This window comes from Peromyscus californicus, unplaced genomic scaffold (genome assembly GCF_007827085.1).
Source record: "Peromyscus californicus insignis strain IS unplaced genomic scaffold, ASM782708v3 Scaffold_3__1_contigs__length_106647218, whole genome shotgun sequence".
NCBI lineage: Eukaryota > Metazoa > Chordata > Mammalia > Rodentia > Cricetidae > Peromyscus > Peromyscus californicus.
The window spans coordinates 64,654,254-64,726,342 of record NW_026294551.1 but is presented as its reverse complement, the minus strand read 5'-3'; the positions used below and the strand labels follow the sequence as shown (position 1 = coordinate 64,726,342).

General features: G+C 41.4%; 5 protein-coding genes across 5 annotated transcripts; 1 reads left to right on the top strand and 4 right to left on the bottom strand.

The window, feature by feature from the left end:
- Positions 1 to 1,511: 1,511 nt before the first annotated feature.
- On the bottom strand, positions 1,512 to 2,465 carry LOC128121548 (olfactory receptor 2T27-like). The gene has a single exon (XM_052756315.1). The coding sequence runs from the start codon at positions 2,463 to 2,465 to the stop codon at positions 1,512 to 1,514; it is 954 nt and encodes a 317-aa protein (XP_052612275.1).
- Positions 2,466 to 25,045: 22,580 nt separating this feature from the next.
- LOC128121493 (olfactory receptor 2T29-like) lies at positions 25,046 to 26,008 on the bottom strand. Its single transcript, XM_052756218.1, has one exon. It carries the CDS (start codon positions 26,006 to 26,008, stop codon positions 25,046 to 25,048), a length of 963 nt encoding a protein of 320 aa, XP_052612178.1.
- Positions 26,009 to 28,447: 2,439 nt separating this feature from the next.
- Positions 28,448 to 30,183, top strand: LOC128121492 (alpha-enolase). The gene has a single exon (XM_052756217.1). It carries the CDS (start codon positions 28,555 to 28,557, stop codon positions 29,857 to 29,859), a length of 1,305 nt encoding a protein of 434 aa, XP_052612177.1. The 5' UTR covers positions 28,448 to 28,554; the 3' UTR covers positions 29,860 to 30,183.
- A 12,462-nt stretch (positions 30,184 to 42,645) lies between these two features.
- Positions 42,646 to 43,602, bottom strand: LOC128122339 (olfactory receptor 2T29-like). Its single transcript, XM_052757822.1, has one exon. The coding sequence runs from the start codon at positions 43,600 to 43,602 to the stop codon at positions 42,646 to 42,648; it is 957 nt and encodes a 318-aa protein (XP_052613782.1).
- A 19,402-nt stretch (positions 43,603 to 63,004) lies between these two features.
- On the bottom strand, positions 63,005 to 63,961 carry LOC128122445 (olfactory receptor 2T4-like). The gene has a single exon (XM_052758027.1). It carries the CDS (start codon positions 63,959 to 63,961, stop codon positions 63,005 to 63,007), a length of 957 nt encoding a protein of 318 aa, XP_052613987.1.
- Positions 63,962 to 72,089: the final 8,128 nt, after the last annotated feature.

The following is a 72,089-nucleotide window of genomic DNA, read 5'->3' as shown; positions in this document are numbered from 1 at the left end:
GAGTATATTCTTAAGTATTTGAACCACCAAAGGCATTGGTGATAGCTCTTACACACGTCGTTGCTGGAATCATTGCACAAAGCACATTTACCTCAACACTACATTTTACATGTTAAATACATGCAAATATCTTTTCCAGGAAAAAATAGCTGGTAGAGCTGGGAAAAATTTTGAGAAGAACTTAAAGGTATCAAGGATTAATTTATCTGAGGAAATGGAAAATATATAGAAAACAGAGAATTTCGTCAAAGTGTGGTTCTATGAAAGAAAATCATGTGTTTTCACAGTCTATAGTATCTGAAATGATGAGTTATTTACCTGCTTTTAAAGGTCCTTATAAATCCTACAATCAAGTGTGGAGATGAGAAGTTACTCTGATGTTTGGTAAGACTTGGCTGTAAAACAGCGTGAGTACCTGGGCTTCTAAAGTGAAAATTTCCTAATTCATAGTTTTAACTTCATAACTTTAAAGTCGTTTATCTCAAAAGCATTGAAATTAAAATCCCCACACCGTAAATTCCGTGTCGTCACATGATCATTCTCCAGAAGGTGAAGGCTTGTCAACACGTAATTTTGTGACAACCTCAACCACGGCACCCGTCCAGGAACAGTCTACGGGAAAAGGAAGAGTGAGAGGATGCTTAAGGAGGGTCACTGATCACATCTAACTTTTGCTATAATTTTTCAAGCCCAACAAATTGTTACAATTTCCCAAATTTATTTTCTCTATTTTTGTATTTGTGGTTATATGTCGTCTGCCTTTTATTTTGCCACATTTATTTTTAAGAGTGTGTGATTGTGCATTGACAGTAAGGAAGGTGGAGGCCTGTAATGCTCAGCCTCTGTTCCATAATATGAGACTTTATTATTGCTTGTTTCACTTAAAGACAACATGATTTTTTGAACATTCCATCATCTACCTTCTTCAGAAAGCACGCTGAATATCATCCGTAATTGGAAATGAGCTCACTCATTATTTTGATATCTATATATACATATATATATAAATATATAAATAGAACTATCCTAATAACTCATGAAAAGGGTTAAAACGTAGGAAGAAAAGATGGTTCACACCTGTTCCTGCTAAATGTAATCAATAATGCATTCAGTTAGAACAAAGAAGAATTTAACTGCACAAATCATCTCAAGGGATTAAGTGAGAGTTAAAAAATGAAAAGGAAACATCGACAGGAAGATATTTAAATTAGCAATGTCAATCAAAATGGGAATGCTAGAATAACAAATAGGTTCTTGACTTGTAACTCAACAAATTAAGAAACGCTTTATCATTGCACAGATGTTATTGTCAAAATCCATGTAATTTTACAAATAAGTAATACTTATTAAGGTTTTACTCAACTGAAGTCACCACTATGGAACTAAGAACAACAACATTCCAATAAATTCCAATTTCTATGAGTCTTATACGTTCCTTTTGCACAACATTCTATTTCCAATTGAGATGTAAGTTGACTTAAATTTACTTTTAAGATGAAGGATAGGACATTTCACCAGAGGGACCTGGCATTGTCATGGTTACAGAATCTGCTGGTGCACTTCTGTAGGGCTCCTACCACTTCTTTGTTTCTCAGGCTGTAGATAAGAGGATTGAGCATGGGGGTCACTATGGTGCCCAGCACAGCTCCTACCTGGTCTTGGTCAGGTGTGTGGGAAGAAGTGGGCGTCATGTAGATGAAGATGGCCTGACCAAAATAGAGACTCACGACAGTCAGGTGGGAGGAGCAGGTGGCCAGGGCTTTATTCTTCCCCTTGGGAGAGTTCATCCTGAGGACAGTGAGGAATATGAGGGTATAGGAGGTCAGGATCAGAGTGAATGGGGCCAGGAGAAATATAATGGTTGACACAAACTTCACCATCTCGTAGACTGATGTGTCCACACAAGACATTCTCAGAATGGCAGGCATCTCACAGAAGTAATGATTGATCTTCCTGGAGCCGCAGATAGGAAAATTCATGGGGTAGATAGTATGAACAAGGGCTGCGGCAACTGCTCCGATCCAGGTGGAGGCGGCCATCTTCAGACAGACCTTGGGGCTCATGAGAATGGTGTATCGCAGAGGGTTACAGACAGCCACATAGCGGTCATAGGCCATTAGTGTCAATAAGATGCACTCAGCAAGACCAAGGGTGAGGAAGGAAAACATCTGAGTGGCACAGGCAAAGAAGGAGATGTTCTGCCTTCCGGTGAAGTAGTTGGTAGCTGCCTTGGGCACTGTGCTAGAGATGTAAGCCAGATCAATGAGAGACAGCTGACTGAGCAAGAAGTACATGGGGGTGTGAAGGCGGGGGTCCAGCCAGATGAGGAATATCAGGATGGAATTCCCAGCAGAGGCCAGGGTGTAGATGAAGAGGATGAGGAAGATGAGGAGGTTCGGGTACCTGCAGTTGGGGAAGAGCCCCAGCAGGATGAAATCAGCTGTAGTTTTATTCTTCGGGTCCATATTTTCATTCAGAATTTTCTTTTATCAACTGAAAATCTACAGTGGTAAAATAAAAAGTATCACAGAGAAAGCACTTGGCTGAAATAATTTTAGTCTCTTGGTCAATGCCTCAGCTCTACCACCTGGGGCTGGGACTCTGAAAGGGAGAGTTCCTCAGGAGAGGTGTTGGGGTGAGGCAGAGGAATAGGGAACGGGGAAGGAGATGGGCATCAGTAGCGATAATGGAAAATCCCAACTTTCAGGTCACTACGGCCAGTTAAAAATAAACCACTAACAGAACAGCCTGCCACTATCGGAGAGGTTCAAGATGTGTTAACGGCAGGCAGCTGTTAGCTGACCCAAAGCTAAACGTCAGGCAATAGATACAGTCAGCTATTTCCTACCCCAAACCTACATCTTGAGTTTCAGGCCACACACAGCAGCCTTTTATCGACTACACAGTTAAAAACAGTAATAGAATGTGGCTCAGTACTTCTTCTGTGTTTGGTCTGAGCAGTGGGAACATGCCACTCAAATGATGACCGTTACCCTGTGCAGATCAGTTCTCAGGTCCAATTCAATGAAAGCGCTAGCCACCCCCACAACACAAGGACACCAGCTCTTTATTCCTTTCCTGCATGTCCCTTTCAGGGTGTGCTGTCCTTTCGCTGTCCTCTGCTCAGACGCTTGCTTCACTTCCCTTCTGCTTCCGGTCTTGGCTTTGTCTGAGGCTGTATCTCTAAGAAACCACTCCAGTGACCAAGATATTTCTCCTTTTGTCTAGGAACAGAGACATATTAAAATTTAACCCCATTGAAGTATTTTACCTAGGCCTAAGCAAGATCATAGCCTACAGTTATTCTGACTAAAACAAATTAATAATTAGTCTCCTTGATGATAACCTCTAACACAATTATCCCTTCCTCCCATCTTTTATGGTTGATGATGATGATGATGATGATGATGATGATGATTATTATTGATTTTTTTGGGACAGGGTTTCTCTGTGTAGCCCTGACTGTCCCTCTTTGACGTTTTATATGAATAGCAGTCTCTTGGAATTCTTGAGTCTTACACATTTCTTTCTCTTTAAAATTATTTTATGTATATGGGTGTTTTGCCTGAATGCTAGTCTGTTGCAGTACCAAGAAGGCCAGAAGAGGGCGTCAGATCCCCTGGCACTGGAGCTACAGATGGTTGTGAGCTGCCATGTGAATGGCCAGGCCTCTGTAAGAGCAGCCAGTGTTCTAAACGGCTGAGCTATCTCTCCAGTCCCCAGGTTCTTTTCTTGAGTGTTCTTTCCCACCGGCCTTCACTCCGGAGCATCTCTTGAGTGAGCTTCCCTGGAAACCCTTTGGCAGCTGTACTCAGGAAATTCTAGACGTCTGTCCGAATAGATTAGCTGTTTGTCCTGTTTTACTTACTAGGATCCATAAATTGAAAATGATTCATTTCTACATTAGCAACCTAAGAGGCAGTGGTTATAGCACTTTGTACATTTTCCTAATGTTGTTCATCATCTATAGATGTCACAAAAAATTCTTAAAATAGATTACGGGTCTGGGATAAACTCATTTAAATTATTCGTAAGGTCAGATATTTGTAGGAGCGCGGCATTGTGAGCACATGTGACACTTGCTTTCCTCCCCAAATTCCCATCTACACAACAAATATCTCAGATTCTGTCCCCCACCAAGCTGATTTCCCATGTCTGTCATGAACATGCTCGGCCCGTGCAACAAACACAATAAGGTTGGCTTCCATTATCAATAATACGTTTTATTTCTTCTCATCCAACCTTTGGTTGTGATGCCTTCTTTCATCTGAAAATAAAAGAAAAATAGCACAGTATGTCTTAGTGGACCTGTAAGGCTGCTTTAACTTTAAAAAGAAAGTATAATAAACCAGTAACTGTTGATGGAAGTGTTATATACTTACCTCAGCACACCAAAATGGTAATTCGGTAAGGAACTGCGTCATTAGAGAAGGGGCTGTGGCTAAATGATGCACAGAGAACATATTAACAAAACCATCACTCAAGTTCTCCCATCAGCACCCATGGTTTAGTCTTCCAGAGGTTAACACTGATGACCTTGGTTCCCCTAGAAATTAAGGAGAAGGAAGTGTGAGCCCTGGATCCTTCTGGGGTAAAAGACCACAGCCTTCTGCTTCTTTCTTGAAAGTCACATTTCTTGTCAACCACACAACATATTCAGCTTTCACTGTAGCATGAGTTCTGTCTGAGCGACTGGTAATCAAAGAAACCCTGCACTGTGCTTTTGTGAAAATGACAAAAGGCAGTAAGTGTGTGGATGGACTGCACTTTAAAAAATCTCTTCCTACTCCTCACACTGCCCGTAAACTCTGCTTTTAGAATATCCAAGTGCTGTCAGGGAATTAGGGAACACTGGGCACCCACCTGGATTTCCAGGCTCTGTGTCTTGGAACATGATATTGGACAGGGACACATGGGCAGTAGTAGCAAAGGAGACATTTAGTTTGTTTAGAAACAGTATACTAAGGGAAGAAGTGAGCCAGAGTGGGGGTAAGGTTGGAAGCATGTGCCCTGATAGGAGGGGTGCATCTTTTTCTGCTGCGGACCACAGGAAAATAGTTTAAGAACTCAACTGGTTATGGCAAAGCCACTACCTGAAGTGATCAAGGAATTCCTTCAGAGGAAGCCAAATTCCAAGGAGCTTTTTGGTGTTATTTGGCTTGCTATATATCAGCTGTCTTCTGTTATGAAAATCATGTGTGCCTTCATAGTTTTCCCAGTTGATTTTTTCCTAAGAAGTGCTAACAGTGTGGACTGATCACTCTCTGGACATATACATTCAAGTTATTTGGAGAACAGCCTCAGGAAGGGCTTCCTTCCCCCCAGTCTATCTGTTTCTCCCCTTTCAGCACTGGAATCAGATCTCTCCCTTAGCCACTTTCAAGGACTAACAGAAATAACAGCCCAGACCACCACATGCTAGTCTCCTGATTTAAGGTAAATTCCACAAGGAGACACCGCCTAGGTCAGGTGGACCTTACACAATTTAGCTTGGACCCTCTTTTCTTACAGCCTTACTAACTTTATAGACCCCTAACTTCTTACCTAACCACTTCTCGGAATGTAGACTGAACACATATACCCCCTTTTTCATATACTAACCGGCCATTAGCACTCAGTTGACCTCCTCTTTTACCACTGCCATTTTGGATTGTAAAAGAAAGCTTGGTGGTCACTGCCTGAGGAAAATTCTTACCTGCCTTTATGACCCCCTAGAATTCAAGCCTGGTGATCTTGCTTGACCAGGGAATTACTATTGCTTGGGTTTATAACTGGACTCCTGAGAGACTTGGGGAGAACTTGGAGATGGATAATGGAGAGGGATAAGGAGGATTTTGACCAGAGAGAACATGTGGACGAGATGGAAGATGAGGAAGAGTCAGATGGGGAAGTACTAGCTGGGTAAGAACGAGATGAAAAGGACCTAGATGAGGCAGAATTAAGACGAGAGAATTAAGATAGAACTTAGAGGGAGCAGTAGATAAAGATAGAGAGAAATCAGGCAAGAAAGGAGGTAGGCACGAGAACAGAACTGAAGCTTTGTAAATAGGATGTTATCCCAGAGGAATTAAAGCAAGAGGACTATAGAGCTCGGTGTGCTGAGATTCTATTTCCTGAAAATAGTCCCCGCCGTTTGTAGTTCTCTCTCCTGAGCCCCTGGGAAGTATTAATATTAAGGCTGGTCCCTTAAATATTATACAAGATTTCTCTCTGTAAATTACTTTTACATGCTGTCTTGCAGCCCTGTGCACTTCACTCTGCACCCCACTCATCTGCCTCACAAGGGGAAGAGCAGTATCCAAGCAGTGCTTCTCCCAGCCCAAAGTGCAACAATCCCCAAAAGTGGACCACTAGAGGGCGACGTTGTCTTCCCCCATTGACAATAGTCACAGTCAACTGTAACAACAGCAATGAATACTTACAGGCTGGCAGGGTGCGGGCTATTCCACTAACTTTCTCCCAGCCTTTGTAAAATCTGGAGTCACTGAGCAAAGCAGGGAGGCAGCACTACCATTCGTTAGCTATTTGCTGATGTCACAGGAAGACCCAAGATCCTCCTCACTGGGTCAGGACAGGCTTTGACCTCTATAGTCAATCACTCATTCATCTATAGCATAGGTGCCTTACTTTTATTTTTTACTTCCTACCTCTTCCACTTGTTGAGGAAGTGCATTTCATATAACCCCGACTTCAAGGTAAAGGACATCCTGTCTTTTCTCAGATCCAAATGTAACCTGTTCTTCCTTTGCAAAGTTTCTGCCCTGGATCTCTGGTTCAAGCACAAGTCACCACCTAGAGTGAACTTCCTTCATGGAGAGCGAAAGCTTTGTCAGTAGTTAGTGTTCTCCCTCCTAGACTTTACCCTCCTGTTTTGTGCTGCAGAGTGAGCCTCAGGTACCCTGTATCACTCTTCTTGCTGTTCCCCCAACACTTTGCATTCAGTCAATCAGTTCTTGTCTTGAGAAGTCTGACCTCTGAACTTGTAGCCCATGAAAACAGACTCACAAGTTTCTGATCTACACCAGGCTCAGGTCTGAGAGCAGTGTGGTGGCTCAGTGCTGTTTTCTGGCCAGATCACGAGCTGCCAACGCTCCTGTGTGCCAGGGAACTGGGGAACCCTTCAGGGAGTCTTGTGGGAGTCTGTCCCCAGACTTCAATTAATCATAGACATAGAAGCCTCTGATGAAACCCTCACTGTCCAGTATTCTGTGCTGTTTGGTAAAATAAAGTTGCATTTCACTGTCTCGGTGGAGATAAGAAGGAAGCAGAGTGGGAGGGGTGGCAGAAAGAGACTATGAACAGTTAAAGATCCTTCAGAGTCTCCTGTGGCAGTGAACCTGTCTGACTGAGGATGAACTGGGCTCCTGAAAGGACTGAGGAGATATAATAAAGTTGTAAAAAGGGAAAAGAACCTAAAACATAGTCCTGATAGTCTGAGATTTTCCCAGGGTGGTTTGAACTCGGAAGGAAAAAATGAATATCTGCTTTTTGACCATTCCATCTGAGCTGCAATGCTTACATCTGCCCGAGGACCTGCTTCACTCTCTTAGTGCCTCCACCCTACCCACAACCCTCCTCTTCATGGTGTTCCACCCCCAACTTGGGCAGATACTCCCATCTTGACCAGAGGCCACACCAGCCAGAAGACCAGAGAGGAAACAGAAACTAAGAAACAAAACATCCATCCAATGAAGACAAACTCAGAAATCAGCACCTAGATGGATAATCACCCCAATCCCAGATGCCTAGACACCAGTGTAAGAACACAATCAACAACAGCCAAGGCAATATGTCACCACCAGAGCCCAACTATCCTGCTACAGCAAGCCCTGAATATTCCGACACAGATGAAGCATAAGAAAAAGAATTTAAAAACAACTTTATAAAGATGATAGAGATCCTTATAGAGGAAGTGAATAAATCCCTTAAAGAAATCAAGAAGTCAAAACAAAAAAAATTGGAGGAAAAAAAATGAAAGAAAGCCAAGAAAGTCAAGGGAAAAACAAACAAACAGTTGAAGGAAATGAATAAAACTGTTCAAGATATGAAAATGGAAACACAATAAAGAAAACACAAATGAAGGGAATTCTGGAAATGAAGAATCTAGGTAAGAGAATAGGAACTACAGATGCAAGCATTACCAACAGAATACAATAGATGGCAGAGAAAATCTCGGGCATTGAAGATACAATAGAAGACATAGATACATCGGTCAAAGAAAATGTTAAAACATCTAAATTCCTGATATAATCTTGAATATTATTATGGTCTAGCCTTAATAACCTTCTTCCCAGGGGCCCAGCAGAGAAGCTACAAATGGCGCGAATTATTTTCAGGAAAAAGAATCTATGTACATCGAGCTCTTTTGTCCATCTATTTTATTCCTCTATGATAAAATTCTATCTACACAGTTTCAATTCTGTTCTCATGCCTAGCTCCTTTCTTGCCTGATTTCTCTCTACATTTATCTGCTGTCCCCTCTAAGTTCTATCTTAATTCTCTCCTTAGTTCTACCCCATCTTGGTCTTTCTCATCTCATTCTTTCCCATCTGGCTCTTCCTCATCTTCCATCTCATTCTTCTAGTTCTCCGTCTAGTTCTCCAGTCAAAATTCTCTGCAGTCAAAATCCTCTCTAAGTCTCTGAGGTTTACAGTTATATACCCATGCAATAGCAGTGCTCTAGCTAAAGCAAGGTCACCAAGCCTGAATTCTTACAGGGTCAAAAAGGCAGATAAGAGTTTTCCTCAGGCTTTCTTTTGCAACCCAAAAGGGAAGTGGTAAAGGGGGAGGTCAACAAGAGCTAAAATATATCAGAAAAAGGGAATTTATGTGCTCAAACTACATTCCTTGAGGTGGGTTAGGTAAATGTTAGGAGTCTATAATGTTAGTATAAATACCACGAAGGCTGTATAAGAAAGGAGGGTCTGAGCTTAATTTACCTTAATTCAGGAGATGGTTTGGCCTTGGATGCTTGATGGGTATTTCAGATAAAATGCACTGTTAGGAGTTCTTGGAAGCATACATAGCGTACAAGGAAATCATTGCAAGAATTGGCTAATATATATATACAAAAGCTAAATTATCACCAAGACTTCTTAAGCCATGGCTTGACCTTTGGAAAAGTCCTTGATCTTTCCAAGTAGTAGCTTTTGTGATAGTAGCTGAATTCCATTACATTTTCCTGTGTTATGACTTCGTCACAGGTCCCCCAACAAGATCACCAAGGAGCCAACTTCTGATGCAATGACAAAAGGTTTCTTTATTCAAGCCCGAGCAAGGACCTTGTCTGACACTCAGTTACTGTGAGTGAAGGAGGAAGTTCTGAGCACTTATTACAAGGGGTTTATATAGGAAAAAGTTTACAAACATGACAATTAGGGTGTTTGGCCATCCCATCACCAGAGTAGGTCAGTTCGGGCTGTATCTTGACCATCGCCAGCAGTCTGTTGTGGGGGTATCTTTGTGGATTTCTGTGGACCTCTCTAGCACTTTGCTTCTTCCTATTCTCATGTGGTCTTCATTTTCCATGGTCTCCTATTCCTTGTTCTCCATCCAGGCAGTGGGACCGGGTCCTGTGCTCATTGCATGAGTTGGCTGTTTGAAACCTGGGGCCTGTGCAGGATCGCTTGGCTCGGCCTGGGAGGAGAGGACTGAACCTACCTGAACTGAGTCTACCAGGTTGATCTCAGTCCGTGGGGGAGGCTTTGCCCTGGAGGAGGTGGGAATGGGGAGTGGGCTGGGGGGAAGGTGAGGGAGGCAGGAGGGGGGAGAACAAGGGAATCCGTGGCTGATATGTAGAACTGAATTGTATTGCAAAATAAAAATAAAAATAAAAATAAAAGTTTACAAACAGTGGGTTACATATCTTAGTGTCCTAGGATTAGATGAAGGAGCCAGAGGTGAGGTAGTTCTTTGAAGTTATTGGCTGAACTATAAGCATGAAATTACTAATGACTGACAGGATGTTTGCAGAAAGCCCCAGGATGCTGACAGGATGCAGAGCATCTATAGAGACATAAACTTTTTACTCATTATATCCTGTTTTTCTGGGTCCAGGATATACATTTAGATTTATTGTTCCAGCCTTATTTCCACAAGTTCAGTCTCTGGTCAGCTCTGAGTTCAGTCATCAGTCAACTGATACCTCGAGATGGGGGCCAATGCTCAAGGAGGCTACTGATTTTTCCCCCTTCATTCCCTCCTCTCCTAGTGACTTGAGGACACGAAATCATGGGTTGTCAATGCCTGATTTGGTAGACTGAGTGCCTATCCCAAGCCAGATGACCCTCTTCTATATCTTGGTTGAGGATCTCATATTGAGTTTGAGTCCTTTGCACAATTAATTGAATGGTCCCCAATCTCTCTCTGATGAATTGCATTAGCTTGTTTAAGAGATGTAATGCCCAAGTCTCAAGACCCCCTGAACAAGACCACTACAGAGCCGATATCCGATGCAAGCACAAAGGGGTTTATTAATAGCAAAGCAAGCCTGGGCCTGGTCTGTGCCCAACACTCTGACTAGCAGGTAGATGAGGACAACCCTGAGCTCTTAGAGCGAGGGGTTTTTAAAGGGAAAAACCATAAGCTGGGAAGCACAAGCTTTGGCGTTACAAGGTTAGGTTACTGGTTGGGGTCCAGGGGAATTTTCATCAACAACAAATATGGAAGGATGTTTAGAATTCTCAGACATTATCCAAGGACATTTGAGTCCAACAAATGCTGTTTATCATAACTACTTCTTGGCCACAGCCTTCCCACCCTGGTGGGGTCCTAGCTGGTTGTTTACATTTCTCTAAGAGCTATTTTGAAGGCTATTCTAAGTTTTACTGAAACTTATTTCAGCTTGTATCCTAGTGCCATTAGAAATGAAGTTTTTCTTTAAAATGAAGTTTGTCTTACTCTCTCAGAGGCAGGACCCAAAGGTTAATATGAGGACTAGTAGCAGTAGGGGTCCCAAGAGGGTGGACATTAGAGTTGTCAGCCAGGGAGAACTATTATACCAAGATTCCCGGATCATATGGAGTCTATCACCTGAAGGCCTCCTGCAGACATTCTAAAAATGCTGCTGGACTCTCCTCAACTCCCTGTCTTATGCCATATACCTTACTCATATTGGTAGGCCACCTAGCTGCTGCCTTCAGACCTGCCAACAGAGTCTGGCAATAGATCTTGAGCCTCTCCTTACCTTCTGCAGTGTTATGATCCCAATTGGGCCACATAGTTGGGAAGCCCATGTCTATTATGGCAGGATCAACTGTTGACTCTCCATTAGGTCCCGGTCACCAACTTGTGGGCCTCTAGGATAATCCTGCCCTTCTCTTTGGTGGTAAAGAGCACCTGTAATGATTGCTGACAATCATCCCACATGGGCATATGGGTGAACAAGATAGTTTTGAGTAAGTTAGTGAGATCACGAGGATTCTCAGAGAAAGGGGAGCTCAGTGAACGCCAGTTTATAGGTCACTGGTAGTGAATGACCAGTAGTGAAACTGCTGGCCTCCATTCTCACCTGGTGGCCCCGCTGGTCTCAGGGGTAGGACCACAGGACCCTGGAGTCGGGGTGTGCCTTTCCTTTGGCTCCATGTGGCTCAAGCCGGACCCACCTCTCCAACCCTGGGTGGGATAAATTCTCTAGCACTCTCCCCTCTGGTATTCTCCCCTCTCTACCTCATTGGGCCTGGTGGTAGGGGTGCTGTGAGCACTGGGCCCCATGGTGGGAGTACCACAGGCTTTGATGCTGGGTCTGGAGTGGCAGGGGCCACTGGCATGATGGGTGTTGCCAGCTGCAACACTGGGCCTGGAGTAGCAGGGGCCACAGGCACAGCAGGGGCTGCTGGTGCAGTGGGTGCTACCAGCTATGATGCTGGGCCTGGAGCAGTGGGTGCTGCTGGCATGGCAGGGGCCTCCAGCTGTGGTGCTGGGCCTGGAGCAGTGGGTGCTGCTGGCATGGCAGGGGCCTCCAGCTGCGATGCTGGGCCTGGAGCAGTTGGAGTGGGCATGTCTTCCTTTGGGGTGGTGCCCTGTAAAATTGGGAAAAATGTGGGTCCCACTTCTTTTCTGCTACCAGCACCTTTACCTGTTGCAGCAAGAAAGGTTTGACCCAGGAGGGAGGATTTTTCAGTTAGCTCCCTCCAGGTAACTATGTATAGTATCTGGTCAGGGTAGCCATTCCATGGTCGAAAAACAATCTCCTCTACTGCGTTGATGAGTAGGGCATTGAAAGTACCCTTTGGAGGCCATCCCACATTATATGATGGCCATTCTGAATTACAGAAAATGTTAAATTTGCCCTTACACATCTTTTTTTTTTTTTTTTTGATTTTTTGAGACAGGGTTTCTCTGCATAGCTTTGTGCCTTTTCTGATCTTTCTCTGTAGACCAGGCTGGCCTTGAACTCACAAAGATATGCCTGCCTCTGCCTTCCAAGTGCTGGGATTAAAGGCATATGCCAACACTACCCAGCACCCTTATGAATCTGAACATTATTCTTTTGAGCGATGCCTGTCACATCGCTCCAGTGCACCAAACATAAACCTAGAGGGGAGGAAGATGTCTGTCCCATGTTAGAGGTTAGTGTCAAGTCAATTGTCAGCATCACACACAGAGACAGGACAGTTAGGACAATAACAAGTGCCCAGCAGGATGAACAGACTCTCTTACACAGTTTTAATGTGTCGAAGTCTTGCCTCTGCCTCTGACCTGGGTCCAGAGAATTTAAGACTCCAAAAACCATAAAGACTGGATGTCCTCTGCCCTCCAAAATGGATTCAGAATCTCTATTAGTGGGGTCTGGAACGTCTTCCAGACCCCTGCAATTTGAGCCCCCCAGTGCATCCACTTAGGCTCCACCAATTGTCTCCAAAAAGAATCTTTGGAGGATTCCACATCTCTGACTTACAAAAACTGAGGTTAGCAGGGAAGACAGGCAACATAACAGGAAACAGATAAAAACTCACTGATTGGTCCAAAACCTTTGGAGTCAGGGTCCAGGGGTAGTGGGGGGATCCCGGATGAGCCCCCAAATGTTATGCCATGTCGTGAGTCCCCCAACAAGACCACCAAGGAGCCAACTTCTGATGCAAAGACAAAACGTTTCTTTATTCAAGCCTGAGCAAGGACCTCATCTGATACTCAGTTACAACAATGAAGGAGGAAGTCCTGAGCACTTATTACAAGGGGTTTATATAGAAAAAAGTTTACAAGCAGTGGGTTGCATATCTTAGTGTCCTAGGATTGGATGAGGGAGCTAGGGGTGAGATAATTCTTTGAAGTTATTGGCTGAGCTTTAAGCATGAAATTACTAATCGTTGACAGGATATTTGCAGAAAGTCCCAGGATGCTGACAAAATGCAGGGCATCTATAGAGACATAAATTTTTTACTACCTATATTCTGTTTTTCTGGGTCCAGGATATATATTTAGATTTATTGTTCTAGCCTTATTTCCACATGAGTTCAGTCACTGGTCAACAGATACCTTGAGATGGGGGATGATGCTCAAGGAGACTACTGATTTTTTTCCCCTTCAGCAGTAATACAAAACACCCAGGAAATCTGGGACACTATGAACTGACTAAACCTAGGAATAATAGGAATAAAAGAAAGAGAAGAGTCCTAGCTTAATGACCCAGAAAATATTTTTAATAAAATCATAGAAGAAAAATTTCCTAACTTAAAGGAGGAGAGTCCTATAATGATACAAGAAGCTTACAGAACACCTAATAGATTGAATCAGAAAAGAAAATCCCCTTGCCACATAATAATCAAAACAAAGAAAGAAGCTCCCAGGAGAAAATACAACGTAACATAAAGGCAGACCTCTTAGAATTACACCTGACTTCTCAATACAGAGTCTAAAAGCCAGAAAGGCCTGAAAATATGTCACACAGAAAACCTTATCTAAACTAACTAAAAGATGGAGAGAGAATAGCCAACTCAACAAAATCATAAATGAAAAGGGGGACCAAATAACAGACACTGAGGAAATCCAAAGAATCATTATGTCATACTTTAAAAATCTGTACTCCACAAAATTGGAAAATATAATAAATGGATTTTTTTCAGTAGATACCACTTAACAAAATTAAATCAAGATCAGATAAACAATATAAATACACCTATAAACCTTAAGGAAACAGAAGCAGTCATTAAAAGTCCCCCACCCACCCCCCCCAAAAGCACAGAGACAGGTAGTTTTAGTATAGAATTCTATCAAACTTTCAAAGAAGAGGCTAACACCAATACTCCTCAAGTTATTCTACAAAATGGAAATAAAAAGACATTGCTAAATTCATTTTATGAGGCCACAATCACCCTGATACCCAAAACACACAAAGATTCAACAAAGAAAGAGAATTACAGAACAATTTCCCTTGAAATTGAAATTTCATGAACATGCATGAAAAAATACTCAATAAAATATCCAAAAATAGAATCAAAGAACACATCAAAAAGATTATCTACCATGACCAAGTAGGCTTCATCTCGGAGATGCAAAGATGATTCAACATATGAAAATCAATCAATGTAATTTGCCATTTAAACAAACTGAAGGGGAAAAACACACACAATCATCTCATTAGATGCAGAAAAGGCCTTTGGCAAAATCTAACACCCCTTCTTGATAAAAATCTTGGAGAGAATAGGGATGCAAGAGATATTTCTCAACATACTAAAGGCAATTTACAGCAAGTCCATAGCCAACATAAAATTAAATGGAGAGAAACTGAAACATTTTCACTAAAATCAGGAACAAAACAAGGCTATCCACTCTCTCCATATCTATTCAATATAGTACTTGAAATTTTAGCTAGAGCAATAATATAACTAAAGGAGATCAAGGGAATACAAATTGGAAAGGAAGAAGTCAAAGTATCACTATTTGTAAATGATATGATAGTATACATAAGTGACCCCAAAAACTCTATCAAAGAACTCCTACATTTGATAAACACCTTCAGCAAAGTGGCTGGATACAAAATTACCTCAAAAGTATCAGTACCTCCTACATACAAAAAACAAACAGGCTGAGAAAGAAATCAGGGAAATAACACCCTTCACAATAGTCACAAATAATATAAAATATCTTGGGGTAACTCTAACTAAGCAAGTGAAAGACTTATATGAGAAAAACTTCAAGCCTTTGAAGAAAGAAATTGAAGAAGACACCAGAAGATGGAAAGATCTTCAATGCTCATGGACCAGTAGGATCAACATAGTAAAAATGGCCATCTTACCAAAAGCAATCTACAGATTCAACTCAATCCCCATGAAAACCCCAACATAATTCTTTACAGACCTTGAAAGAATAATACTCAACTTTATATTGAAAAACAAAAAACCCGGGATAGCTAAAACAACCCTGAACAATAAAAGAACTTCTGGAGGCATCACTAGCCCCAATTTCAAGCTGTACTATGGAGCTATAGTAATAAAAAAACACATGGTATTGGCATAAAACCAGACATGTTGACAAATGGATTGGAATCAAAGACTCAAATATAAATCCACATACCTATGGATCCTGATTTTTGATAAAAAAATAAAAAAGACAAAAAGACACAATAGAAAAAAGAAAGCATCTTCAACAAATGGTGCTGGTCCAACTGGATGTTGACATGTAGAAGAATCAAATAGATCCACACCTATCACCCGGCACAAAACTCAAGTCCAAGAGAATCAAGGACCTCAACACAAAACCAGATACACTGAAGCTGATAGCAGAGAAAGTGGGGGACAGCTTTGAACATACAGGAGACAACTTGCTGAACAGAGCACCAGTTGTGCAGGCACTATGATCAACAATTACTAAATGGGACCTCATGAAACAGAAAAGCTTCTGTAAGGCAAAGGACAGCATCAATAGGACAAGAGGGCAGCCTACAGAATGGGAAAAGATTTTCACCAACTCTATGTCCAATAGAGGACTAGTAACCAAAATATATAAATAACTCAAGAAACTAGACACCAACAAATCAAATAATTCAATTAAAAATGGAACACAGATCTAAACAAAGAATTATCAACAGAGGAATCTCAAATGAGTGAGAAACAAATGTTCAATATCCTTATCCATCAGGGAAATACAAATCAAAATGACTTTGAGATTCCATCTCACACCTGTTAGACTGGCTAAGATCAATAACACACATGACAACTCATGTTGGAGTGAGGAGAACACTTGGGAGTACAAACTTGGACAGCCACTATGTAAATCAATATGACAATTCCTCAGAAAATTCAGATTCAATCTACCTCAAGACCCGGATGTACCACTCTTGGGCATATATCCAAAGGATGCTCCATCCTACCACAAAGACACTTGCTCAACTATGTTCATAGAAGCTGATGGGAGTGGATGCAAAGACCCCACAGCCAAACAACAGACAGAGAGAGCCCAAATTAGAGATCTAAGTTAGGTCCCTCCACTTGGAGCTAGGGGACCCTGCAGAAGAGGGAGTGGAAGAATTGTAGGGAGACAGAGGTGTTGAGGACACCACAGATTATGGCCCGCAGAATCAACTAAGCAGGCCTCATTGCGGCTCATAGAAACCAATAGGCAATAGGGAGCCTGCATGGGCCCTCTGCATGTATATTACGGTTGCTAGCTTCCTGTTTTTGTGAGACTCCTAATAGTGTGAGTGGGGGATGTCTCTGACTTTTTTGCATGCTCTTAGGACACTTTTCCTCTTGGGGTGTTTTGTCTAGCCCTGATGTGAGGGTTTGTACCTAGTCTTATTGTAACTTGTTATGCCATGTTTGATTGATATCCCTGGGAGGCATGTTATTTTCTGAAGGGAAACCAGAGGAGGAGTGGATCTGAGGGAGAAGGGAGGTGGGGAAAGAGACTGGAAGGAGTGGAGGGAGAGGAAACTGTGGTTGTGATGTATTATATGAGAAAAGAATAAAAAGTAAGAATGGAATATGAGCCGGGCGGTGGTGGCGCACGCCTTTAATCCCAGCACTCGGGAGGCAGAGCCAGGCGGATCTTTGTGAGTTCGAGGCCAGCCTGGGCTACCAAGTGAGTTCCAGGAAAAGGCGCAAAGCTACACAGAGAAACCCTGTCTCGAAAAACCAAAAAACAACAAACAAACAAACAAACAAACAAAAAAAGAATGGAATATGAATGATAAAATGAATAATCCAACAATAAAAGATAATATTCAAGGAGGGAAAAATCTTTTATAATTTATTGCTTTTTATGTTATCTAGTTTTATTTATACTTAGTTTATTTATATTTAGTTTCTGTAGTGATCAATCTTCTCTCCTCTTGTTTTGCTTTCAATCTCCTTAGAAGAGCTCAGTAACATGAGAAAGTAGCCAGGGAAATTGAGATTTTGAACACAAAAACAAAAACAAAAACCCACTAATAGAATATTCAAACTGAAAAAAAAAAAACACATATAAACAACAAAAAAAAAAAACCCCAAACCGCCGGGCGGTGGTGGCACACGCCTTTAATCCCAGCACTCGGGAGGCAGAGCCAGGCAGATCTCTGTGAGTTCGAGGCCAGCCTGGGCTACCAAGTGAGTTCCAGGAGAGGCGCAAAGCTACACAGAGAAACCCTGTCTCGAAAAACCAAAAAAAAAAAAAAAAAAAAAAAAAAAAAAAAAAAAAAAAAAAACCCCAAACCTCTGTTAACAAAATAGTGGAAATCATCAATAATCAACTAGACCAAGCAGAAGAAAGACTATCAGGGATGGAGGACAAGGTTGAAGAAATACTCCAAGAACACAGGACTCAAATAATTATTTCCCTGTTCCAATGCCATTCCTCACAGAAATAGATCAAAACAAAACAAAACCACAAAAATTAACAGTGAAGCACAAAGGAGCCCAGATAGCCACAGAGACCTGAGCAAAAGGACAAAGCTAAAGATGTCAACATTCCTGACTTCAGATTAAGAACCACAAAACAAGAGCACCATGGTGTGGGCACAAAAACAGACACACAGGTTGGCATGGAATAGGAGACTCAAATATAAACCCACACAGTCATGGCCACCTGATTTATGAAAGCCACAAAAACACACCATGGAGAAAAGACGACCTTATCCATGGCTGGTGCTGAGAACCCTGCAGAGCCTCATGCAGAGGCAGGAGATTGGACCCCATCTCTTGCTCTACACAAAAATCCACTTCTAATGGCTCGAAAGTCTGCTGAGAACTGAGGCTCTGAAACAATTAGAGGAGGACGTAGAGAAGACACACTAAGCATAGGCACAGGCCAGGACCTGTAACTAGGATTCCAGGTGGCCAGGAAATGGTGCCCACAGCCATCAGGTGAGATCCTGAGAGATTGTAGGAGGTTCTTCATGGCAAAGGAAACAGTGGACTGAAGAGAATTCGGGAAGTCTTTGGTAGGTGTTCATCAACCCGAAGATCAATGTGTTGACCACACCAAGAGTTAAACAAGCTAAATTGGAAATCAAACAACCCAATTAATAAACATCTTAAATAAATGGACACAGAGTTCTCAAAAGATAAATTCAAAGGGCCAATAAACATGAAAAAATATTCAACCTCACTAACTATCAGATAAACGCAAATGAATGCAACAGTGAGATTCCATTGAGGTGATTCATCAGAGAAGACTGCTAGGACATGGGTTTAAGCCAATAGACAGTCTTTATTACACACACACACACACACACACACACACACACAGAGGAATACAACTAAAACTTGATCCACCAGATGACCAGCTATGCCATTTCTCACTATTACCTGAAGGACTCCTAGTCATAGAGTGGTGTGCACATTAATGCCTATTGTAGGGCTGTTCACAAAGACTATGTAGTTATGAGGCCAACCTAGGTACCCAACAGAGAGATGAGTAAAGAAAATGTGGTGGGTACACGATGGGATTTTTATTTCAGCCATAATAAGAACAAAGTTGTGTTACTTGCAGAACAAATGACTCAGCTGGAGATAACCATATTAAGTGGATTAAGCCAGTCTCAGAAACACAAATATCACATGTTTTTAGTCATTTGTGGTTCCTGAATTGTATGCAGACACATCAATCATGTGTGTACAGATGACACATGGGTAGACGTGAAACGGTCCGGGGGACAGAGGGGACTAACAGGAGGGGAGTGGTGTGGTCGGCAGACAGTATACACTTGTACGAGCATGGTTAATTTAAAAAGAAAGAAAATTGCTCAAATTTAATATTTCTTTTGCAATGGATTGTTTTTTTTTCTTTTTCTTTTTAATTGAACCTCTCTGTGTAGCCCTGGAAGTCCCTATGTAGCCCAGGCTGGCCTTAACCTCACAGGTTCACTTGCCTCACTCCTGAGTGCTGGGATTAAAGACAGGCACCACCACACCTGGACTTTCAAATACAATATTCCAATCATCAATGCTAATGTTTTTGTGTAATTTCATATAACTGAGAGAATAACTCAAAAATACCCTTGCCATAACATCAGAGGATGCTGCACCCCTGTCTGTTTAGTTAGCATTCCTACGGTTTCAGGTATGTCTTTGAGGCTTTTGATCCTTGTGTAATAATTTTCCTTTTTAGGTTCTTTTCTGTGTATTCACATTGTTTTTGCTTCTTGCATTTATTCATAAACTACTTCACATGTACACATAAACTCTTAGCTGTTACATGTATGGAAATATATATTTTTCATGATTTTTATTTGCCATTTTATTTATTTATTTATTTTCAATTCTTTTCCTAAAGAGTTTTTGTAATTTTATAATTTAATTTAATTTTACATATCAGCCACGGATTCCCTTGTTCTCCCCCCTCCTGCACCTTCCACCCCGCCTTCCCTCCAGCCCACCCCACATTCCCATCTCCTCCAGGGCAAAGACTTCCCTTGGGATTGAGTTCAACCTGGTAGATTCAGTCCAGGCAGGTCCAGTCCCCTCCTCCCAGGCTGAGCCAAGTGTCCCTGTATAAGCCCCAGGTTCCAAACAGCCAGTTCATGTACTGAGAATAGGTCCCGCTCCCACTGCCTGGATGCCTCCCAAACATATTAAGCTAATCAAATCTTTGTGGATTTCTGTGGACCTCTCTAATACTTTGCTTCTTCCTATTCTCATGTGGTCTTCATTTATCATGGTCTCTTATTCCTTATTCTCCCTCTCTGTTCTTGATCCAGCTGGGATCTCCTGCTCCCCTAAGCTCTCTTTCCCTCGACCCTTGCCCTTCATTACCCCACCCTCTTGAAACTAAGAAGCTTTTGTAGAGCAAAGGATATGGTCAACAAGGCAAAGCGACAGCCTACAGAATGGGAAAAGGTCTTCACCAACTCCACATCTGACAGAGGACTGACATCCAGAATATATAAAGAACTCAAGAAATTAGACATCAAAATGCCCAACAGTCCAATTAAGAAATGGGCTATTGAACTAAACAGAGAATTCTCAACAGAGGAAGCTCAAATGGCTGAAAGACATTTAAGGAATTGCTCAACATCCCTAATCATCAGGGAAATGCAAATCAAAACAACTCTGAAATAACACCTTACACCTGTCAGAATGGCTAAGATCAAAAACACTGAAGACAGCTTATGCTGGAGAGGATGTGGAGCTAGGGGAACTCTCCTCCACTGCTGGTGGGAATGCAAACTTGTACAACCACTTTGGAAATCAATATGGCCCTTTCTTAGAAAATTGGGAATCCATCTCCCCCAAGACCCAGCTATACCACTCTTGGGCATATACCCAAGGAATGCTCAATCATACCACAAGGGTACTTGCTCAGCTATGTTCATAGCAGCATTGTTTGTAATAGCCAAAAACCTGGAAACAACCTAGATTCCCTTCAACTGAAGAATGGATAAATAAAATGTGGTACATATACACAATGGAATACTACTCAGCAGAGAAAAAACAATGACATCATGAGATTTGCAGGCAAATGGATGGATCTAGAAAAAAACCATCCTGAGTGAGGTAACCCAGACTTAGAAAGACAAACATGGTATGTACTCACTCATAGGAGGATACTAGATGTAAAACAAAGATGACTAGACTGCTACTCACAACTCCAGGGAGGCTACCTGGAAAACAGGACCCCAAGAAAGACATAGGGATCGCCCAATGACAGAGAAATGGATAAGATCTACATGAACAGCCATTTTATTTTTAAAAGGTGGCTTAAATGTTTGTGATTTTTATTCTGCAATGACACATCTAGATTTCTTTCTTTTCTTTCTTTCTTTTTAGGTTTGGTCTTCTAAAGAAAACTTGAATTTAAAGGTACATACCCCACTTCATTTTGGGAATTTATCTTGCATCCAAAGTCACATGTTAGTGGATTTAGTAGCAGCTATGGAAACGAATGCAAACTCACCATATTCTAAAGGTTTTAGCATATAACTCGCATGTTAACTTAACTTTCACCTTGAAATTCTAGTTGGAAGAAAACAAACCCTACAAATCTTATGCATGCAAATAGAACGGACAGAAATATATTCATAAATAGCATATACATGTTTATTTCAAAGCTACAGTAATTTAGAAGAGAAGCTATACATGCAACATTTTCAAACCGCACATGTCTTTGCTCTTACTTATGGCTTTAAATTCCGTTGTGTATGTAGAACCCATTTTCTATACTACCCATTGCCCTGTTGCTGGACACCTAGGCTCCTATAACTCAGCCACTGTGAGCAGCGCTGTGATAAACATTGATACACACATGTCTCTGTGGTGTGCTGACATAGAGGCTTGCAGATACATAGTGAGAAGTGGTCACATGGTTATTGTTTGTGTGTATGCAACGTACATATTGTATGTGTGTTTGCATCTATGTGTGTACACATATATGTGTGGTTGTATGTGTACATGTGTTCCTGTGCATGTGGCTGCCAGAAGTTAAGAGAAAGTATCTTTCTCAGTTAGCATTTGAGAAATTCCATGGATGATATGAAATTGGGGCAATGACAGATCTGGATTCTTTGCTGAGTGGGGGCTCTGGCCTATCTTAAACAGCCCAAAAGTGCATGGTAATCACGATTAGCATCACAAGACCTAGACAGAGACCAGGAGAAGTCAGAACAGATGATGTTTTTAGATATCCAATTGAAGTCCACTAGAATTTCTTGATGGACTCACACTAACCTCCATTTACTGGAATCCTTTGTCCTCCACAGCTAGACATGAGAGTGATGAACCCAGGATGGTGTGGGTGTAGAATTGATGGTATTTTTAGGTGAAATTGTTAGATATAAGGAAGGAGAGGCTGTGACTGGTTGAGGAAAGGAACTGACATGTACTAACCCTTCAGAAATGAGGCTTTGTATGAGAAAAGACCTCGAGACAATGACTGCTTCTGGAGGTAGAAGTATTACAAAGGAACAGTACATCACTCTAAAAACAGCATTTTCTTTTCTGATTGTGACATAAATAATTGAGTTATGTCCACAATAACCTATGGAATTCCAGCTTCTCATAAATTTGGCTTCTTTTTTCTATCCTTATCCACAATAATATTTGGTACATGGGGAAAAGAAAGTTAGGAAAGAAGTCAAAATGATACCATGTAGTTGTCTGATTTCTGCTATAAAGTGAATTTATATTTACCTCCCAAATCTGCAATCTGATGTAATATTAATGTAAAAAGAAAACAAATATGACCTATAAATAAGAGTTACAAAAGTTTAGAAACTGAAGAACAATCCTTCTTAAAATTAGAACTAGCCACTTCCTATGAAATTACAGCTATGAAACCAGACAGGCCAAAAGAAAGCAGACTTATGAGAAATTAAATTATTTCAAATATTCTAATCATCATATAAAATAATTCATAGAGTACAAATAACTAAAGGGCAGAGTGGAAACGTACAGGTAGCCTGGTTGAAAGATGAGCTGAGTTCTTGTCAATTAAGACAGTGGTGGATGTGGTAGCAGCAGGTTTAAAAAATACAGTTCAAAATGGCTACAGTTCTAAGCAGTGGAGAGAGAGAACAAAAGAAAACAGAGAGAGAGAGAGGGAGGGAAGGAGAGAAAAGGAGAGAGAGAGAGAGAGAGAGAGAGAGAGAGAGAGAGAGAGAGAGAGAGAGAGAGAGAGAAAGTTGCCAGGAAAGCTGCAGGTTTCTTGGAGACAGTCATCCTAAATGCACTAGAGAAACTGTAGAAACGTGCCATAAAAGGAAATATAAGCCATAGAAAAGTCACTGCAGCTTAAAGAGGAAACCCTTCTTCTCAGAATGGTCACAGGCACAGTTTGCAAAAAGTGCAGCTATGATTGATGAAATGTGATGTTGATTAGATGTACACCTGCTGTAGCTTTGTCTTTGTCTTTTTCTTTTCATTATATCAGGTATATTGCCCTGTAAATTGAGGTAGTGGTACCAGGAATAAAAAAATTAAGGAATATTTAACTTTTCAAAAAGAAAGAAACAAACCTGTTTCTCTCATTTGCTACTTTTACTTTCTAAGGCCACACTGTGTTCTCGATAATTTACCTTCAGGTATAACATTCCTGCAATGTGTCACATGGAAATGCTAATTTACCTTCAGGTATAACATTCCTGTAACATGTCACTTGGAAATGCTAATTTACCTTCAGGTATAACATTCCTGTAACATGTCACATGGAAATGCTAATTTACCTTCAGGTATAACATTCCTGCAATGTGTCACATGGAAATGCTAATTTACCTTCAGGTATAACATTCCTGCAATGTGTCACATGGAAATGCTAATTTACCTTCAGGTATAACATTCCTGCAATGTGTCACATGGAAATGCTAATTTACCTTCAGGTATAACATTCCTGTAACATGTCACATGGAAATGCTATGTCAGATATAGAGATTGGGGCCAAATCTGTCTCAGGTCAGAGTGGCCACACCAGCTACCTCTCTCTCCTAAACATTGCTACTCTGATTGTCTAGACTCCTGGGAATGAGCTCCTCACCACGGGGCATAAAACAGCACTTGGACTCTTCATATAGCGATGTGATGCTTGGTCAACAGGGGCCACCACACTGAAGTTCCCAGAGGACAAAGCCATACACATGTTAAAGACTCTGTAACCGGCCAACTGATTAGAACGCCTGTGATTATGAAGCCTTAGAACATTACAGGTACAAAGCAATTATCACAGCCCATCTTAGTGTCCTTAGGAGTCATTCATTGCAGTTTTGGGATCTGAGCCAGCATCCCTGTGCCTATTAGGTGAAACCTTTTGGAATATATTGGCTTATCAAAATGCTAGCTTTTCACAAACCAAAAACTTTCCATGTCACCAGAAACCATAATTTCCTACTTTACTACACTCTGATCCCCTGATGTCACCTAAAGTATAATTGAATAATGCCTTGAGTTATGACTTATAACTTGTTTGTGCTTTGTAACTTTCTATGAAACTTTGGACCATGTCATTGGAGGCAACCTGAGTCCATATTCCTGGGCCGTGGTCACTCACAATAGGCTCAGGAATAAGCTATACCCCATTCCTTTGAGTGAGAGCTATTTTTGGTTTTGAGAAATACATGAGTACATCTATATGCAAATACAGCATTACTGACAATTTGAGATCCTCTGGGTCGCTTGTACAATCCAGATTTAAATTTTTTAACCATTATTTTTATTACATCATAAAAAGGGAGCAGAAGGAATAAAACTTTTTAATCTAATTTCAAATATACATAAATTATCAAGAAAATACACAGAATTAGTCCAATATGTCTTTTATCTCCATTCACATCTTGTTAACATTGTTAACCACTTTGCTTCCAAAGCACTTTAATTTTTATCAGCTGAACACTGATAAAATGATGGCCATTTATTCCTCAGTACAACATAATTTTGAATAATAAGACTATTGTCCCACAAAATTAAACAGCCACTATCAACTTCATAAAATATAACATTGATAGGATACAAATAAAGAGTTTTTATACAAGAAGTTTTGTACAAGAAGTATGCCAATGAAATTTTCAGAATAGAGAAAGAATTCTTCAAAAGGGAAGACTATGTGATGAGACATGATGGATGAGGAATAAGGTCAGCATGAGACCTACCTAGATCAACAGATGTGCCGAGATAAGGAGAAGAAATTGTTCATTCCAAATTATTTACTTTATTGTTTCTTGAAAGAGGTGTTTTGCACCCAACAGTTTCTTCAGGGCCTCTGTGACATTCTTATTCCTAAGACTGTAGATTAGTGGGTTCAACAGAGGGGTGAGTATTGTGTAAAACACAGACACCATCATGTCCTTCTCAGGGGTGTGGAAGGAGACAGGGAACATGTAATTGTAGATACCAGAACCATAGAAGAGGATGACCACAGTCATGTGGGAGGAGCAGGTAGCCAGGGCCTTCTTCCTGCCCTCTGTCGAGTTCATCCTGATAACTGTGAGGAGGATGAATGAATAGGAGCTTGATATGACTGTCACAGGGATGAGAAGCATGAGCACACAGCACAGGTACATGAGGGTCTCATACAGCTGGGTGTCTGAGCAGGAGAGCTTTGTCACAGCAGGTGCCTCACAGAAGAAGTGATGGATCTCATGAGATGCACAGAATGGGAAGGTCATGGTGACAGGGCTGAATATGATGCCATCCAAGGATCCCAGGAACCAACAGACAGACATCAGGAGGAGACACACTCTACGGTTCATGAGGACAGGATAACGGAGTGGATGGCAGATGGCCACATAGCGGTCGTAAGCCATGGCAGCCAAAAGGAAACATTCTGAACCTCCCAATGTCATGTATAGGAATATCTGTATCCCACAGGCAGCAGCTGAGATCTTGTGGCTCCCAAGGACCTGGTCCATGAGCATCTTGGGCACAGTGACAGAAATATATATCATGTCCATGAGGGACAACTGGCTGATGAAAAAGTACATGGGTGTGTGGAGGCGGGTGTCAGAGATTATCAGAAGGATCAGGAGGGCATTCCCAGACAAGGCCATCAAGAAAACCACAAATATGATGACAGCAAGCAGAGCAGGGTGTTTGGATTGACTGAAGAATCCCACCAGGGTGAAATCTGACTGTCCAGTGAAGTTGCTCATCCAGTTGTTGATGTTCATGAGTGTTTCCTAGGCAACCAAGAATGCTTTGGGGTCAGTGTTTGCAAACTGTTATGTGCACAAGCCTAGTGTGCTGAGACAGTTCCATGGGCCTTTAATTCTGAGAATGATTATCAAACTATAATTTAAAGTTTTAAAAGTTAAGAAATTAATATCTTTGGTTAGATCCATCACAAGTCAGGGTAGAGCGATCATAGTTCATGGTTGTAATCTTTCCTGATGACTAATAGTGATCTCTATTAATAAAGTCTTGAAATCTGCACAATAATTTTTTGCTACTAGCAAAAAGAGTGAATGGTAGACCAAAAGAAACAAACAAAAACTAAGGAAAGACAAACGCAAATAAGGAGACATATTATTAAGAAAGTTAATGAATAAAGTTATTCTTAAGAATCATTGTAGAGTTGCTTATAATATTAACACTTTATGAGATGCACTCTCCATTTTAGTAGTCAATGAAGAATGTAGTTTAAAAAAATATTCTAAAAGATATTAATGGAAGAATGCACACACGGCCTGGAGAGATGGCTCAGAGGTTAAGAGCACTGACTGCTCTTCCAGAGGTCCTGAGTTCAATTCCCAGCAACCTAATGGTGGCTCACAACCATCCGTAATGAGATCTGGTGCCCTCTTCTGGTGTGCAGGCATACTTGAGAGTAGAACATTGTATGCATAATAAATAAATATTAAAAAAAGAAAATGCACAGTCTACTTAAAATTGAACTTGAAGTTTCTTGATAAATGATTTATTTTAAAGATTATCCTCTTTACATATACATTCAAATAAACACAGTCATATGAAACGATAAATAAAACCATACATAGAACATGCTTGCTCATATAATGCTGGTTGGACTGAGATAGTGGGACATCTCACCCTTTCCTGGTCTCTGCTTCTCCCAGTTCATCTCCTTACAGGGTCCACCATTGGCTCTAACTTCAGCAGGAGGCAGAGGATTCAGCAGTCACTGCTGGTTGCCAGGCCAGGCTGTGGCAGCAGCCTCTCTATGGACTGTCAGCCACTTCTTCATGGAGTCTGGGAAGTAGAGAGAACACAGCCATGACATATCCCTGACAGTGAATCTGCATTCCGCCTGCTCCATGCTCACAGCCTGCCTCTGTGCTAGATGCAATATATATATACATACATACATACATTGTTTGTGTGTGTGTGTATTCAAGGACACATTAACTTTGATTGCATTAAACAAGGTAAGTGTCCATCTGTGCTGGGAAAATAGTACATATGTGAACTAAATTTGAAGGTTTAAACAGGTACAACAGAGTGAGAAACAGCAGCAGACAGAATGTAGCCAGCCTTTCTGACAAAGTTCAGTGAACGCCTCTACCACAGTTACTTCTCAAAAAGAGGAGATTTGTAAAGTTTTTTTTTTATTTCTGACTAGTAGATATTGCATTTTGATAGCTCTTAGCAATAGAAAGGAAATGAAATCTCCCCTTTCTGAGATGTTAGCAATAGTTAAAGGGAGGGGCTGCTGAGACAACAATCACAAGTCTCAGCATCATTTTAATCTCTGTCAAGATTCTAAAAACAAAAACACAAAACAAACCTGAAACTGAAGTCCTTAAAGGGCCATGCTCTGCCAAGCTGCTGATGGAGCAGAGAACATGGCCAGTTTCTTGATACCTTCATATAAATGTCAGAAAAACCTATGGGAGGAGATGGACAGAGATACAGACAGACAATAACTGAAGGATAGGAGACACATGAATGATTTCCATTTTAAGCAGGCTTATTCATGAAAGGAAACTTACATATGTTCTAACACTTAAGCTTTCCTCATTCTCCTTAAGGTTACATGCTGACTTAATTCATATTTGTGGACACAGTGAAGAGGGACCAGGGAGTCTTCCACAGTCTATGAGATTTCCTGACCAGGGTTTGCTGGGTGAGTGGAGGTCAGGAGGCAGGTGAGGGGCAGGAGGTGTGCTGGGAAGGTGGTGCACTCGGTTAAGTGGGGAACACTGGCATCACGGCACCCAGAGAGCAGGGAGATCATGAAGGTAATGTCTGCACAAGACACAGGACCAGCAGCTGGCTTGCCCTTACACATTCTGTGAGTTTGATTTCATGTGAACAGCTTGGTGCATGTTAACACTGGGTATTACTCACGGTGAAGGCAGAGAAATGACAAAGCATCCTCCCCAGCAAGCAGCATCCCTGAACCACCCTGTGCTTCCACAGGAGTCACCATGTTTTCTCCTTACAGTGGAGAAGCTCAGGGTCTCAGGGCGTCTGCTTCACATCACACAATAACCCACAGCATGAATGCTTTACCTATGAGTAGGCACAGAGTGGGTACCTGCCTGGGTTCTATGGGAAACACCATTTCCCCAGGAAAATGTATAGTTTCTGCTTAGATCAACCACAGTTTGTTTCATATGATAAGACAAGAATAAGATTAAAAAATTGAGAGCAGCTCGGGAACAGGGTCGCGCGCGCGTCTCTCCTACACGCTCTCCAGGGTGTTTGCAGAAACATCTGTTCGTTTCCTGCACAGCAACCCGGCTGCAAGAAACAAACCATGTCTATTCTCAAGATCCATGCCCGAGAGATCTTTGACTCCCGTGGGAACCCCACTGTTGAGGTTGACCTCTGCACCTCAAAAGGTCTCTTCCGAGCTGCCGTGCCCAGTGGTGCCTCCACAGGCATCTATGAGGCCCTAGAACTCCGTGACAATGATAAGACTCGCTACATGGGGAAGGGTGTCTCAAAGGCTGTTGAGCACATCAATAAAACTATCGCACCTGCTCTGGTTAGCAAGAAACTGAGTGTTGTGGAACAAGAGAAGATCGATAAACTGATGATTGAGATGGATGGCACTGAAAATAAATCCAAATTTGGTGCAAACGCCATCCTGGGAGTGTCCCTGGCTGTCTGCAAAGCTGGTGCCGCAGAAAAGGGAGTGCCCCTTTACCGTCACATCGCTGACTTGGCTGGCAACCCTGAAGTCATCCTGCCCGTTCCAGCTTTCAATGTGATCAACGGCGGTTCTCATGCTGGCAACAAGCTGGCCATGCAGGAGTTCATGATCCTCCCTGTGGGGGCGTCCAGTTTCCGGGAAGCCATGCGCATTGGGGCAGAGGTTTATCACAACCTGAAGAATGTCATCAAGGAGAAATACGGGAAGGATGCCACCAATGTGGGTGATGAGGGCGGGTTCGCACCCAACATCCTGGAGAACAAAGAGGCCCTGGAGCTGCTGAAGAACGCAATTGGGAAGGCCGGCTACACCGACCAGGTTGTCATCGGCATGGATGTGGCTGCCTCTGAGTTCTTCCGGTCTGGCAAGTATGACCTGGACTTCAAATCTCCTGATGATGCCAGCAGGTACATCACGCCTGACCAGCTGGCTGACCTGTATAAGTCCTTCATCCAGGACTATCCAGTGGTGTCCATCGAAGACCCCTTCGACCAGGATGACTGGGAGGCCTGGAAGAAGTTCACAGCTAGTTCAGGCATCCAGGTGGTTGGGGATGATCTCACGGTAACCAACCCTAAGAGGATTGCCAAGGCTGTGAGTGAGAAGTCCTGCAACTGCCTCCTGCTCAAAGTGAACCAGATTGGCTCTGTGACCGAGTCTCTGCAGGCGTGTAAGCTGGCCCAGTCCAATGGTTGGGGCGTCATGGTGTCCCATCGCTCTGGGGAGACTGAGGATACTTTCATCGCTGACCTGGTTGTGGGACTCTGCACTGGGCAGATCAAGACTGGTGCCCCATGCCGATCTGAGCGCCTGGCCAAGTACAATCAGATCCTTAGAATCGAGGAAGAGCTGGGCGGCAAGGCCAAGTTTGCCGGCAGGTGCTTCAGGAACCCCCTGGCCAAGTAAAGTGTGTGTGGAGATCCCTGGAGCCACCGGCTGCTTTGACCCTGTCCCTGATATCAACGAGGCGGCTCAAAGCTGGCCCAGCGCCTGTCCCTCCCATGCCGCCGCTTCCTTAGACGGTCCTTAGACAGCCACACCTGACCACCTTGAGCCTGCTGGAAACCCCAGCTTTGTAATCATGTGATTGGTCTGAATCATTGTTTCTGTCACCTCACTTCCAAGCTAAGTGTCTGAAGCCCATTGTAATCTTTAGGGTGGCCGCAGGTAAGATCCCTGCCCCAGCGGTTCTACATGCAAAATAAAAGCCTCAGTGACCCATAAAAAAAAAAAAAAAAAAAAAAAAAAAAAAAAAAAAAAAGATTAAAAAATTATGTTTGCATTACTGTAACACTCAAATATTGCCCACACTTGAAATGAAATCAACCACATAAGAGACAATTTTGTAACTAATGGTTTTTAACATGAATGCTAAAAACACATAAGGAAGGGCAGTGTGTTGGCAGATACCTACTACAATCCTAGCACTTGTGAGACTGTGGCATGGGACCTGCAATGAAATCAACTCAAATCTGGGGTGTGTGTTGTGTGTGTGTGTGTGTGTGTGTGTGTGTGTGTGTGTGTGTGTGTGTGTGTGTCATATATTGCTCCATTCATTCTTAACTTAGAAAAATTTTCAGTAATAATGTACTAAATGGAAGCTTTAGGAAGATGCTGGGTGTGGTAGTGCACATTTTTAATCCCGGCACTAGGGGTACAGAGGCTGGTAGATCTCAGATGGCTAGTCCAGCCTGGTCTACAAAGCAAGTTCTGAACTGCCAGGGCTGCACAGAAAAATCTTATCTCAAAAAACCAAAATCAAGAGACAAGAAGGCAGAATTTTATTACTCCACATAAAAATAGACAATAAATGATAAAACAAACCCATTGAAGAGTGAACAGATTCTCTAGGGATCACCTTGTGCTGTGCATTCGTCCTGGTCAGATTGACTCACTGTCAGATGCAGCTGCAGCCTGGGTCATCATATGAGCCAAGGGACGGTAGCTGGTTAAGTGCAGAAGGAACAGGAGGCAAGTGACATCATCCTTGGCTGGACCCTGCTCACTCCTGGATATAGATTGTGTTAATAACTCCCCTGTGAGTCTTTAAAGAAGAATGTAACTAAGTGAGCCAGGGATGGTGAATGAATCCTCTGCCACAGCCTCACTTACCCTTCAGTTTTGTTAAAGTGGAAAGTCATAGCTGGTATTAACCATAGCCTGGACTATCACCATCATAAAGAGTAATCTGGTCTAACATGAGTCAGTTATTGAATGTTCAGGCCCTTGTTCACTATGTAGAAATCTATTCCCTCCCATTCTCTCCCTGTCTCTGTTTGTCTGTCTCTGTCTCTCTCTCTGTTCATATAAACTGTCAGTAGTTTTTGTCTCATTATCTTTATAACTTATCTTTTTAAGTGTGGAGTCCAAAGCTTGGGTTCAGTTCCTCTTTCTAGTATATCCCAGACTGACCTCATCTTGCCTTCTCCCCATCACGTCATGGCTGTGTTCTGCTGTCAATCAGAAGCCACGTTCAGTTCAGTTTGTTTTGCTTTAAATAGTGACCTGAAAATTATAGAAAGACCACAAATACAAATAGCTTAAATGAAAATGAGAATATTTATATTACCATCAGTGGGACAAAAGTCACACTTTAGAGAGTGACACCTTCCCTTAAACTGCACACATCTGTGAAGTGTAAACTGTGTAGTTGACGATGCGCAACAGGGAAGAAGATGGATCCACCTCAGCACTCTTGATCCTGCAGCCAAATTGCTCTGTACTTTTTCTGAGTGCTAAAGGTTTCTGATCCTTTAGCATGAATTTGGTTTAGCATGGTTTCCCATGTCATGACAGTATTCCTATTTCATCCTCTGGTCACACAGTGTCCTCTGCTCATCAGGCCACACTCCTGAGCTCAGCCCTCCCATGTTCCCAGGGCTTTAACCTACAGATGGAGCAGGGTCTTGACTCCTTCCACACTTGGTTTGAGTACAGGCCCTGAGTGGATTTGGCAGGGAAGGGGAAAGAAAAGGGGACTTTCACTGTTGCTACTGGTCTGGGCTATCTGCACCAACTGTAGGTGACAGAGGCTCTGTGGGACTCCAGGCTGTGTCCAGCACCCAAGGTAGCTGACTCAGCACTGTTAGGACACAGATGTCTTAGGTGTGCATGGTGTCAGGGCATGGCCCCCAGTAGATTAGAGAGTCCAGTATCTAACACACATCGAGGGGCACATGCAGCTACCAAAGTGACAACATTCCACCCCAATGTCACCTGCCTGCCCTACAGATCATTGTTCCTGTGTGACCAAGGTCCTGTGTGAATTTCTCCAGCTGAAAATGTGAAGGCTTTTTAAAGTCCTGGAAAGTGATTCATGAGGACCTTTGTTGGAGAGAGAAAATAAAAATACCAGTGTCATCAAACAATCAAATCCTATGTAATTAAATGTTATGAACCCATGCCACACAGTGGATGTGTCATAGAACGCAATAAAAACAGTTCATGGAAATAAGGGAAGCTTATGCACAGTATGATCTGAGCACAAACACACAGAACTGACTGTTGTTCCTCATGATGCCCTGGCAATGGGAAATGCTGTCCCTGTCTGTGCATCTCACCTGCCTCCTTCTGAAGAGATTTAGCTAGGAAGTCTTTCTTCCTTCATGTTCAAAGTGTTGTAAGGATCTCAGGGTTTTAGTGAGGCTCACCAGTGTCACATAGTTGTGTATCAGGTATGGGTTCAGGAGGGTCCATAGAAAGAAGACACACAGAGACAAATGAAATTTTAGCATTTTCCAGCTGCAGGGTGTTCAGGCTATGGCTAACTGACCCTGTTTGTTAGCAAAGGACATTTTTATTTGTTTGTTTTTCTGTGTAATATCCATCTTTTGTGCCTTATATTTTATATTACCTTTACTGTCTCTTATTTTTTATTAAGAGATTTTCTATTCATTTTACATACCAACTACAGATTCCTCTATCCTCCCTCCTCCTGCCCTCCAGCCTTCGCCTGCAATCCTTCCCTCCATTCCCACCTCCTCCAAGGCAAGGTTTCCCATGGGGAGTCAATTCGTTCAATTGATGGAGATCCAAGACTCCCCAACCCCCTGCACCAAGGCTGCACAAAGTGTGTCACCATAAGCACTAGGCTCCAAAAAGCCATCTCATGCACTTGGGACAGGTCCCGATCCCACTGCCTGGGAGCCCCCTAAACAGTTCAAGCTAAACAACTGTGTCGTCTATCCAGAGGACCTAGTTCATTACCAAGGGGGCTCCACATCTATTGGTCAACAGTTCATTTATTTCCACTAGTTTGGCTAGTTGTCTCTATACTTTTTCCCAATATGGTCTCCATGTCCCTTGCTTATAGAATCCCTGTCCTCTCTAATTGGTTGGACTCCTGGAGCATGGCCTGGGACCCAACCTTGGATCTCTGCATTGGCTTCATTCAGTCACTGGATGAGGGCTCTATGATGACAGTTAGAGTATTCAGCCGTCTGATAACCACAGTAGGCCAATTCAGGCACCCTCTCGACTATTGCCAGTAGTCTATGGTGGGGTCATGCTTGTGGAGTCGTGAGAACTTCCCTAGTACTCTGTTTCTCCCTATTCCCATGATGTCTTCATTTATCATGGTATCTCTTTCCTTGCTCTCCCACTCTATTCCTGTTCCAGCTCAAAACTCCCATTCCCCTATGTTATCCCCAGTCCCTTGCCCTCTATTACCTCCCACTCATCCCCAGTTTGCTCATGTAGATCTCATCTATCTCTTCTTTGCTGGACAATCCATGAGTCCTTCCTAGGGTCCTCCTTACTATCTAGTCTCCGTGGAGCTCTGTGTTGCAGTCTGGTTATCCTTTGCTTTACATCTAGTATTCACTTATGAATCAGTACATACCATGTTTGTCTTTCTGAGTCTGGGTTACCTCACTCAGGATGATTTTTTCTAATTCCATCCATTTACCTGCAAATTTCATGATGTCATTGTTTTTCTTTGCTGAGTAGTACTCCATTGTGTATATGTACCATATTTTCTTTATCCATTCTTCAGTTGAGGGCATCTAGGTTGTTTCCAGGTTCTGGCTATTACAAATAATGCTGCTATGAACATATTTGAGTATGTGTCCTTGTGGTATGATTGAGCATTCCTTGGGTATGTGCCCAAGAGTTCTATAGCTGGGTCTTGAGGAAGATTGATTCCCAGTTTTCTGAGAAACTGCCATACTGATTTCCAAAGTGGCTGTACAAGTTTGCATTCCCACCAACAGTGTAGGAGTGTTCCCCTTGCTCCACATCCTCTCCAACATAATCTGTCTTCAGTGTTTTTGTTCTTAACCATTCTGACAGGTTGTAAGATGGTATCTCAGAGTCGTTTTGATTTGCATTTCCCTGATGACTAAGTATGTCGAAAATTCCTTAAATGTCTTTCAGCCATTTGAGATTCTTCTGTTGAGAATTCTCTGTTCAGTTCTGTAGCCCATTTTTTAAAATTGGTTTGTTAGGTATTTTGATGTCTAGTTTCTTGAGTTCTTTATATATTCTGGATGTCAGTCCTCTGTGGAGGATGTGGGGTTGGTGAAGGTCTTTTCCCGTTCTGTAGGCTGTCTTTTGTCTTACTGACTCTGTCCTTTGTCCTGCAAAAGCTTCTCAGTTTCAAGAGGTCCTATTTATTTATTTATTTATTTTAAAATTTTTTTTGGTTTTTTGAGACAGGGTTTCTCTGTGTAGCTTTGGGCCTTTCATAGATCTCGCTCTGTAGACCAGGCTGGCCTCGAACTCACAAAGATCCGCCTGCCTCTGCCTACCGAGTGCTGGGATTAAAGGCATGTGCCACCACCGCCTGGCTGGAAGAGGTCCCATTTATTAATTGCTGCTCTCAGTCTGTGCTACTGGTGTTATATTCAGGAAGTGATCTCTGGTACCAATGCATTCAAGAGTACTTCCTACTTTCTTTTCTATCAGCTTCTGTGTAACTGGATTTATGTTGAGGTCTTGATCCACTTGGTCTTGAGTTTTGTGCATGGCAATGGATATGGGTCTATTTGCAATCTTCTACATGCCAACATCCAGTTATGCAAGCACCATTTGTTAAAGATTCTTTCTTTTTTCCATGGTAGAGTTTTGGCTTCTTTGTCAAAAATCAGATGTTCATACGTGTGCAGATTAATATCAGGGTCTTCAATTAGATTCCATTGGTCCACATGTCTGTTTTTGTGCCAGTACCAAGCTGTTTTTATTACCGTAGCTCTATAGTAGAGACTGAAGTCAGGGATTATGATGCCTCCAGAGATTGCGTCATTATACCAGATTCTTTTAGCTATCCTGGGTTTTTTTTTTTCCATATGAAGTTGAGTATTGTTCTTTCCAAGTCTGTGAAGAATTGCGTTGGGATTTTGATGGGAATTGCATTGAATCTGCAGATTGCTTTTGGTAAGATTGCCATTTTTAGTATGTTAATCCTACCTATCTCTGAGCATGGGAGATCTTTCTATTTTCTGGTATCTTCTTCAATTCTTTCTTCAGAGACTTAAAGTTCTTATCAAACAGGTTCTTCACTTGCTTAGTTAGAGTTACTCCAAGGTATCTTATGTTATTTGTGGCTATTGTAAAGAATGACGTTTCTCTGATTTCTTTCTCAGCCCTTTTATCATTTGTATATAGGAGGGCTACTGAGTTTTTGAGTTACTCTTGTATCCAGCCACATTACTGAAGGAGTTTATCAGCTGTTGGAGTTCCCTGGTAGAATTTTTGGGGTCACTTATGTATACTATCATATCATCTGCAAATAGTGAAACTTTGAATTCTTCCTTTCCAATTTCTATCCTTTCGAACTCCTTTTGTTGACTTAATGCTCTAGCTAGAACTTCAAGTACTATAATATGAATAAATATGGGGAGAGTGGACAGCATTGTCTTGTTCCTGATTTTAGTGGAGTCGCTTTGAGTTTCTCTCCATTTAATTTAATGTTGGCTGTCAGCTTGCTGTAAATTGCCTTTATTATTTTTAGGTATGTTCCTTGTATTCCTAATCTCTCTAGGACCTTTATCATGAAGGGGTGTTGGATTTTGTCAAAGGCATTTTCAGCATCTAATGAGATGATAATGTGTTTTTTTTTCTTTCCGTTTGTTTATGTGGTGTATTACATTGACAGATTTTCATATGTTGAACCATCCTTGCTTCCCTGGGATGATGCCTACTTGATCATGGTGGATAATTTTTTTGATGTGTTCTTGGATTCTGTTTGCCAATATTTTATTGAGTATTTTTGCATCTATGGTCATGAGGGAAATTGGTCTGTGATTCTCTTTCTTTGTTGCATCTTTGTGTGGTTTGGGTATCAGGGTAATTGTAGCCTCATAAATAGAGTTTGGCAATGTTCCTTCTGTTTCTATCATGTGGAACAGTTTGAAGAGTATTGGAATTAGTTCTTCTTTGAAAATCTGGTAGAATTCTACACTGAAACCATCTGGTCCTAGGTTCTTTTTAGTTGGGAGACTTTTAATGACTGTCTGTATTTCCTTAGGGGTTATTGGTCTATTTAAATAGTTTATCTGGTCTTGATTTAACTTTGGTATGTGGTACCTATCCAGAAAATTGTCTTTTTCTTTCAGATTTTCCAATTATGTAGAGTACAAGTTTTTGAAGTATGACCAGATGATTCCTGGATTTCCTCATTGTCTGTTGTTATGTGTCCCTTTTCATTTCTGATTTTGTTGATTTGGATGCTCTTTCTCTGCCTTTTGGTTAATATTGATAAGGGCTTGCCTATCTTGTTGATTTTTTGAAAGAACCAACTCTTTGTTTCATTGATTCTTTGTATTGTTCTCTTTGTTTCTATTTTATTGATTTCAGCCCTCAATTTGATTATTTCCTGGGGTTGACTCCTCCTGGGTGAGTTTGCTTCTTTCTGTTCTAGAGTTTTCAGGTGTGCTATTAGATCGCTAGTGTGAGATATCTCCATCTTCTTTATGTGGGCATTTAGTGTTATGAATTTTCCTCTTAGCACTGATTTTATAGTGTCCCATAATTTTGGGTATGTTGTACTTTCATTTTATTTGAATTCTAGGAAATCTTTAATTTCTTTCTTTATTTTTACCTTGACCCATTGGTGATTCATTTGGGCATTATTCAGTTTCCATGAGATTGTAGGCTTTCTGAAATTTTTGCTGTTGTTGAATCTAACTTTAAGCCATGGTGGTCTGATAAAATACAGGCGGTTATTCAATTTTTTTTTTGTATCTGTTGATATTTTCTCTGTGACTGAGCTTGTGGACAATTTTAGAGAAGATTCCATGGGGTGCTGAGAAGAAGGTATTTTTTTGTGTTAGGGTGAAATGGTCTGTAGATATCTATTAAGTCCATTGGAGTTATAACTTATTTCTCTGTTATGTTTCAGTCTGGCAGATCTATCCAGTGGTGAGAGTGGGGTGTTGAAATTTCCCACTACTAGTGTGTGGGGTTTGATGTGTGTTTTAAGCTTTAGTAATGTTTCTTTTACAAATGTAGTTGCCCTTGTATTTGCGGCATAAATGTTCAGAATTGAGACTTCATCTTGGTAGATTTTCCCTGTGATAAGTATGTAATGTCCTTCCCAATCTCTTTCAATTGATTTCAGTTTGAAGTCCATTTTATTAAGTCCACTTAACCAGCTTGCTTAAGTCCATTTGATTGTAAAGACTTTTTGCAGCCTTTTACTCTGAGGTAGTGTCTGTCTTTAAAGTTGAGGTGTTTCTTGTATGCAGCAGAAGGATGGATCCTGTTTTTGTATCCATTCTGTCAGCCTGTGTCTTTTTATAGGTGAATTGAGACCATTGATATTAATGGATATTAATGACCATTGATTGTTAATTCCTGTTATTTTTTGTTGGTAGTGTTGTGAGTTTCTCTTCTTTGGTATTTGTTGGTGTGGGATTATCTATTGCCTGTGTTTTCATGGGTATATCTAACTTTCTTAGGTTGGATTTTTCCTTCTATTTCTTTCTGTAGGGCTGGATTTGTGGATAGCTATTGTTTAAATCTGGTTTTTATCATGGAATATTTTGTTTACTCCGTCAATGGCAATTGAGAGTTTTGCTGGATATAATAGTCTGGGTTGGCATCCTTGGTCTCTTAGTGTCTGCATATCATCTGTCCAGGACCTTCTGGCTTACAGTGTCTCCATTGAAAAGTCAGGTGTTATTCTGATGGGTCTGCCTTTATATGTTGCTTGGCCTTTTTCATTTGCATCTCTTAATATTTTTTCTTTATTCTGTATGTTTAGTGGTTTGATTATTATGTGGCGAGGGGACTTTTGTGTGTGTGTGTGTGGGAGGATCCAGTCTATTTGGTGTTCTGTAAGCCTCTTGTACCTTCACAGGCATTTCCTTCTTTAGGTTGGGAAAGTTTTTCTTCTATGGTTTTGTTGAATATATTTTCTGTCCCTTAGAGTTGGTATTCCTCTCCTTCTTCTATCCCCAGTAGTCTTAGGTTTGGTCTTTTCATGGTGTCCCAATTTTCCTGGACATTTTGTGCTATGACTCTTTTGGCTTAGTGTTTTCTTTGACTGATGAATCTATTTCCTCTATTGTATCTTCAATGCCAGAGATCCTTTCTTCCATCTCTTGCATTCTGTTGGTGATGTGTGCATCTGTAGTTCCTGTTCATTTACTCAGATTTCCCACTTCCAGCATTCCCTCAGTTTGTGTCTTCTTTATTGCCTCTATTTCAGTTATCAAATCTTGGACTGTTCATTCACCTGTTTAATTGCTTTCTCTTGGCTTTCTTTAAGGGATTTATTGACTTCTTCCAATTTTTTTGTTTGTCTTTTCTTTGTATTCATTAAAGGAAATTTTCATTTCCTCTTTAAAGACCTCTGTCATCTTCTTAAAGTCATTTTTAAGGTCGATATCTTCTGCTTCTTCTGCTTTGGGATGTTCAGGTCTTGCTGATGTAGCACCACTAGGTTCTGATGGTGCCATATTGGTCTTCATGTTGTTGACTGTATTTTTGCACTGGCGTCTACCCATCTCTTCTTCTACTCTGTGCAAGTGGTGTCTGTGTCTGAGGGAGCCTCTTTTTGTCCAATTGATATTCTTGGTCTAATGGGAGCTCTTGGTCTAATCCAGGCTCTTGGTCCAATCAGTGTTGGTGGATTCTTTTTCCCAGTGAGCAGATCTTAGTCTGATGGGGACCAGTGGGCTCTGTTTCAAGGAGCAGCTATTCCTAATCCGTGCAGGGTAGGCCTGTTTTCTTGTTGAGGGAGTAGGGGAGGAGGCAGCTGGCGGGTCACTGGGGCTCCAATGGCTCAGGGAAGGGGCACAGAATGTGCTCCTGGGGCCTACGTGTAAGAATTATAATCAGCACTGGTTACCAGCACTGGTTACTGCACAGAAAGGTCATGGTCATGACAAAACCAAGTATCAGTATCAGAGCTTTATTAGGAGAAAAAGGGGGGGGGGTAAGAGAACCATGCCTGGGGAAGGAACACATGCAGAGAGAGAGAGAAAGATGGTGGGGGAAAGAGAGAACATAACAGAGAGAAGGGGTAGGGTCTGAGTCACAGCTCTTTAAGACTCAGGTGGGCTTACAGAGCTGTAACACGCATGCGCAGATTGTGTGACCATGTGGTGCATATGTAATCACCCCCCCACACACTAATGACATAAGACCCAAGACCCCTTGTCTAGCTCCTTAACTGTGCATGTGCAGTCATGCAGCTGGAGCTCGGCAGAATCCCATCACTAGGAGCTAGAGACGTGGTCTGCCCAGTCCATAGATAGGGCCTCAACCGTTCCCAATTGGTGCAGGGTGGGCTTATGACTCCGGTTTTCACTGGTGTTGCAGGGACTGTTTTCTTGGTGAGGGATTGGGGAAAGAGGCAGCTGGCCTGTCCATGGGGCTCCAATGACTTGGAGGATGGGCACACCATGTGCCCCTAGAGCCTAGGGGCTAGGGACCTGGTCTGCCCAGTCCAGAGATGGGGTCTTACCTGTTCCCAGTTGGTGCAGGGTGGGCTTATGACTGGTTTTCACTGGTGTCAAGGGGGCTGTTTTCTTGGCGAGGGGGCAGCAGTGACCAGAATTTCTTGAAGGACTTACAATCGCCTCCACCTAATGGACTCCTTTGTCCTTCACAGTGAGACATGAAAGTGATGAAACCAGGGTGCTGTGGCTGTAGAATTGATGGTATTTTTAGGTAAAATTGTTAGATATAAGAAAGGAACAACAGTGGCTGCTTCAGGAAAGGAGCTGACATGTAATTACCCTTCAGAAATGAGGCTTTGTATGAGAAAAGACCTCTAGATAATGACTGGTTCTGGATGTGGAAGTATTACAAAGGAACAGTACATCACTTTAAACATAACATTTCCCTTTCTGATTGTGACATGAATGATTGAGTTATGTCCACAAAAACCTATGGAATTCCAGCTTCTCATGAATTTGGCTTATTCTTTCTATCCTTAACCCCAATAATATTTGAAACATGGTGAAAAGATAGTTCTGTTAGGAAAGAAGTAAAAATGATACCATGTTGTTGTCTGATTTCCTCTACAGTTCGGTTTTATATTTATCTCCCAAATACTCCATCAGATGTAATATTAACGTAACAAAACAAATCAAAATACAACCTATAAATAAGTGTGACAAACATTTAGAAACTGAAGAACAACCTTTTTTAAAATTAGAACTAGCCACTCCCTATGAAATTACAGCAATGAAATCAGACAGGCTAAAAGAAAGCAGACTTATGAGAAATTAAATTATTTAAAATATTCTAATCATCAAACAAAATAATTCATAAAGTACAAATAACTAAATGGCAGAGAGGAAACATACAGGAAGCCTTGTTTAAAGTTGATTTTAATTTTGATCAATTACGAAACCCATTTCTCTCATTTGCTACATTTACTTTCTTTACAATTTAATGTCAGGTATTACATTCCTGTAACCTATCATATGTAAATGTTGTGTCAGATACAGAGAATGGGAACAAATCAGTCCCAGATCAGAATGGCTGCAGCAGCTACCTTTCGCTCCTCTAAAGAGTGCCGTCCTGAATGTCCTGACTCCTAGGAATGAGTTGCCTCACCACAGGTCATAAGAGAACACATGGCCTCTTCATGTACCAAATGTGAAGCTTGGTCAACAGGGAACACCACACTGAGGTTCCCAGAGGATAAAACCATAGACTTGATAAAGATTAACAAAACCAAACAAAAAACAAACAGACAACAATCAGCTCTTTTGTGGGGCCCATCACCCAGCTCCCAAATAAATCACACAAAGAGGCATATTTCTAATTATAAATGCCCAGCCATAGCTTGGCTTGTTTCTTGCCAGCTTTCCTTAACTTTACATTATCCCATCTACCTTTTGCCTCTGGGCTTTTCCCATTCTCTTACTTCTGTAAATCTTACCTTATTCCTATTCTGTGGCTGGCTGTGTAGCTGGGTGCCTGGCCCCTGAGGTCCTCTTCCTTCCTCTCTTGCTCCTTCCTCTTCCTCCCAGATTCTCCTTCTGTATATTCTCTGTGCCTGCCAACTCCACCTATCCTCTCTCCTACCACACTCTTGGCCATTCAGGTCTTTATTAGACCAGTAGGTGTTTTAGACAGGCACAGCAACAGAGCTTCACAGAGTTAAATAATATAACATAAACAAAACTAGCACACCTTAAAATAATATTCTGCAAACAAATAAACAAAAACAAAAATAAATTCTGCAAGATTGGCTAATTGATTACAACTCCCTTGGAGTTCTTGTGGAGTGTTAGAACATTAAGGTACAAAGCCAAATGACCCCAACTGTCCAGAGAACCTGTAGGAGTCATTCATTGCCATCTACAGTTTCTGAGCATCCCTGTGCCTATCAGGTAAAATCTGAAATGTATTGATTATCAGAATGACTTACTCGAAGTAGAAGCTTTCCATGTCACCAGACAGCATCAGAGAATCATAGCACAGATGTTCCCACTTTGCTACAACCTGAACTCCTGATGTCTCCACAAGTGTAGTTGAAAATGCCTTGAGTTATGACTTCTGACTTGTGTGTGCTTTGTAACTTTCCATGAAACTTTGGACCATGTCATTGGGGACAACCTGAGTCCATGTTCTTGGGCCATGGTCACTCACATTAGGTTCAAGATTAAGCTATACCGCATTTCCTTGAAGTTAGAGCTATGTATGGTTTTGAAGCATACGTGAGTACATTTACATGCTAATACAGCTATGCTGACAATTTGAAACACTCTGGTCCACTTATACTACCCAGATTTTAATTTCTTTGGATCATTATATTTATTATACCACACAAAGGAGCTGAAGGATAAAACTGTATCTTGCTCTTTATTTTTATCATATTTGAAATATATATAAATTATCAAGAAAACAAGCAGAATTTATTCAATATGCCATTTATCTTCATTCACTTCTTGTTAACCACTCTTCTTCCAACTTACTCTATCTTTAATCAGTTAAACACCTCAGGACCATTTATTTCTCAATATGCCATACCTTTGGAATGATAAGACTATTGTCACACAAAATTAAACAACCACTATCAATTCATAAAATGTAGCATTGAAAGGATGCAAATGAAGATGCTTTATATACAAGAAGTAGATCAGTGAAGAAATTTTCAGAATAGAGAAAGAATTCTTCACAAGGGCTGACTATGCAATGAGACATGATGAATGAGGAATAACATCAGCATGAGAGCTGGATCAACTGATGTGCAGACAAGGAGAAGAAACTGTCCATTCCAAATCACTTACTTTACTGTTTCTTGAAAAGGGGTTCCACACCCAACAGTTTCTTCAGAGCCTCTGTGACATTCTTATTCCTAAAACTGTAGATTAGTGGGTTCAACAGAGGGGTGAGTATTGTGTAAAACACAGACACCACCATGTCCTTCTCAGGGGTATGGAAGGAGGCAGGGAGCATGTAGGTATAGACAGCAGCACCATAGAAGAGGATGACCACAGTCATGTGGGAGGAGCAGGTGACCAGAGCCTTCTTCCTGCCCTCTGCTGAGTTCATCCTGTGAACAGTGAGGAGGATGAATGAATAGGAGCTTGATATGACTGTGACAGGGATGAGAAGCATGAGCACACAGCACAGGTACATGAGGGTCTCATAGAGCCAGGTATCTGAGCAGGAGAGCTTTGTCACAGCAGGGACCTCACAGAAGAAGTGATGGATCTCATGGGATCCACAGAATGGGAAGGTCATGGTGACAGGAGTGAGCATGAAGCCATCCAGGGATCCCAGGAACCAACAGACAGACATCAGGAGGAGACACACTCTACGGTTCATGAGGACAGGATAACGGAGTGGATGGCAGATGGCCACATAGCGATCATAAGCCATGGCAGCCAAAAGGAAATATTCTGAACCTGCCAGTGTCAGGTATAGGAACATCTGCATCCCACAGGCAGCAGCTGAGATCTTGTGGCTCCCAAGGACCTGGTCCATGAGCATCTTGGGCACAGTAACAGAAATGTACATCATGTCCATGAGGGACAACTGACTGATGAAAAAGTACATGGGTGTGTGGAGGCGGGTGTCAGAGATTATTAGAAGGATCAGGAGGGCATTCCCAGACAAGGCCATCAAGAAAACCACAAATGTGACCACAGTAAGCAGAGCAGGGTTTTTGGATTGACTGAAGAATCCCACCAGGGTGAAATCTGATGGTCCAGTATAGTTGCTCATCCAGATAATGATGTTCATGGGTGTTTCCTAGGCAACCAAGAATGCTTTAGGGTTAGTGGCTCCTTACTGATATGAGCACAAGCCTAATGTACTAAGAAAGTTCCCTTGGCCTATAGATCTGAGATTCACAATCTACCTAAATTAAGCCATTTAAAAAAACAAGAATTCACACCTGTGTTTATAGTCATTACTACTCAGACTAAAGCTACCATGGCTCATGGTCATGATTTTTCTTGATGAAAAATACTGTCCTTTATCAAAAAGTTCTTGAAATTTTCAGGGTAATTTTTTCTACTAACAAAAATCACTAACCAAAAGAAGCAAACCAAGAAAACCAAGTAAAATCTAATGCAAATAAGCAAACACATTATGAAGAAGGTTAATGAATAAAGTTATTCTTAAGAATAATTTTGAATTTGCTTTAAATAATTAACGCATTATGAGATGCACTCTCCATTTTTATATTCATTGAATAATGTGGGTTTTAAAATAATATGGTAAGAGATCATAGTTGAAAAATGCATACTCTCCATTTAATATTGAATTAGAAATTTCTTACATATGTTTGTTTTGCTAGATAAATGCTCTTTCAATATATATTCATATAAACATAGTCATATGAAACTATAGATATAATACATAGAACATGCTTGCTCTTCTAATGCTGGTTAGACTGAGATAGTGGGAAGTCTCACCCTTTCCTGGTTTCTGCTTCTCCAAGTTCATCTCCTCACAAGGTCCACTATTGGCTCAAACTTCAGCAGGAGGCAGAGAATTCAGCAGTCACTGCTGGTTATCAGGCCAGGCTGTGGCAGCAGCATCTCTATGGACTGTCAGCCACTTCTTCATGGAGTCTGAGAAGTAGAGAGAAGACAGCCATGACATGTCCCTGATAGTCACCCTGCTCCATGCTCACAGCCTGCCTCTATGTCTGATGCAAATGTATATATATATGTAATGTGTGTATGTATTTCTGTCTGTCTGTCTCTCTATCTATATGTATGTACGTATGTATGTATATTCAAGGATACATTAATTGATTGCATTAAACAAGGTAAGTGTCCATCTGTGCTGGAAAAATAATACATATGTGAATTAAAATTGAAGGTTTAAACAGATACAACAGAGTGAGAATCAGCAGCAGACAGAAGGTAGCAAACCTTTCTGACAAGGCTCAGTGAATGCCTCTTCCATATATACTTCTCAAGGAGAGGATATTTTTTAAAGTTTTTTTTTAAATTTATGACTAGTAGATATGGCAGTTTGATAACTCTTAGCAATAGAAAGGATATTAAGTCTCCTATTTCTGAGATGTTAGGAATAGTTAAAGTGAGGGGCTGCTGAGACAACAATCACAAGTCTCAGGATCATTTTTATCTCTGTCAAGATTCTAAAAACAAAAACACAAAACACACCTGAAACTGAAGTCCTTAAAGGGTCATGATCTGCCAAGCTGCTGATGGAGCAGAAAACATGGCCAGGTCCTTGATGCCTTCATATAAATATTAGAAAAACCTGAGACCTATGGGAGGAGATGGACAGAGATGCAGACAGACAAATAGACTTGGGATAGGAAGACAAATGATGGATTTCCATTTTAAGCAGGCTTATTCATGAAAGGAAACTTACACATGTTCTAAAACTTAAGCTTTCTTCATTCACATTATGATTACCTGCTGACTTAATTCTTCATATTTGTGGACACAGTGAAGAGGAAAAAGGGAATCTGCCACAGTCTATGAGATTCCCTGACCAGGGTTTGCTGGGTGAGTGGGGGTCAGGAGGCAGGTGAGGGGCAGGAGGTGTGCTGGGAAGGTGGTGCACTCTGTTAAGTGGGGAAAACTGGCATCAAGTCACCAGAGAGCAGGGAGATCAGGAATGTGGCATCTGCACAAGGCTCAGGACCAGCAGCTGGCTTGCCTGTAGCAGCAATCTTAAAAGTTCTTATTAATAAAAACAAACCTGAGCCAGGTATTAGGGTGAATGCTGGAAGATCAGAGAGACAGAACAAGCCACAACTACCTCACCTCACCAGTTCCTCAGTTGATCCTGTTTCCTCAGACCTGAAGCCTCTGTGTCCTCATCCAGAATGAATCTCAGCTGAACTGCTGCTCAAAAGCCTGAAAGCTTAACCAGCCAAATGCTTCTAGTTTCTGGTCTTCACGCCTTATATATCTTTCTGCCTTCTACCATCACTCCCTGGGATTAAAGGCGCGCTTCTTGGGATTAAAGGCGTGTGTCACCATGCCAGGCTGTTTCCAATGTGGCCTTGAACTCACAGGGATCCAGAGGGATTTCTGTCTCTGGAATGCTAGGATTAAGGGTGTGAGTGCCACCATTTTCTAGCCTTTGTATCTAGTGGCTGTCTGTTCTCTGACACCAGGTAAATTTTTTAGGGTGCACAATATTTTGGGGAACACAATACCACCACACTTGCCCTTACACATTCTGTGTGTTTGATTTCATGTGAAGAGCTTGGTGCATGTTAACACTGGGTATTACTCACAGTGAAGGCAGAGAAATGACAAAGCATCCTCCCCAGCCAGCAGCATCCCTGAACCACCCTGTGCTTCCACAGGAGTTACCATGTTTTCTTCCTTACAGTGGAGAAGCTCAGGGTCTCAGGGCATCTGCCTCACATCACACAATAACCCACAGCATGAATGCTTTACCTGTGAGTAGGCACAGAGTGGGTACCTGCCTGGGTTCTATGGGAAACACCATTTCCCCAGGAATGCACAGTTTCTGTTTAGACCACCCACAGTCTGTTCCGTATGATAGGACTTTAATAAGATTAAGATTTTTTGGCATTATTTAACCCTCAAATATTACACACAATTGGAGTTAAATGAACAACAAAAAAGAAAATTTTGGAAAACTAATGGATTGTAATATGAACACCAAAAATACAGAAGGAAGGGTGGGGTGTTGGCAGATGCCTACTACATCTTATCACTTGTGAAACTGCGGTAGGTGAACAGCAATGAAACCAAGGCAAGTTTCGTTTCTCTCTCTCTCTCTCTCTCTCTCTCTCTCTCTCTCTCTCTCTCTCTCTCTCTCTCTCTCTGTGTGTGTGTGTGTGTGTGTGTGTGTGTGTGTGCGCGCGTGCGTGTGTGTTTAACATATACACTTTCATTGGTAACTTAGAAAAAAATCTCAGTAAGAATTGCTGAAGTGAAGCTTTAGAAAGATTCTGGGTGTGGTAGTGCACTCCTTTAATCCAGCACTAGGGAGGTAGAGGCATGTAGATCTCTCAGTTCAAGGGCAACCTGGTTTAAAAAGCAAGTTCTGGGCAGCCAGGGCTGCACAGAGAAACCCTGTCTTAAAACACCAAAAATGAGAGAAAAGAAGGCAGAATATTTTTCTTTCACATAAAAACAGACAATAAATGAAAAAATAAACTCAGACGCCCTGAGACCCTGAAGAACAAACAGACTGTCTAGGGTCCACCCTGTGCTGGGCATTCTCTCCTGTCGGGTCGACTCACCATCAGATGCAGCTGCAGCCTGGGTCATATGGGCCAAGGGACAGTAGCTGGTTAAGTGCAGAAGGAACAGGAGGCAAGTGACATCATCGCTGGCTGGACCCTGCTCACTCCTGGATATAGATTGTGTTAATAACTCCCCTGTGGGACTTTAAAGAAGAATGTAACTAAGTGAACCAGGGATGGTGACAGAAACCTCTGCCACAGCCTCATTTACCCTTCAGTTTTGTTAAAGTGGAAAGTCATAGCCAGTATTGACCATAGCCTGGATTATCACCATTGGAATAGGAATCTAGTCTAAGATGAGTCAGTTATTGAATGTTCAGGCCCTTGTTCACTATGCAGAAATCTATTCTCTCTCCATCTTTCTTCTCTCTCTCTCTCTCTCTCTCTCTCTCTCTCTCTCTCTCTCTCTCTCTCTCTCTCTCTCTGTGTGTGTGTGTGTGTGTGTATGTATTCATATAAACTTTCAGCAGATTTTGTGACATGTTATTGTTATGCCCAGATATGAGGAACTCCCCAAAAGAACACCACAAAGACCGAATACCATATGTAAAAGCAAAGAGCCTTTATCTCAAGCTCAAGCTTGGTCTCTCTGTCAGTCTAAAGCAGTGGTGACAGCAGAAAGCCTAGAGCCTGGGAGGAGTTGGGGGTAGGGTTTTTATCATAGTAGAGGTTGGGGTGAGAGGTTTTCCAGGGTTCAGGACCCTGATTGTCTGCTGTAGCTAGAGTTTTCCTGCCTGGCCCACAGTCAGGGCAAATCTCTCTCACCTGCTAGTCCCACAGCCGCTCAGACCCGACCAAGTAAACACAGAGACTAATATTGGTTACAAACTGTATGGCCATGGCAAGCTTCTTGCTAACTGTTCTTACAGCTTAAATTAATCCATTTCCATTAATCTATACCTTGCCACATGGTTCGTGGCTTACCGGCATCTTCACATACTGTTTGTCATTGTGGCGGCTGGCAGTGTCTCTCCGACTCAGCCTTCCACTTCCCAGCTTTATTCTCCTTCTTGTCCCGCCTATACTTCCTGCCTAGCCAATGGCCAATCAGTGTTTTATTTATTGACCAATCAGCAACACATTTGCCATACAGACCATCCCACAGCAGTCTGCCATTTGTCTAGGGGTGTCTTGGCAAAGGGGAATAGGTGTGTGCTGGGCTCAGGCATCTGATGTTCTTATCTAACATTTGGAATATTTGCAGTGTCAGACATTTCCCCTTAGATGCTGGCCCTTTCTGGGTAGGGTCAGCTTATGGCTTTTCTTAGATCTGCATGCTGCCTGCCAGTAAACTGAAACTCAGGCCTATTTTTTTAGCTGGTTTTTATTAAACCTGTCATGGCAGCTGTGTGGCTCAGCTACCCTGGGCCCCATAGTAATTTTTCATAGGCATGGAGTCCAAAGCTTGGGGTTCAGTTTCCCTTACTAGTGTGTCGCAGACTGACCTGAGGCCCATCCTTCATGCGCCATCTTGCCTTCTCCCCATCACGTCATCAATGTGTTCTGCTGTCAGTCAGAAGCCATGTTCGTTGGAACTGCGTTACGTTCAAATGTTCAGTTCAGTTGGTTTTCTTTAAATAATGACCTCAAAATTATTGAATGACTATAAATGCAAATGTTTTAGATGAAAATGAGAATATTTATATTACCATCAATGGGACAAATGTCACACTTTAGAGAGTGACACCTGCCTTAAACTGCACACATCTGTGAAGTGTAAACTGTGTAGTTGACAATGCGCAACAGGGAAGAAGAGGGATGCACCTCAGCACTCTTGATCCTGTAGCCGAATTGCTCTGTACTTTTCTGAGTGCTAAAGGTTTCTGATCGTGTTCCCATGTCATGGTGGTGTTCCCATTCCATCCTCTGGTCACACAGTGTCCTCTGCTCATCAGGCCACACTCCTGAGCTCAGCCCTCCCATGTTCCCAGGGCTTTAACCTACAGATGGAGCAGGGTCTTGACTCCTTCCACACTTGGTTTGAGTGCAGGCCCTGAGTGGGCTTTGGCAGGGGAGGGGAAGAAAAGGGGTCTTTCCCTGTTGTTACTGGTCTGGGCTATCTGCACCAACTGTAGGTGACAGAAGTTCTGTGGGACTCCAGGCTGTGTCCAGCACCCAAGGTAACTGACTCAGCACTTTTAGGAACAGATGTCTTAGGTTTCATGTTGTCAAGGTATGGCTACCAGTAGATTAGAGAATCCAGCATCTAATGCACATCCAGGGGCACATGCAGCTACCAAAGTGACAACATTCCACCTCAATGTCACCTGCCTGCCCTACAGATAGATCATCACTCCTGTTTGACCCATGTCCTGCATGAACTTCTCCAGCTTGAAATGTGAAGGTTTTATAGAGATCTGGAAACTGATTCTTGAGGACCTTAGTTGGAGAAGGGAAACAATGATAATGTCTTCTGTGGGATGTCCTTCTGTAGGATGTGAATGTGTGTTGCTCTCATTGGTTGATAATTCAGCAATTTTGGCCAATGGCGAGACAAGATAAGCTAAGGCAGTACAATCAAACTGAGGTCAGAAATAAAGAAGGGTGGAGTTGGAGCAGAAGCCAGTCAACCTCAGAGGAAGCAAGATATATAGAGAACGAGGTAATAAGCCACCAACCACGTAGCAAACCACATAGCAAAAACATAGAAATATGGGTTAATCTAAATGTAAGAGCTAGTTGGTAATAAGCGTGAGCCACCGGCCAAGCAGTTATAAGTAATAGAAGCCTCTGAGTGATGATTTGGGAAGTGACTGCAGAATGGGGAAGAACAGAGAAAAGCCTCCATTTACAAGTGTCATCAAACAATCAAATCCTATGTAATTAAAAGTTATGAACTCATTCCACACAATGGATGTGTCATAGAATGCAATAAAAACAGTTCATGGAAATAAGGGAAGCTTATGCACAGTATGATCTGATCACAAATACACAGAACTGACTGTTGTTCCTTGTGATGCCCTGGCAGTGGGAAACGTGCTGTCCCTGTCTGTGCATCTCACCTGCCTCCTTCTAAGAGAGTTTGCTAGGAAGTCTTTCTTCTTTCATGTTCAAAGTGTTGTAAGGATCTCAGAGGTTTAGTGAGGCTGACCAGTGTTTCTAGCTTCAGTGGCAGTCAGTGAGTCCAGAGAACGGCTGCTTCTAATTCTGATTTCCTTCAAGTGTTCCACCCTATCCCTAATGTCCGCAGTAATTGGCTCCCTCCAAATAGGAATTCAGCTTGTGTTCATGCATTTTTCTCCAGCAAAGCAAATGTTAAAAGGAAGTAGCAATAAGGATATTTTTAGTAAAATGAGGATTTCCATATGATAAGGCCTATCTCTAAACTAAGATGGCTAAATGCTTCCAGAATTCAAATAATAAATGCAAAGATAAAAATCCTCAACAAGTCACAGAAGGTCTGAGTAACTTAGGTAAAATATGTAAATGTGAGTCTTAATGATCATTAAGTGATGTTAAACAAAATTATGAAGTCAAAGTTCAATTGAACACTTATTTAAATTATGGGGTCCTATAAAGTTATTGGTATGTTCTAGCAAATTCTGCAAGGGCTGACTTAGTGAAAAACGATAGTGGCATTTGTCCTCCAACACTTTATTTAAACATTATCAAAGTTTGAAAGTACTAGACTGATGCAACTGACCTTCTGGGTGTTGGTTAACCATCCTTGAATATCGGTAACTGAGGGGGCCAGTTCCCAGCTGCCACCGGGGTAATGCAAAAAAAAAAAAAAAAATCCACCAATACAGGTAGGCCTTAGGGAAAGTTCTTATACATCTGAGGGCTAGACTTTTTCTAGCTGAGGAGTAAATAATAAGGAAACACATGCTTTCTGAGGATAACTTTCTCTTTTACTTCAACTTATGAAATTCTCTCTCTTAAAATCTCTCTCTGAAAATATCTGCCTCCATGCAATTACATCTCTTTACACACAACTGCATTTTCCACACACACTTACACAGCCCCTTCTTCTCTCTGAAAATCTCTCTTGCTTTCTCTCCTGCCTAGCTATTCATGTTTTCTCCTCAGCTCCTTACACACACACACACACACACACACACACACACACACACACACACACTCTAACACACACACACACTCACTGCCCAGGTCTTTCCACAGTTCCTTCATATAGCTCTTCCTTCATGGCAGCAGCTCTTTTACCCAGTTCTACTCAACCGTCTCTCTCTCCACACCACCACTGCTGCTCTCTTATAGCCAAACTCTGGACAATTATAAGTTACATCTTCAGGGCCCTACCCAATCTCATGACACAAGATAAGTCATGTAGTTTCTCTTGGGCTAGTAATGTCACATTGACTCATGCACATAGCTCTAAGTTGACAAGGGATCCTATATAGTAAACAATAGGCTGAACCTTGAGCATTCAGGGTACATGCAGAAAGAGAACTACTGCAGGAGCTATATCTCAGTGTAAACAGCCTGGCCTTAATTTAGCAATAAACAACACCTGGGAATTAGTCTTGGTGTATATTCTGTAGGGGCAGCTTATTCTTTTTTAAACTTGTTCTGAAGTCCAAAATTAGCTGTCTGTGTAAAAGGTTGTCTTTGTGATGGAGAATCCTATGTCAGTCTGAGTAATGTAAAATATTCTAGTATTATTTCTATACATCAAAATTATATAGTCTAAACAGAAATCATCTTCCAGAACATCCACAGCTATATGTGTGCCTAGTAAGTATAAAACACACTACCTACGGACTTTTGAAAGAACCCCACAGCTGTTCTTATTAGGGAGGCATAGCAGTGGCACCTAAGAAAGTTACAGATAGAGAACATCCAGTCATTTACAGTCAATAACCCCACGACTTTGCCAAGTAGGGCCCCCAACAGGGAATCATTCATCTGGGGGGTCAACTTGTTACACACTAGTGGTCACTGCCGTACATTTCCATGGCCCCCTGCACTTGAAGGCCTATACCAATGTGGACAGAGGGATTAAAGGGGCAGTAATTTTTACCTTGGTCCTTCAAGGTCATCAAAGTCTCATGGGGCTTTAGGACAGCTTTCAAAATCTTTCACAGTTCTAAGGAGTCATTTGTCCTCTTGATCAGGAGGCCATATAGATATAGAAATGATAGGATAAAAGGGTAGATTATTGAATCTACTCTGAAAAGAAAAAAGGGAGGATATGAATATGATAAGATAAAATGGTAGATTATTGAATATACTTTTAAAAAGCACCTACCTGTTTTAAATATTTTACATTGGGTTGGATTTTTACATATTGTTTTTGTACTCAGTAGCTGGTGTTGCCACATTTACAGCCATCTCTGGGTGGAAGTTCGCCTGTGCCTAACCATCTTCTTTGGAGGAGACAGGGATGCTGCCAGAAGCTGTCATGTCTCTCTGTCATGAAAAGCTCTTTCATTAAACATTTAAAATGCCTTATTTTGCAGATCTCTGAAGCATTTAGGACTGTCTATTAGGTATATCTGAATATACAAATTTTATTTCTAGTTGCTTGTTTTAAGCTTAACTTTGAAACCATGTACAGGAGACTATGTAAGGTTTATCCTGGTAAATTATATTAGTAATTAGCATGGTTACAATTGAAGAATTTGATCATCTATAAAATGACTATTAATTTGTGTTCCTTAACAGTCTATATTATGTTAGCAGCTCTCATAAGATTAGGACTTTACATTCAATTACTGTCGGAATAAATATCAAAATAAAACTTTCTATTCATAGATAATGGGCTCAGTAAAGAAACCAAAATACCTGTACTGTGGGTAAAAACAGAACAAGTGTGTTCCAAACTAAGGCTGTCTCCTGAGAAGACAAGGAAAAGTGACAGGGAAAAGATCCTCAGGGCCAAAATGTTAACAGGAGAAATGGGGGCTTATGAGTTTGGGTGTGGCCTGTGAGAGTGGCCTGAGGGGGCACAGAGGCCAGCACCGCCCTTGACAAGAAATTGGGGGCCTCTGCCCAAATGCCCAACTCTGGGAAAAGGACCCTCCCAGGGGACCAGGTATTCTATCATAGAATATATATTTCATTTATCAAATAGCTTATTTGTCAAACATGTTACCACTTATCTAAGTTCTCTAGAAGCTTGGTATTGAACACTTGGCTGTAGGGTAAGTTTCTCAGTCCCACCCGGGTCCATCGTCCAGAAAAATCTCTCCCACCCACAATCCCATAGCCACTTATAAAATAACCACTCAGAGGCTTATATATTAATTACAAACGGTTTGGTCTAGGACCCAGGCTTATTAATAGCCAGCTCTTACATCTTAAATTAACCCATTTCTATTAATCTATGTATTGCACTATGTCTCATGGCTTTACCTGTGTTGCATTACATCTTGCTTCCTTAGGTGGCTCTCAGTGTCTCCTCTGATCCCCCCTTTCTCCTCCCTGTATCTCTTCTTGGATCCCCCCCCCCCGACTCTAAGGTGCCTTGCCATAGGCCAATACAGCTTATTTATTAGCCAATGGTAGCAACACATATTCACAGCATACAGAAAGACCATCCCACTCACTTCCCCTTTACTGTCTAATCAAAATGGAAGGTTTTCATTTTAATATAGTAAAATTACATATAACAAAACAGTTATCATACAGGAACTACAGTTATAATGTCTAGTCTATTTGTATTTAGCAAAATTAAAGAAAATAGTCTATCATCTATCCTATTTTTGGGAGTCTAAAGTTTAATACCTAACTTACCCTTTATGACTAAGAAATACTATAATTATAACTATTGAGTCTTCACCTCCATCAAAGACACCAGAAAGATGTAATATTACCTGAGTAAACAGAAAGTGTATTGCAAGCAACTTCCATAATTCTAGAAATGGCAGAGACATCTGGCTACCTATATAGTTACCCGACGTTTTTCTATACTGTTGAGGCATCCATCTTCAGCCCATAGGCCTAAAGTATCTGGCAGATTTTTCAGTGAAACAGGAAATTTAAAGAACTGTTTACCTATTTTGGCAAAGTTCATTAGTTGCATTCCTCTGTGTCCTACAGAATGTCTGGCAGTTTCTTCTGTGAAGCAGGAACCTGAAGGACCATCTTGCCTTGGTTTGGCAAAGTTCAGTGGCCACTTTCCTGTGGGTCCTGCATGTCTAGTTTTATAACATACTGTCAAGCAGTTCAGGCAAGAGAAGTTTCTTGCCTAAATGGTCAGTTTTATCAAGAAGAAAATAAATTCCATATGGAGTTTCTTGGATGCCCATCATCCTCTTTGAAGTAAATTGGTGCTGTCAGGAGCAGTTGTATCTCACTGTCCAGAAAAGTCTAAGTTTTTAAAACATTTTAAATGCCATATTCTGTAGGTCTATGAAGTGTTTGAAGATTACCTATCTAATTGAAATATATGTGTGCATATCTAGAAAACTTAACTAAGATGACTATAAATTTGATTATTATAGATGACTATTAATCTGTATTTCTTAATGATACATTACAATTTTAAATGAGTTGCATAGTCATAGTATCTTTAACAAGAGTAGAAATATACATACAATATAACAAAATTGACCTTAAATTTGTATCAGTAAACCAAAATCCATACCAGTGTAAAATATTTTGAGATTAACAGTTGTTTTTTTTGGATTAAAGTAGATTCAATAATCTACCCTTTTTATTATTTCTATATCACATCCTCCTTTTTTTAGAAAGAGATTGACTATGACTGTTAACCATTATAATCAGCCCCCTTTAAATAAAAACAAACATCTATAAACAATGTTTTGGGGTTTGGGACATAATTTTCCATACTACTTTTTGCTGATTGGGGGCACTGGCAATCTTATGAGGATCCTGAGAAAATTTAGAATTATGGTTAAGTCTTGAGTGTAGTAACCTGTGAGGCTGCATCGTCTCATCCAGCTGCCTTGAAGCTGTTTTGGATGTAGATCATCTGGGCCATAGATCCCATTGGAGAACTCTCAGGGGGTCTTCCTTGATGGAATGATATTAATCTGGAAGAAATCCACAGCTTCTCATCTTCTGTGGAAACAAAAGTAGAACCTCTTTTCCAAAGCAACATATCCTTAGCCCCAAATTTTGAAATCAAGATACCTTTAAAATATTTATGTTGGTTTAACTGAGCAGCCTTTACAATCAAATGTCTTTCTGCATTTAGCTCATTAACAGTCATAAAATTCAAAGAAAACACAATAATATACATAATCCAGACTTTTCTATGTATTTTCCATCTTTATGTGGCTTATTTCCTTTTTATTACTTTTACTGTCTCTTTAAAGACATTATTTTTTAAACTATTTATTTCTTTACATAACTGCCTATACTCCTTTTCATCTATACTCCAAGTCTATGCACATGTTTACACACCACTGTAAATCATTTAGAGGTTTTTTCCATCTAAATCTGTCTTATTGTGTATCTGAAATACTTTTCTGACCAAGAGAGTTTTAAATTTTTTTTTTAATTTCTTTTTTTTTATTTTTATTTTGCAATACAATTCAGTTCTACTTATCAGTCACGGATTCTCTTGTTCTCCCCCCTCCCGCCCCCCTCACCTTCCCCTCAGCCCCCCCCCATTCCCATCTCCTAAATTTTTAAGCTGCGTGGATAGGACCGAAGCTGTGGTTTTGACTGATGGCTCCGCTCTGCTCGGTTTTTCACTTGGTGGAGGTACGCTTACTGCCAGCTCTGGGAGCTATGCTCACCACCAACTCTGGGAAACTGTGGGTCTATGCCTCCACCAAGCAGCATATAGCCCAGAGACCTTATAGCAAAAGCTAAATCTGCCGTGCAGTGTGCTGCACGGCTTGGAGTTGCCTCTGTGTACAGTGGCGGGAATCCATCACACTGTGCTCAAGCTCAAATGCTGTGGCACATCTGTACTGTGGCCCGCATGAGAGAGCAAACTAGGAAGCTGTTCTTTGCTCTGTTTTAGAATCTTTTTTTCAGCTCTTTTAGGTTTTAGGTAGAAATTCTTGCCACTACATCTGTGAGCAAATTGTAGGGGGAGGTTTCTCAGTCCCCCCTGGGCCCATGGTCCGGACAAATCTCTCCCACCTGCAATTAATTACAAACTGTTTGGTCTATGGCTCAGAATTCTTACTAGCTAGGCTTTACATCTTAAATGAACCCATATCTATTAATCTATGCTTGGCAAAGACATAAGTACTTAGGTGTAAAACTCTAAGTTAGCTTTCGTTAATCTGACTAGATCTTTATAACCTTAAAATTTTATCACCATATAGAGTATATTCTAAATCAGAGTTGAATCACATATATGTTTACATTTATATTATCATACAAAAGTCCATACCAATTCAAAATATTTGAGACTTGTTGCTTTCTTAGTCCAAAAGGAGATACAATGAACAGAGAGCTCATTAGGATTAAGAAGCGTACTCTTTGACCTTAGTAAAAGATGGCTGCCAGCCATGTGGCTGCCTACATCATGAGGAGGTCACCAGCCAAGACGGAGGAGAGACATGTGGTTGCTGTTTAAAAACATGTTTTCCTAAACAATAGTTACATGCAATATACTGAGTTGAATCCAAGTTACATACACGTACATGCAGAGTTAAATCCAGCTTACAATTCACACATATAGAGCTAAATCCAAGTCTCTCTCTCTCTCACACACACACACACACACACACACACACACACACACACACACACACACACACCAGAGGTTGAATAAGTAAAAAGAAAGGGGAAACTGCTGCATGCTGAGTAAGACAAAGCGGCTTCTCCATTTCTGACTCCCACGTTGCAGCAAACACAGACGGGACATTTAGAGAGGGAGGGCACACAAACACAGGCAGGTCTTGGAACAAAGAAAAAGAAAGAAAATGGAAAATTCTTTCTCAGTTCCCTGACTGCCTGGTCCAAGGTATACTGAGGCCAGATTTGATTCGAAAGGAGTGGTCAGTGTGTCTCCAGAGGGTATCCCAAGGGAGCCAGGAGGTATGTGACACGGTGCCCAAGGATGAGGCAGAGGAAGACTGAGTGGGCAAAATGAGTGCTTGAGAAAGGAAGCCTCACATCCAGGGGACTGGTCAGAGGCAGCTAGTCCTGCCAGAGACCTAATTGCCGGTATTGGGTGGAAGGCAAGGCTGCCAGTGAATGAGAAAGCATTCTTGTGGCAGGTGGAAGAGAACAGATCTGTTGTGGGTGGAGCAGGCAGGTAGGGTCCCTGTGGGAAGTGAGTACCTTTTGGCGGGCCCTGCCAAGGTATGCCACTAAGCAAATATGCCACACCCAACAGAGTTAGTGCAAGAGGTTTATGGGGGAAGGGGAGAGTGAAAAAGTGAAAGGCTACATCAGAGTGGGGACTTGAGGGAGGCAGGCCGACAAACGGAAGAGAAGCAGGAGAGAACAGAAGAGGCAAGAGAGGAAGGAGAGACAAAGAAGGTGAGCTGTGCCTGGCGGCAGTAGTAAAGGGTGGACATGTCACACAGCTGACAGTGGAAAGAGAGCTGGTGACAGGTGAGGCTGCGACTGCTTTGACTGCAGAGGCAGGCTGCTGCTGTGGCTGCAGAAACCAACACTGGAATTCTTTAACGAAAGAAGCAAAGTCAGATGTATAAGAACCCATTTGTTTCTATTTGAGAGAGTCCACTTAATGAAAAGGAGACTTGTACTTTAACAGGCTTCATAGCTAGCAGAAGCTGAGTGGAGGAACAGGAAGAAAACAAAACGGAGGGAGGGCTTGGAGAGAAGATATGAGAAAGCATGGACATAGGGCATCCCCTTCCATCTATTTCATTGCTGGCAGAAGTTGCAAGGGTCCCCTAAAATATCAGGATGCAGGGTACTGGTAAGTGACCATTTGGATTGATATCTAAGGGGTATTGGGACCAGGTATTTGACTGCAAAGCCTGATAAATTAAACCCTTAAGTCGGGTTCTAGGTGTAGAGATCTGCAGTTTTCCAAGAGGCATCTCCGCAGGGAGCTTGGAGGTATGGTTGATGGCATCGTTCCCATGAGTAAGGTAGAAAAATAACATCCAAAGGCCTAAAATTCCTAGAGTCTCAGGAATCCAGGGAGATTCCGATTGAGCAGGCAGAAGCTGTTCAGTGCATTGTCACACAGAGTACAGGTTCCTAGAGCTCAGATGCTGATTGCATGTGTATCAAGACCGGTTGCCAGGTAGCAGGGCTTAGGGGCGGGGCCAAAAGGTGAGAAACCATGTTTGAGAGATGAAGCCTCACTCTCTGGAAATTTCCTGGGGTTGAGTGTTGGCAAAAGGGTCAATTGTAGCCTTAAAGGCCATAGTTGAGTGTTTCTCTGCCTCCAAGAACACACCAGACGGGTGCCAGACCCTCAACAATCACTCCCACAAGTCCAGGGAAGCATTTACTCTGACCCGGAGAAGCGGATCTTAACAATCATTCGGGTGTTGGATGGAGATCTCAGTTATCGGTTAGGTGGAAGTGAGGCTGTTGTAGGCAGCATGGGAACAGGATCCTGGCATGCCTCAGACCACGTGTGGGCTGCAGGGACTACACAGAAAGCCTGCCGGAGTCTCTGGCACCAATGTTGTAGGTTATAGTTGGCGGGAGAGAGAGTCATACCATACAATAGGACTCATGTGGGAGGTTTATTTGGAGGACTGGATGGGGCACATAAGCAGTCTCTGGGGGTGAGAGTGGAGTACACAGAGAGTGAAAGGTGGGAGGGGCTTGTCTTATAAGGGAGTGGTTGCAGCTGATGACTTATTTTGTCAGGACCCTTGAGAGCAGGCCAGCATAAGTACCTGAATGCTAACAGAAGGGGTGTGGTCAGCAAAAAGTATACACTTGTATGAACATTTTTAATTAAAAAAGAAAGAAAATTGCTCAAATTTAATATTCTCTGTCTTGCTTTGTGTTGCATTGTTTTGTTTTGAAATTGAACCTCTCCGTGTAGCCCTGGAAGTCCCTATGTAGACCAGGCTGGCCTTAACCTCACAGAGATCCACTTGCCTCAGCCTCCTGATGCTGAGATTAAAGACAGGCATCACCACACCTGGACTTTCGAATACAATATTCCAATCATCAGTGCTAATGTTTTTGTGTAATTTCATATAACTGAGAGAATAACTCAAAAACACCCTTGCCATAACATCAGAGGACGCTGCACCACCGACCGTTTAGTTAGCATTCCTACAGTTTCAGGTATGTCTTGGAGGCTTTTGATCTGTGTGTGTGTAATGATTTTCCTTTTTAGGTTCTTTTCTGTGTCTTCACATTGTTTTTACTTTTTGCATTTATTCATAAACTACTTCACATGTACACATCAACTCAGCTATTACATGTATGGAAATATATTTTTTGTGATTTTTATTTCCCATTTTATTTTTAAAAGGTGGCTTAAATGTTTGTGATTTTTATTCTGCAATGACACATCTAGATTTCTTTCTTTTCTTTCTTTCTTTCTTTGGTTTGGTCTTGTAAGGAAAACTTGAGTTTAAAGGTACATGCCCCACTTCATTTTGGGAATTTATCTTGCATCCAAAGTCACATGTTAGTGGATTTAGTAGCAGCTATGGAAACGAATGCAAACTCACCGTTTACTAAAGGTTTTAGCATATAGCCCACATGTTAACTTAACTTTCACCTTATGATTCTAGTTGGAAAAAAACCAAACCCTCTAAATCTTATGTACACAAATAGGATGGACAGACTCAGTCATACAGCATATTCGTGTTTATTTTCAAAGCTATAGCAATTTAGATGACATGGTACACATGCAACATTTTCGAACCGCACATGTCTTTGCTCTTATTCATGGCTTTAAATTCCGTTGTGTATGTAGAACCCATTTTCTATACTACCCATTGCCCTGTTGCTGGACACCTAGGCTCCTATAACTCAGCCACTGTGAGCAGCGCTGTGATAAACACTGATACACACATATATCTGTGGTGTGCTGACATAGAGGCTTGCAGATAAATAGTGAGAAGTGGTCACATGAGAGATCTATTTTAATTCTGTTCTTGTTTGTGCGTGTGTGGTGTGTGTTCCTGTATACGTGTTTGCACATATGTGTGTGGCTACATGTGTACATGTGTTTTTGTGTATGTGGCCACCTGAGGTTAACAGCAGGTACCTTTCTCAGTTAGCGTTTGAGAAATTCCACGGATGATATGAAATTGGGGCAATGACAGATCAGGATTCTTTGATGAGTGGGGGCTCTGGCCTATCATAAACAGCCCAAAAGTGTATGAGAAGCACTATCAGCATCACAAGACCTAGGCAGAGACCAGGAAAAGCTGGAACAGATGATATTTTTTAAGATATCCAAATTAAAGTCCATTAGAATTTCTTGATGGACTCACAATAGCCTCCATTTACTGGACTCTTTTGTCCTCCACAGTGAGACATGAGAGTGATGAACCCAGGATGGTGTGGGTGTAGAACTGATGGTATTTTTAGGAGAAATTGTTAGATATAAGAAAGGAGAGGCTGTGGCTGGTTCAGGAAAGGAGCTGACATGTACTAGCCATTCAGAAATGAGGCTTTGTATGAGAAAAGACCTTGAGACAATGACTGGTTCTGGAGGTGGAAGTATTACAAAGGAATAGAACATCACTTTAAACACAGCATTTCACTTTCTGATTGTGACATAAAAAAATTCTTATGTCCACAATACCTATGGAATTTTAGCTTCTCATGAATTTGGCTTCTTCTTTCTATCCTTATCCACAAAAATATTTGGTACATGGGGAAAAGACAGTTCCTTAAGGAAAGAAGTCAAAATGTTACCATGTTGTTGTTGTCTGATTTCTTCTACAAGATAGATTTATATTTATCTCCCAAATCCTCAATCTGATATAATATTAATGTAACAAAACAAATCAAATTATGACCTATATATAAGAATTACAAAAGTTTAGAAACTGAAGAACAATCTTAAAATTAGAACTAGCCACTCCCTATGAAATTACAGCTATGAAGCCAGACAAGCCAAAAGAAAGCAGACTTATGAGAAATTAAATTATTTCAAATATTCTAATCATCAAATAAAATAATTCGTAGAGTACAAATAGCTAAGGACAGAGTGGAAACATACAGGTAGCCTGGTTGAAAGATGATTCCAGCTCTTGTCAATTAAGACAGTGGTGGATATGGTAGCAGCAGGTTTAAAAAAAAGGCAGAATATGGCTACAGTTCTTAACAATGGAGAAAGTCGGGGGAGAGAGTGAGATGGAGGGGGAAGGAGAGAGAGAGACAGAGAGACAGAGAGACAGAGAGACAGAGACAGAGTAGTTGCCAGGAAAGCTGCAGGTTTCTTGGAGACAGTCGTCCTAAATGCACAAGAGGAACTATAGAAATCTGTCATAAAAGGAAATATGAGCCATAGTCAGAAAAGTCACTGCAGCTTAAAGAGGAAACCCTTCTTCTCAGAATGGTCACAGGCACAGTTTGCAAAAAGTGCAGCTATGATTAATGAAATGTGATGTCGATTAGATGTACACCTGCTGTAGCTTGTCTTTGTCTGTTTCTTTTCATTATATCAGGTATATTGCCCTGTAAATTGAGGTAGTGGTACCAGGAATAAAAAATTAAGGAATATTTAACTTTTCAAAAAGAAAGAAACAAACCTGTTTCTCTCATTTGCTGCTTTTACTTTCTGAGGCCACACTGTGTTCTTGATAATTTACCTTCAGGTATAACATTCCTGTAATGTGTCACATGGAAATGCTATGTCAGATATAGAGAATGGGAATAAATCAGCCCCAGATCAGTATGGCTGCACCAGCTACCTCTCTCTCCTAAACATTGCTGCTCTGATTGTCTAGACTCCTGGGAATGAGCTCCTCACCAAGGGGAATAAAACAGCACTTGGACCCTTCATGTAGTAGATATGATGCTTGGTCAACAGGGGCCACCACACTGAAGTTCCCAGAGGACAAAGCCATGCACATGTTAAAGACTCTGTAACTGGCCAACTGATTAGAATGCCTGTGATTATGAAGTCTTAGAACATTACAGGTACAAAGCAATTATCACAGACCATCTTAGTGCCCTTAGGAGACGTTCATTGCCAGCTTTGGGTTCTGAGCCAGCATCTCTGTGCCTATCAGGTGAAGCCTTTTGGAATATATTGGCTTATCAGAATGCTAGCTTTTTCCAAACCAAAAACTTTCCATGTCACCAGAAACCATAGTTTCCTACTTTACTACACCCTGATCCCCTGATGTCTCCAAAAGTGTAGTTGAATAATGCCTTGAGTTATGACTTCTGACTTGTGTGTGCTTTGTAACTTTCTATGAAACTTTGGACCATGTCATTGGTGACAACCTGAGTCCATGTTCCTGGGCTGTGGTCACTCACAATAGACTCAGGAGGAAAAAGCTATACCTAATTCCTTTGATTGAAAGCTATGTTTGGTTTTGAGAAATACATGAGTACACTTATACACAAATACAGCAACACTGACTATTTGAAGCACTACCAGCCACTTATACGATCCAGGTTTTAATTTCTTTTAATGATTATTTTCACTATATAATGATATAGGAGCTGAAGGAATAAAGCTATATCTTGCTCTTTATTTTATCTAATTTCAAATATACATAAATTATCAAGAAATCACACAGAATTAATCCAATATGTCATTGATCTCCATTCACATCTTCTTAACATTGCTAAGCACTTGACTTCCAACTCACTCTATCATTTATCAGTTGAACACCTCATGACCATTTATTCCTCAGTATGACAACTTTTAAATGAGAAGACTATTGTCGCACAAAATTAAAGAGCCACTATCAACTTCAAAAATGTGACATTTGCAGGACAAAATTAAAGAATGTACAAGGAGTATATCAATGAAGACATTTTCAGAATAGAGAAAGAATTCTTCAAAAGGGAAGACTATGCATTCAGACATGATGGATAAGGAATAACATCAGCATGAGAGCTGGATCAACAGATGTGCAGAGACAAGGAGAAGAAACTGTCCATTCCAAATTACTTACTTTACTGTTTCTTGAAAGAGGGTTCCACACCCAAAAGTTTCTTCAGGGCCTCTGTGACATTCTTATTCCTAAGACTGTAGATTAATGGGTTCAACAGAGGTGTGAGTATCGTGTAAAACCCAGACACCATCATGTCCTTCTCAGGGGTGTGGAAGGAGGCAGGGAGCATGTAGGTGTAGACAGCAGCACCATAGAAGAGGATGACCACAGTCATGTGGGAGGAGCAGGTGGCCAGAGCCTTCTTCCTGCCCTCTGCTGAGTTCATCCTGTGAACAGTGAGAAGGATGGATGAATAGGAGCTTGATATGACTGTGACAGGGATGAGAAGCATGAGCACACAGCACAGGTACATGAGGGTCTCATAGAGCCAGGTATCTGAGCAGGAGAGCTTTGTCACAGCAGGGATCTCACAGAAGAAGTGATGGATCTCATGGGATCCACAGAATGGGAAGGTCATGGTGACAGTGCTGAATATGAAGCCATCCAAGGATCCCAGGAACCAACAGGCAGACATCAGGAGGAGACACACTCTACGGTTCATGAGGACAGAATAACGGAGTGGATGGCAGATGGCCACATAGCGATCATAAGACATGGCAGCCAGAAGGAAAAATTCTGAACCTGCTAGTGTCCCATAGAGAAACATCTGCATCCCACAGGCTACAGCTGAGATCTTGTGGCTTCCAAGGACCTGGTCCATGAGCATCTTGGGCACAGTGACAGAAATGTACATCATGTCCATGAGGGACAACTGGCTGATGAAAAAGTACATGGGTGTGTGGAGGCGGGTGTCAGAGATTATTAGAAGGATCAGGAGGGCATTCCCAGACAAGGCCATCAGGAAAACCACAAATGTGACCACAGCAAGCAGAGTAGGGTGTTTAGTTTGACTGAAGAATCCAACCAGGGTAAAATCTGACTGTCCGGTATAGTTACTCATCCAGGTGGTGATGTCCATGGGTGTCTCCAAGGCAATCGATAATGCTTTGTGGTTAGTGGCTCCTTACTGATATGAGCACAAGCCTAGTGTACTGTTAAAATTCCTTGGGCCTTTAGTTCGGAGAATGATAATCTAACTGTAATTTAAAGATTTAAAAAAAGTAGGAATTCACATCTCTGTTTAGATATATCATAACTCAGAGTAGAGCTACCATAGTTCATGGTCATGCTCTTTCCTGATGACTAATAGTGACCTCTATTAATAAGTTCTTAAAATTTGCATGATAATTTTTGGCTACTTACAGAAGGTGTGAATTATTGACCAAAAGAGACAAAATCCAGTGAAACACAAATGCAAATAAACAGACACTTTATTAGAAAATTAATGAATAAGTTATTCTTAAGAATCATTTCAGGGTTGATTATATATTAACACACTGAAATGCCCTCTCCATTTTAGTGTTCATTGAAGAATGTTGTTTTAAAAATTATACTGTAAAAGATACTAATTGAAAACTGCACACAGTCTAATTAAAACTGAATTTGAAGTTTCTTGATAAATGATTTTTTAAAGATTTTCCTCTTTACGTATTCATTCATGTAAACATAGTCATATGAAACTGTTGATATAATACATAGAATATGCTTGCTCATCCAGTGTTGATTAGACTGAGATAATGGGAAGTCTCACCTTCTCCTGGTCTCTGCTTCACCAAGTTGATCTCCTCACAGGGTCCACCATTGAGTCTAAACTTCAGCAGGAGGCAGAGGATTCAGCAGTCGTTGCTGGTTGCCAGGCCAGGCTGTGGCAGCAGCATCTGTCAGCCACTTCTTCAAGGAGTTTGAGAAGTAGAGAGAACACAGCCACGAGATGTCCCTGAGAGTGGTTTAGCATTCCACCTGTTCCATGCTCACAGTCGGCCTCTGTGTTAGAGGCAATTATATATACATATGTATATGCTTATTTCTGTCTGTCTGTATGGATGTCTGTATATTCAAGGACACATTAACTTTAATTTCATTAAACAAGGTTAGTGTCCATCTGTGTTGGGAAAATAGTAGATATGTGAATTAAATTTGAATGTTTAAACAGGTTCAACAGAGTGAGAAACAGCAGCAGACAGAAGGTAGCCAGCCTTTCTGATAAGGCTCAGTGTACGCCTCTTCCTCATGTACTTCTCAAGGAGAGGAGATTGGTAAAGTTTTTTTTTCTGACCAGTAGATATTGAATTTGATAACTCTTAGCAACAGAAAGGAAATGAAATCACCTCTTTCTGACATGTTAGCAATAGTTAAAGGGAGGGGCTGCTGAGACAACAATCACAAGTCTCAGGATCATTTTTATCTCTGTCAAGATTCTAAAAACAAAAACACAAAACACACCTGAAACTGAGGTCCTTAAAGGGCCATGTTCTGCCAAGCTGCTGATGGAGCAGAAAACATGGCCAGGTCCTTGATGCCTTCATATAAATGTTAGAAAAGCCTGAGACCTATGGGAGGAGATGGACAGAGATACAGACAGACAATAACTGAAGGATAGGAAGACACATGAATGACTTCCATCTTAAAAAGGCTTATTCATGAAAGGAAACTTACATATGTTCTAACACTTAAGCTTTCCTCATTCTCCTTATGGTTACCTGCTGACTTAATTCATATTTGTGGACACAGAGAGCAAGGACCAGTGAGGCTGCCACAGTCTATGAGAATCCCTGGCCAGTGTTTGCTGGGTGAGTGGAGGTCAGAGGCAGGTGAGGGGTAGGAGGTGTACTGGGAAGGTGGTGTACTCGGTTAAGTGCAGAACACTGGCATCACGGCACCCAGAGAACAGAGAGATCAGGAATGTGGTGTCTGCACAAGGCTCAGGACCAGCAGCTGGCTTGCCCTTACACATTCTGTGTGTTTGATTTCATGTGAACAGCTTGGTGCATGTTAACACTGGGTATTACTCATAGTGAACCCAGAGAAATGACAAAGCATCCTCCCCAGCCAGCAGCATCCCTGAACCACCCTGTGCTTCCACAGGAGTTACCATGTTTTCTCCTTACAGTGGAGAAGCTCAGGGTCTCAGGGCATCTGCCTCACATCACACAATAACCCACAGCATGAATGCTTTACCTATGAGTAGGCACAGAGTGGGTACCTGCCTGGGTTCTATGGAAAACAACATTTCCCCAGGAAAATGTATAGTTTCTGCTTAGATCAACAACAGTTTGTTTCATATGATAAGACAAGAATAAGATTAAAAAATTATGTTTGCATTACTGTAAAACTCAAATATTGCCAACACTTGAAATGAAATCGACCACATAAGAGACAATTTTGTAACTAATGGTTTTTAACATGAGTGCTAAAAACACATAAAGAAGGGCAGTGTGTTGGCAAATGCCTACTACAATCCTAGCCAATGTAAGACTGTGGCAGGGGACCTGCAACGAAATCAGGGCAAATCTCCTGTGGGGGTCTGTGCGTCTGTGTGTGTGTCTGTGTGTGTGTGTGTGTGTGTGTGTGTGTGTGTGTGTGTGTGTGTGTGTGTGACATATATTGCTCCATTCATTCTTAACTTAGAAAAATTCTCAGTAAGAAAGCACTTAAGGGAGGCTTTAGGAAGATGCTGGGTGTGGTAGTGCACATCTTTAATCCTAGCACTACAGAGGCAGAGGCTGGTAGATCTTTGACTTCAAGTCCAGCCTGGTCTACAAAGCAAGTTCTGAACAGCCAGGGCTGCACAGAAAAATCTTGTCTCAAAAAACCAAAAATGAGAGAAAAGAAGGCAGAATTTTATTACTCCACATAAAAATAGACAATAAATGATAAAACAAAACCATTGAAGAGTGAACAGATTCTCTAGGGACCAACCTGTGCTGTGCATTCTTCTCGGTCGGATTGACTCACCGTCAGATGCAGCTGCAGCCTGGGTCATCATATGAGCCAAAGACAGTAGCTGCTTAAGTATAGAGGGAACAGGAGGCAAGTGACATCATCCTTGATGTCATTCCTGGATAAAGATTGTGTTAATAACTCCCCTGTGGGATTATAAGGAAGAATGTAACTAAATGAGCCAGGGATGGTGATAGAAACCTCTGCCACAGGCTCACTTACCCTTCAGTTTTGTTAAAGTGGAAAGTCATAGCCAGTATTTACCATAAGCTGGACTATCAGCATCATAATAGGGATCTGGTCTAACGTGAGTCAGTTATTGTATGTTCAGGCCCATGTTCACTATGCAGAATTCTATTCCCTCCTATTCTCTCTCTGTCTCTGACTCTATCTCTCTCTCTGTTCATATAAACTGTCAGTAGTTTTTGTCTTGTTATCTTTCATAGGTATGGAGTCCAAAGCTTGGGTTCAGGTCCCCTTACTAGTATGTTGCAGACTGACCTGAGGCCCCATCCCTCATGTACCATCTTGCCTCCTCCCCATCACATCATTCCTGTGTTCTGCTGTCAGTCAAAAGACATGTTCATTGGAACTGCATTCTGTTCAAATGTGTTCTGTTCAGTTTGTTTCACTTTAAATAGTGACCTGAAAATTATAGAATGACCACAAATATAGATGGCTTAGATGAAAATGAGAATATTTATATTACCATCAGTGGGACAAAAGTCACACTTTAGAAAGTGACACCTTGCCTTAAACTACACACATCTGTGAAGTGTAAACTGTGTAGTTGACAATGCACAACAGAGAAGAAGATGGATCCACCTCAGCACTCTTGATCCTGCAGCCGAATTGCTCTGTACTTTTTCTGAAAGCTAAAGGTTTCTGATGGTGTTCCCATGTCATGGTGGTGTTCCCATTCCATCCTCTGGTCACACAGTGTCCTCTGCTCATCAGGCCACACTTCTGAGCTCAGCCCTCCCATGTTCCTGGGGCTTTAACCTGCAGATGGAGCAGGATCTTGACTCATTCCACACTTGGTTTGAGTCCAGGCCCTGGGTGGACTGTGGCAGGGGAGGGGGAAGAAAAGAGGACTTTCCCTGTTGCTGCTGGTCTGGTCTATCTGCATCAACTGCTGGTAACAGAGGCTCTGTGGGACTCCAGGCTATGTCCAGCCCCCAAGGTAGCTGACTCAGCACTGTTAGGACACAGATGTCTTAGGTGCTGCATGGTGTTAGGGCATGGCCCCCAGTAGATTAGAGAATCCAGCATTCAACCCACATCAAGGGGCACATGCAGCTACCACAGTGACAACATTCCCCCGCAATGTCACCTGCCTGCCCTACAGATCATCGCTCCTATATGACCAAGACCTTGTGTGAATTTCTCCAGCTTGAAATGTGAAGGCTAGAAAGGGATTCATGAGGACCTTTGTTGGAGATAGGAACTAAAAATACCATTGTCATCAAACAATCAAATCCTATGTAATTAAAAAGTTATGAACTCATTCCACACAGCGGATGTGTCATAGATGTGCAACAAAAACAGTTTATGGAAATAAGGGAAGCTTATGCACAGTATGATCTGATCACAAACACACAGAACTGACTGTTGTTCCTCGTGATGCCCTGGCAATGGGAAAAGTGCTGTCTCTGTCTGTGCATCTCACCTGCTTCCTTCTGAAGATATTTAGCTAGGAAGTCTTTCTTCCTTCATGTTCAAAGTGTTGTAAGGATCTCAGGGCTTTAGTGAGTTTCACCACTGTCACATAGTTGTATATCAGCTGTGGATTCAGGAGGGTCCATATTAAAAAGACACAGAGGCAGATGAAATTTTAGCTTTTTCCAGGTGCTGGGTGATCATACTCTGTCTGACTGACCCTGTTGCTTAGCAAAGGATTTTTTATTTGTTACACAATTCATACCTTTAGCAAGTCAATTCTGTATACCAAAACCTCTTATCTAAACTTCCAAAGGGACAATGTCAAATGCAAATTCTCAGTTAGAAGGCATCCCAGTTTGTCAGTCTTACCCCAACCAAGTTTTGCAAAGGCTTTGAACCTCTAACTAACTCTCAGATAAGATTTACATATAAGGTCCCTTCAAACAGAGGTGACCTGAGACAAAAGTTAGCACTCTTAAAAGGCAGATCATAGCTAGGTGCTAACACTTTGGAATCAAACCAGTCTTAGAAATCTGCAAGAACTCCCCTAACATATCCCCCCTTCCTTTCTTTGCAACAGTTATATTCGAGATTATGTAGGTTTACAGCAAATACAGCCTTTTCTCTCTTTTGGATTTACAATCTTATGTAAGTAAGCCAAAACACATTTTAAAGCCAATAAGGTTACCACTGTTAGAACAAGAGTACCACTTGCTAAAACAAGAAATCTCTTAAAGTGATTCAGAGGGTTGAATTATATTGTATATGCAAGGTTTTCCATAACATCCATTCCTGTCATATCAGGTAACATTTTTGTAAAAGTTTCCTTAATTTCTTGCTGTAAATCATAATTTGAGAAAAACTAGGGTGACCCACTAAATGGATCTTAGCCTTTTTCCAATCATACTTGCTTTCATTAAACTTTAAAGGTATACTACAATAGGATTTAACATTCCAATCACATTTTAATTTTATCTGCTTCTTTAATATTTCTAACTTATCTCCCAACAGTATAACAACTTGTCTCAAATCAGCTATTTCATGAACTATTTCATTATTTATTTTATTTTGTTTAGTCCAAAGTTCTGTAGAATATTTATGCCAGTCTGTAACGAACTCAACAGTATGAATTTCTTTATGAAGGGCCACTCCAACTATTGTAGTGATAGCAGTCAATGCAATAATTCTTATAATAACAGCAATAATCAGTCCAACCATTGGATGTGTTCTTAATATTTTTTCAGTGAGCTTCTGTACCAGGATCATCACAGGTGAGCCTTGTCATGGCCTTGACAAGCTTACTGATATCTAGATTGCTGGCCTTGCTCTAAGAATGTGTAAACTTTCAGAGGTTAAGTTTAAAGACATAGTAGAATTATTATAGGTGCAACATTCACAAATGATACTGTAATTATTAGGGTACCATTGCACAGGATCCTTCAGTAGCAAGTAATTTTGCTGGTGTACATGTCATAAAACGATGGCTTTGATTTAGTCTAAAAGACAAGGCATATTTATCATCCTTAATGTTTAACTTTCCCCCCACCCACACACTTTAAGAGAGCAGAAGGCACTTGCTAATTTCCACAAGTGAGTCTGAATTGAATTGCCAGATTGAAGGAAAGGACTTGACATTCCAACATGCTGTTGAATAGGTTCATTAACAAAAGAACTAATACCTACATTTCCATTCAAACTATACCACTGCCCTCTTAACTCTGAGTGAGAATATTTTCCTTGAGGGGAGCCATAAGGGTTCCAATCAATGACATCTCCATGGGAGAATTAATTAGCACTCAAGGTTTCTCACTCTTACATTGTTGCCAATGTACTCAGTCAGATTCCTTGTTGGTAACCCACATCTCACAGAAAGGCAGACTTATGGAACTAGTAGCATTAGTCTCTTGTCCTTTAAAACCAGATGCATATAAAACTTATTATGAGAGCCGGGCGGTGGTGGTGCACACCTTTAATCCCAGCACTTGGGAGGCAGAGACAGGCGGATCTCTGTGAGTTCGAGGCCAGCCTGGTCTACAAAGCAAGATCCAGGAAATGCACAAAGCTACACAGAGAAACCCTGTCTCAAAAAAATAAACAACAACAACAAAAAACTTATTATGATAATCTTGGATAGTATTGTTTATAGATAGGCAACATTTGAAAGGTTGTATTTAGACATTGAATTCAATTTCCCATACAAATAGGAATTCCTTGTATTCCCACAGTATAATCTTTTTACCTTCCTCCATTGGCTGAGCAGGACCTGGTTGTCATAAGGACTGGTAGCTAAGAAGATTCATTAATCACCACAGGAATATCCATATCTCCTCTACTTACTGCTAAGTTAATTGGAGGATTAGGAACAAAGGCCCAGTAAGTATGGTCAGTCCCTGTTACCTGAACAGTTACCATAGACTTGCATAGCAAGGAACAAAGTTGTAACATTCAAGGGTTTCTGAGTCATTTGAATTATCTCCTCCCCTTTATCATACAAATTCTTTTTTTTTTAAAGATTTATTTATTTATTATGTATACAGCATGTATGACTGCAGGCCAGAAGAGGGCACCAGATCTCATTAAAGGTGGTTGTAAGCCACCATGTGGTTGCTGGGAATTGAACTCAGGACCTCTGGAAGAGCAGCCAGTGCTCTTAACCTCTGAGCCATCTCTCCAGCCCAATCATACAAATTCTTAAGCTGTAGCCAGGTGGGAGGATTAGCTGTCTGCTCCAAAAACCTTATGTATCTTTTCTTTCCCAGAGGCATCTCAGCAGCTGAAGAATCCAAGAGACTCCTTTTGCTCATGATGGAATTTATCAATTTTGATGGGATCCATAACTTCTTGTCTCCTGTAGAAACATAAGCATACCCTCAGCCCCATCTTAACACTTTCCTCATTTTCCATACTGATGTCAAGGCATCCTTGTAGTACACAGGCTGATTTAATTCAGCAGTTTTTTTCTCCCCTATGGTCCAATGCCTTTCGGTAGCTGCTGCCCCTGTTTCATCAGTGTTTAAAAATTTAAAGTTAGTAAAGCATTGTACAGTCTATTCCTGGGGGTCCTCATATTCCCCTTCTGTTTAACAAGCATCTCCTTTAGAGTGAGATTAGATCTTTCAACAATTGCTTGTCCTCTAGGGTTGTATGGTATCCCTGTAATGTGTTTTATGTTGTAATATGCAAAAATTGTTTCATTTTACTGGAAACATAAGCTGAGGCATTGTCAGTTTTAATTTGTATTGGTATGTCTCTTACAGCCATTGTTTCTAATAAATGTGTGATTATAGAATCAGTGTTTTCAGAAAATAAGGCAGATGCCCATTGAAATCCAGAGTATGTATCAGTGGTATTGTAGTGCCCATGCTACAACCCATTCACCATGTCCGAGCAAGGGGCTGAGGATTAAATAAAGAAAAGACAGCAGGTCATTCGTCTCAAAAGAATGCCATTTATTGAAGGGAAGCGGGGGGTGGGGGGGGAAGGTTAAATACAGACTAACAGCACAATGGAAAAACCTGGGAGGGCAAAAGTTTGCTATCTCATGCCCCACCTGTTTACTCAACTATGCAGGGTGCACAGAACAAGGAACCTGTGGTTAGCTGTTT

Excerpts from the sequence above, each read along its gene's own strand:
- LOC128121548 (XM_052756315.1), bottom strand. The coding sequence starts at position 2,465 with ATGGACCCGAAGAATAAAACTACAGCTGATTTCATCCTGCTGGGGCTC.
- LOC128121493 (XM_052756218.1), bottom strand. The coding sequence starts at position 26,008 with ATGAACATCAACAACTGGATGAGCAACTTCACTGGACAGTCAGATTTC.
- LOC128121492 (XM_052756217.1), top strand. The coding sequence starts at position 28,555 with ATGTCTATTCTCAAGATCCATGCCCGAGAGATCTTTGACTCCCGTGGG.
- LOC128122339 (XM_052757822.1), bottom strand. The coding sequence starts at position 43,602 with ATGAACATCATTATCTGGATGAGCAACTATACTGGACCATCAGATTTC.
- LOC128122445 (XM_052758027.1), bottom strand. The coding sequence starts at position 63,961 with ATGGACATCACCACCTGGATGAGTAACTATACCGGACAGTCAGATTTT.